The 72,089-nt window shown below is 32.3% G+C and overlaps 6 protein-coding genes across 6 annotated transcripts in view; all 6 read right to left on the reverse strand.

Moving 5' to 3' along the window:
* The window catches only part of LOC133171787 (stimulated by retinoic acid gene 6 protein-like), a 16,678-nt gene extending 14,037 nt beyond the window's left edge, over positions 1 to 2,641 (reverse strand). The window contains exon 1 of the mRNA XM_061306589.1: positions 2,620 to 2,641. The gene's annotated coding sequence lies outside the window, so the exon portion shown is untranslated. The remainder of the gene's footprint in view (positions 1 to 2,619) is intronic.
* Positions 2,642 to 6,779: 4,138 nt separating this feature from the next.
* Positions 6,780 to 19,166, reverse strand: LOC133204922 (stimulated by retinoic acid gene 6 protein-like). The gene is made up of 16 exons (XM_061340663.1): positions 19,062 to 19,166; positions 18,649 to 18,731; positions 18,301 to 18,432; positions 16,770 to 16,783; positions 16,208 to 16,328; positions 16,031 to 16,079; positions 15,821 to 15,919; positions 15,622 to 15,713; positions 12,668 to 12,797; positions 12,399 to 12,543; positions 11,420 to 11,574; positions 8,089 to 8,137; positions 7,819 to 7,936; positions 7,597 to 7,728; positions 7,302 to 7,465; positions 6,780 to 7,114 (listed from the first exon to the last, which is right to left on the reverse strand). Exons 1-16 carry the CDS (start codon positions 19,164 to 19,166, stop codon positions 6,804 to 6,806), a joined length of 1,899 nt encoding a protein of 632 aa, XP_061196647.1. The 3' UTR covers positions 6,780 to 6,803.
* A 12,342-nt stretch (positions 19,167 to 31,508) lies between these two features.
* LOC133171970 (uncharacterized) lies at positions 31,509 to 39,047 on the reverse strand. Its single transcript, XM_061306764.1, has 3 exons — positions 38,647 to 39,047; positions 32,615 to 32,758; positions 31,509 to 31,618 (listed from the first exon to the last, which is right to left on the reverse strand). The coding sequence occupies exons 1-3, from the start codon at positions 38,988 to 38,990 to the stop codon at positions 31,615 to 31,617; spliced, it is 492 nt and encodes a 163-aa protein (XP_061162748.1). The 5' UTR covers positions 38,991 to 39,047; the 3' UTR covers positions 31,509 to 31,614.
* Positions 39,048 to 44,489: 5,442 nt separating this feature from the next.
* LOC133204923 (uncharacterized) lies at positions 44,490 to 46,768 on the reverse strand. The gene is made up of 3 exons (XM_061340664.1): positions 46,470 to 46,768; positions 45,051 to 45,347; positions 44,490 to 44,704 (listed from the first exon to the last, which is right to left on the reverse strand). Exons 2-3 carry the CDS (start codon positions 45,274 to 45,276, stop codon positions 44,490 to 44,492), a joined length of 441 nt encoding a protein of 146 aa, XP_061196648.1. The 5' UTR covers positions 45,277 to 45,347; positions 46,470 to 46,768.
* Positions 46,769 to 47,776: 1,008 nt separating this feature from the next.
* Positions 47,777 to 48,475, reverse strand: LOC133204924 (uncharacterized). Its single transcript, XM_061340665.1, has one exon. The coding sequence runs from the start codon at positions 48,473 to 48,475 to the stop codon at positions 47,777 to 47,779; it is 699 nt and encodes a 232-aa protein (XP_061196649.1).
* Positions 48,476 to 70,513: 22,038 nt separating this feature from the next.
* The window catches only part of LOC133204925 (serine/threonine-protein phosphatase 6 regulatory ankyrin repeat subunit C-like), a 12,653-nt gene continuing 11,077 nt past the window's right edge, over positions 70,514 to 72,089 (reverse strand). Inside the window, exon 6 of the mRNA XM_061340666.1 lies at positions 70,514 to 70,541. Within this exon, the coding sequence (XP_061196650.1) occupies positions 70,514 to 70,541 (28 nt within the window). The remainder of the gene's footprint in view (positions 70,542 to 72,089) is intronic.

Genomic DNA, 72,089 nt, shown 5'->3' on the forward strand with positions numbered 1-72,089 from the left:
AAAAATTCCAATAAGGTTCAGATCAATACCTATCAGATCTGAAGGTTTCATGAAAATCGGCCAAGACGTTACCGAGAACTCGCGTGCAGAAAATCGGTAAGAATAATAATAATAGGGAAAAAGAAACCGAACGAAAACAATAAGGTCTTCCGTTGGAGACGGAAGACCTTAATAAAGCCGAAAAGTCAAACTCCAAGTTCAAGAGGTCGAATATGTTGGTGCTCAAAGACAGACTTGTTACAAGGCATAATTTTGTGAAATATCACAATCTTAGAACCAGCCATTCAAAATTAAGTGACAAGCTTAAAATGTTTGCAAACAAACAGAAACTGGACGAACAGAAAATAAATAAAAAAAAACTATCTGTCCCAAAGTCTTCGACTACAGAGAATAAGAAAAGAAGACCCTTCTCCTCCCTTAGACATTCCCTAATGTCACACCTCAATTTTCAAAAATTCACTTAACCTGTATACCTTTTCAGTATATTTCGATAAAAAACTAGGATAAACTGACCCAATTGAGTAACAATTGGAATCTAGCACATGCATGCCTTTGTATTCCTTTCTTAATATATGTGGACACATAGTACAAATTTGATCTGTTTTTTTTTTCGGCTTACTTACGTGCATGCACGTGTTTCCACGATTTATTTTAATCCATCTCACAACATTATTTAGTTTTCAACAGTATTCCGTCAGCGTGGTAAAATTGATTTTTGTGTCAGCCATTTAAATCCATGAACACGTTTGGCGGTGCAAATTGCGTTTTATGTGAATTATATGAAATAACCCTTGCTAAATAATTATGTGTTGAAGCATTTTATTGAAAAAATGCACACATGCACTCAAGCAAGTTCAGAATCTTTCCGCAAATTAACAATGTTGTCTCTATACAAGAAAGGTTTCATATACATTGTAGTTCAATTCACTCTTACAACATAATGGTAAGGAATGAAAATGTGTCTTGTGTGAAATATCAAAGCAGATACAGTTTTAAATTTCTTTTCTTAAAAAGATTACAAAAACAAAAACTCACCTTGCTAACAAACTTGATTTTTTTAAATATCTAACTTAAGAATGGCAGTATTTTCGGAAAATAAGGTTTTTGATGGGACAGTCTAAAACCTGAACTAGCTCAAGATCCTATTCTGCCTTGAAATTGTCAATATTTAGAGCAGAATAGTTTATCCGTTAAGATTCCATCTTAAATTTGATTGTGAATTACAAGTTTTTGGAAGCATTTATTTTCTTTAAACTTTTTTAATGAAAAAAAAGTTCTTAAATTTAGATCATTTGTGTGAAAGTTTTGCATTATATACCAGAAAAAAAAAATTAAAACGACTTTTACAACGCAAAACCGGATCCAATATTTAAAACAAATCGACATAATTATTACCGACTATCAACTTTTGGTGAATTTGCTGATATCTAAGATGAAGTCATGTAGATGGCGGTTTGATGTCTGATAACAAAAATAGCGAGCAAAGCAAGTCACACTCTGGTTATTAAAACAGTACAAAGTCAGACTATATTTTAAATATTGCCATCTGCAAATAGAAAGTAGGCTTTTTCAATGCAGAAATCTGAGGAATTATTCATCTGTGCTTCTAACAAAAGCCATGTTGTGTTATTATGTATTTCACGCTAGTTTTTTGAAGCAATTTACCCAGAAAGAACTGCCGCCTTCCTCCAAGTCAATTTTTAAAACTTTTAACATTTGAACGATTTTTTCATATCTTTATAGATATTTGTTTGAATATTCACAAAACATGACTTATTTAGCAAATAAAGAGATCAATCTCTAATAGTGTTTTTTGTGTTTTTCACTATAGAAATCAATAAAAAAACAACCCAGAAACTATTTTAAAAACATTTCCCCCTTCAAACAAAAATTCATTTTAAAAGGTATAATGAATACAAATTCATATCAAAGCTTTTGTTGTTTCACCGAGGGGGGGGGGGGGGGGCACATATGTTTGAAGACAAACATAACAAAATTGGTCATTTTATTCATTTGGAGCACACATTTATGAAATGTCTATCTTATGCATTCATTTTTGCATTAGTTAAACAAACAGAAAGTTTTACAGGTCAATTATCTATATTCATGTGCATTTGCAACCTAATGATGTTTTAAAGCATTATTTAAGTGGGTTACATTTTCTACCCCTACCCTTCTTTTATACATGTCAAAAGAGTTGAAATTAAGAGGAAGTAACCATTTGATACTGGTTTTAAAATAATCATTTATTTACTTTAAAATACCAATCAACAACAACCTCTTCTTTGCATTCGGAAAAGTTTGTTGAATTTAATAAGTATAAGCATGAGTAGTTGAGTAGTTCTTTAATAAAGTTTTCGTGAATATGAGGTATAATTCTATTGTTTTGTTTTTTTTTTGTTCCATTTTTTTTTATATAAATTGTCGACAGCTGTTGTTTTCATTACTAGTAATCGATAAACAAAAAATCATATGGTAACCTGTGTTACTTCACAAGCCTTTAGATGGATATACATGTAATATATGCTCTAAGCAATTTAGACGCCTGAGTCAAACACTGCATAGGTTAATTGAAGATTATAGAGCTTTCCTTGACGAATATTATCTATAATGGCTTACACAAAACAGTTGTTCTGGAAAGGTGTATTATTCGATACACTTAAAAAAGTTTAAATAATCACTCATTCGGAAAAAGTAGGTCTGATGCAGCATCAGAAGCAACCGTGGTAGTGTGTAGATGAGGCATCCATGAAAGTTAGGTCAGGGTACATGTAGTTCTCAATCTCTCTTGCAGAGCTGTCGTTCGTTCCTCTCAGACAGTGAAAGTATGAGCCGATGGTTAGAGAGTAGGTAGTTCTCATTTTAAACTCTGAAATGCTCTATAAACTCGTCATTTACCCGAACAAAGGATGCATTATACATGCAGGTTTTGTCGTCAAAAGGTTTATTAATACTTACCAAGTAAAACACCTACTCCAAAACTGACACTCATCCAGAAAATGTACGCCAGTTCCAGCATCATTATCAAATTTGGTAGTGTGTCCAACTCACTTAGGAATGGCTTGCTAAATTAAAGTCAAGGCTTTTTGACATCATAGGAGCTGCTTTTTTCAATACAAATTGAAATCGTGAATTGACTTACCTTGACGTTGCAAATTCTGTTTTGTTAAAAACATTCTGATTGTACAAACAAGTACTTCAAAGTTGATATTAAAAAGATGCTTAGGTTCCTGATTGAGAATACATGTATCTATGTAGTTTTTGGAGATTGCCTTCGAACAATCTGTCAGAATTCCCAAGAGTACTAACTTCGCCCTATTATTAGCAGGACAATTTTTGTATTCATATGAAGCAGATTTTATTTAAAAACTTACAAATTAAAGTACAATGTACATGAAAAGAAAAAGTCTCTTGTCGTAGCTTAAAATTTAGATTAATCTGCAACGTTTTATCAATTAACAGTATTCATTTTCATTTCTACTTTGATTTGATATGTCCCTTTTTGTATTTTCACACTGAATTGTTTATGGATTTTTCCGTTTGCATAGTGATAACAAAGATCATAAGGCGGGTGTGACCAGTCGACAAGGGACATTTACTCCTTCATGGCACCTGATTCCAACTCTGAAGTTTTCAGACATCTGTGTTTGCTCTGCTTCCAATTTGTTTTGCTTCAATTAACTTTTAACTTATCTTAAATTCATATTAGTTATTGTAATTTGAATTCTATAAAGTTTCTTGGTTTCATAAAGTTTTACTCGTCCTATCGAGTGTAAGAAGTAACGTAAAGTGAACCCTTAAAAATTAAAAGCCATGGTTATTTTTTCCTTATTTTGACACATTAATAAGAAAACACTTAGTCAAGACAGAGCGTCGGACTGATGATCCAGGGCTGATACGCATATCCCGTCTTTAATTTGTTTGTGTTGGACAAGTCATCTTGCACTTAGTGTTAACATGATGCTTAATGCTTTAAATAGATGAAATAGTTGTATTTCTAGCTCTTTAATACGAACAACAGAAAATATGACAAATTTCCGAATTACAAACGTATTAATTGTAAGACCTGTAGCCTATAATATGTAAGGTCAACTTTTAAATAATGTTTGCTTGCCCTCTCCCGACTCAGGATGAAAATATTGAGTCGTTAGGTATGTGAGGTTTTTTTTTTTCGAAGAAAATTTCAAAATCAATGCTGAATTTTCCAAATATATTCCGAAATGCATAATAAAATAATAATTGCTTCCTGGAGGTTAAAAAAGTTTTGAGTCAGGCCAATTTTAGCCAGTCGGTCGGAAGAGGGCTACCAAACAATTTTTTAAAGATGGTCTAATATAATAATTTAACGTTGTTCAGCTCTCTCATTATGCTGTATTTTATTGTGTAATTCATTATTGCATCTTTGCAGAATTATTTTTTCAATTGTTTGTGAGACAGTTTCTGTTTTTCAGAACATGTTATGTATTTATTCTTTTATAGCACTTGCTGATATGTAAATAATCTGTTTTCTAATCTAATTCAGTTCTCCTGAATTCGATCACATACCTTTTAAAACTACATGATTTATGGTCTTATTCATGAACTTCGGTGGAGATATTAATATGTAAATGAACTGTAATATCTCGATTTATTTGTTATGGATACTCTGGGACACACCCGCTGCCATCTTTGTTGATGTGACGTACATGTACATACTAGCCAGAGTTTCGCATTTTGTATCTCTATCATTTGTTTATTATTTGAAATAACTCAGATTATTGCTAGACTTGTGCTATTTAATATAAAAAGGCAGTCATTTGAAAATTAAATAGCTTATCATTGTGCTTGTATTTGATATTACCTTAAGTTAACATCGTCTGCTATACGATTCAATGTTTTTATGACAAATATACATATTTCTAGGAACTGAATATTTACTTACAGTTTGAGAAAACACCCAGCATAGTCATATTAATTTAATCCATGTGTATTTGTTTAATCACAACATGTTTTTAATTATTTATTCTTTGTGTACGGCAAACTTGTTTGGCACTTTACGGCAAATCTCATGTTGTGCGGTGTCGTACATTGCGACGATTGGTCGAGTGTCATCGTACAGTTATCTTATTGGTAAAGCCCTATCACGTTGTACCTCGGAAAGTCTAATATATAAATGAGTCGATCAGCCAATAATGGCTATTTGTAGGGTAGTTTTATTGAGTTAGAGTGATCTGCCCTTAGAAGAAAAATAGAATAAATGGTACCTAACCTACAGTTAATGACACAATTTCTTATGAATTAAAGTATTCTTAATGGTATGTTAGACCAAGATTAAGTTATTGAATGCATTATTTCCATTAATTTTCCCGATGCAACTAAACAACAGTGATTTCTGTTCACAAATAGTTCATTGTCTTTGAACATTTTTTCTGCAGAAATAAGGCAGGCACCCTATGAAGTAGATACACTGAATATATGCAGCTTTATATGATATATTTTTTCATTAGTGTTTAGAGCTTCCTTAAGACAATTATCTCTCAACAACTGGACACCTATTTATTATTTGAAATCATTATCATTAATTACTATTTAATATTTGATGCATTGACGGTCACATTGGCGCCACGCCCCCTTTTTACCATATCCCTATACGGTAGACGCCACCGACCAAACTACTGTTTTATACCTGATGTTGTTATTGCAGAAATGTGTTAATAAATTATTTTTACCTTTGAGAAACACTCGTTTTGTTTACAATACTGAAGTAAACCGAGATTGAAGAACCACCCAATGTTATATTTTTGATGTTATATTTTGTAACCCCCCATTTATGAAAGGCCATCCATGGGGTGCTTACAGTATAAATTCAAACAATTTTAAACATTAGTAAAGAACAATATCTGGACGAATACTTAAATCAATTTATTTTCTTCAAAATATAAAATGTAAAAAATCAAAACAATTTCAGAAAAAACAATATATTGGTTAGTAATGTCATAATGAAACTCCAGATCTTTAAACAAAAAAAATCACATAATTCGTAATCCTATACAATTTTTCTGGATGCAAACAATAAATTACAGAGGTATAATAATATTAACAAAAGGCAATTTTTCATCGATTTAATTTGAATTAACATTTTCCGCGGAATCAAAGAATAAAACGATTTTCTGTCTGTGAAAGATAAACTAAAATGCTAAATTTCAAGAAAAATTGAAATCACCAACTTATTTTTTTTTCTGAAATGATAAAGGTGCACAATAAACTGAATAGAATTAGTTATTCTAATATTTACAAACATGGTGGGAGAACACAAAAACGAAAGTAAAATATTGTTTTTTATGATTCTTATAAGAAAACAACAACAAAGAATACATACTTTTGATATTCATATCCAAATTAAACAATTGTAAAGGGATAAGTACATTTTGAATATGAATCTCACAGTCTGACATAGTTTTCATTAACTGTTGTAATTGAATCTTATTCTGTGAAAAATGTTAGGAGATATCCAGAATAGAGTTGGAAAAAAATAAGAGCAAGTAAGACTCACTTTCTTTTTTCTGTATCTCATATTTTAAAAGAGGTATCTTTCGCATATCTGCAGAATTCAGTCTTTTTGTAACAGGTACAATATTCCTTAAACTAACGTAGTTATGCATTTCAAAAAACTGTAGTAATAACATCCATAGATTCTTATTTCATATCCTAAGTATTAGGCTCAGGACTTTGAACTAAGAGCTTTTAGATCTAAAATTTATCCTACCAAACTACATAATGGCACCGCAGTTTGGTTTACTCTCTATTTATACTTTGTCTAGAGATTAGATGATCGTGGATCCCACCACTGTTTTCTCATGCTCAAAGGAAAAGTTTGTTTTTGAAGCTTTGCAAAGAGACTGGTTGGAGATCATGGTTTTCATCTTTTGCCACTTGTTTCTTACTTTACGTGTGTAAACTCTGGAAAGCCCACACATCCTGTTTCCATAAACAAGTTCATCCGAGGAATTAAGGCTCTGCACGGATTTAGTGGAGATAATTTTCACAGCTTTGATCATCTGGTCACAAAAGACAACAACGACTGGGTGACAATGGTGAAGTTCTACCTCCAGAAAGCCAAGATATGTCATATAACCTTGAACAGAAGAAACATACTAAGGTCACGAGAACTTAAATGAAATTAATTTATTTATGGCCTAATACACTTTCATTTATTCATATCTTTCCCTAGGACAAAAACTCAACACCAATAAAGGGAAGGTTGTTTCATTTTGTATGTCATGGATATATTTTATTCTGATAAAAAATGTTGGTTCACTTACTTATATCACGATGTTCATATCCAGGAAATAACAAGGATCTATCCATACGCGCTATATAAAATAGTCCCAAGCACATAGAGGTCACAATACGGTACAGACATCTAAATAAACCAATCAGTATATAGTAGAAAAATAGGAAATAGGACAGGTTCTGGTACACTCGCCTGAAAAAGAGTTAAAGTCAGCTTAGATTTTTAAAGAAATTGCGGATTGTCGAAGAATTTCATGCAAAAAAATTATAAATGGATAGCTTTAGAAGAAAACCGAAAATCTTAATCCGTTTGACTACACTTACCTGTTGTCCAAAGCCAGTACTTTCTCCCAGTGTTCCCCGTTGTCAGAACTGATGTAATGATTTTGTAAGAAAGCTTTACGACTGATGATTCTAAGAACAACTCGGAAAATGAACATGAACACCACACCAGGTCTAGAAGCAGTAGGATAAATAAGAATGTCAACATCTAATAAAAATTTAACTAGATGTTAAAATTGAGGAAGAAAATAAACTAATACTTACAATAAAGTCTGTAATGGTGAAAGGAAGCTTTCGGGAACCTCCTTCATAATAGGCAAGATAATACAATACGCCAAGAGAACACAGAGAAAGAACACAACTGTCTGTGAAATCAAATAACCTAGATGAAAATAAGAATAAAGTTAACTTTTTAAAGTAATTTTTTGACTTAATGATACTCTTTGTGTGAATGCTCTCAATTTAAATAAGTTGATATATTTGTATCTACATGTATTCTGAATGAGAATGAGAATCATGATAGATAAACCAAACCTCCAACAAGATGCGATGCTTGGTTTCCTGCAAACATTAAACTTTTCGCCTGAAAGAAAAAAAATTTAAATGTATACCAAATATCTAAGAAGTTAAAATTAATGTCACTGAATATTTTTTTTTCTTTATTCCTTATTAAAAAACGTTATTAGCCCATTAACAACTACTGTTAGTTGTGACAGGAACCGTTACACATATTTTGCACCATTCCTTACAAGTGTTATTAAATTAGAAAATGATTCTGTATTTTGGACCTTCAAATTATTTTCCAAAGCATTTCACCTGAAAACAACGCCTGTATAGTTACATGAGTATTTCAGCGCATATGCACCCACACACTTTCTACTTTCTCACATATAGTCAGTGTCTCATAAAATCAATATACCTACATGTATATGTTAGATGTTAAGGAGGTTGGATCCTGACATCAAAAGTAATGAGGATTTTTTATCAAGTATATTTTTAGAATTTATACACATAGCTTAATTAAAAACCAAAACAAAAAATGGGGGTCAATGCGCTTCTTTTGGCGCTACAGAGCACTTAGTTTGACCTTTTTGCACTGTAAAAACGTCTTACACATAAATCAATTTTTTAAGTTTTTCCTCCGATATTTTTTATTCAAATAAGTTATGGGAACAAACACAGTTTTATTTCATCTTGAATAGACCCATTAAAATTTTTGACAACGAAAAAATTTTTTAAAGTACTCCGCACGTTCCATTTTTTGACCTTTTTGCACTCAAAAAATTTCATTTTGCTAGCATTACAAATTTAACAAGAAAAAAACTCATTTAAAAGTAATGTCATTTCACTGAATTTAAGAAGAATGATTAAAAGTATCTTGTATATTGAGAAAAGAAAGTTAAAAGTGGGGGTCTGTGATGTTAATTTTTAGATATTACTAAAATAGTGCTAATTTTGAGCTTAAATTAGGGCTATTTTTTCTCTTGATTTTCACAATATATTTGATTTATTTATCAAATATGATGATTGAATTCATGACAGTTTATTAAATATATAATTTAGGACCAGTATAAAACAGTTCACTGCTCAAAATAATTCTGTGCAGACTGCATGTAAAAATAGGAATCCAAACTTAACATACTTCAAATACTTCGAAAGAGAAAAAATGATCATTTTCTTCTAAAAAACCTTCCGCCACAAAATATAGTTCCTCACTTAATGCTTTTGGTACGGAATTTAATCATGGAATTTTAACTGAATATAGTTTATTTGGCATTGTAGAATCCAAATTTATTGTAAGAATTAAAACATTACGCAGATTTTTTTAAATATAGGTTAAAATAAAAATCTGCTCAAAAGCTCAGGAGCGAACCTCGTTAAGGAATTGGGGAAACATAATTAAAGTAGGGACCAATCAGAATTCATCATACGTACATGCATGTCCTTTAATTCAAATTTGATAATACCTAGTTGATATCTGTAAATGTACCTCGCTGGTTTGATAAACTGATAAACTGAAATGCCTGACCAAAGAGCAACAATTTCACCTTTTGAAAAAAAAAATTAATTAAAACGTTTGCACATTTCCCGCGTTAATTCTTCATATATTTAAGCTACCATCTCAAAATATTACTCAGTGTATGTGTTCCTAACATTCATATATTATAAATAAGCAAAATTTTCAAAGGTCTCAATTTTATGTTTTATTTTGTAACTAATAATAGAATACGTTCTTGAAAGTGAAACGAAAGACCTTAATACATGTATTTATAATAATAATAGATTGAGTAAAAACAATGCGTTCCCAAATTTCGTTTGTGGAACATGCTAATAATCATAGTAAAACAAAAGGAAGAGTCCTTCGTCCGATTTGTGATAAAAATTTAGAGGATTAGAGGAACATGACTGAAATATTCGTTTATAACAAAATGGTATAGGATCTTCCTACTTAGATTTATTTCTGATGCTTTAGGAGGGTATTCACATTCTAATAATCATCAAACGTTTTCTTGTTTACAAGATATAAATGATCAAAGATTATATTAAGCAATCTGGCCCTTTACCCCCCCCCCCCCCGATTACAACAAGAGATTTAAATCATCTATGTGGTTTTTGATTTAAACTATTCATACATTATTTTTTCTGAGATATAAAGAATATGTAGTAAAGATGTCCATAATGAGACGATTTTGCAAAAAATTGAAAGGTTGCATGTTGTTAAGAACAAATATTTCATATCATAATGGTTTTACAGTTAGAGATATAAAAAATAAAAGATTTAGCCTTATCACAAACGATTAATTATTTTATTAATCAATTAAATTTTGCATCTGATATTTTTCATATAAAAGGGTTCATTAAATATGGCTAATATCGCGTCATTTGTGTTTATCAAACACATCTTGTAATAATATAGCTGAAATTGTTTAAACAATAAAATAAAATAAAAATTATCTTTAAGGAAAACTTCGGTCCCTTTGGACCCTATTCTGCGAAGTCAGTTCCTTTATCGAAAGATAAAATAGCACTTTCTTCTTGATATCAAATAAAAGAAATGCTATAAAAATAATTAATAAATACATTCAGAGATTAAAATAATTCTTGTTCAATGTGTCTTCAGAAACACTATTGATATATAAAGCAAACTCAATTCTACGACCTGGTCCCTTCAGCCCTTAACAGTGCGAAACGAAAGATTTTCTATCGGGTAGAAATTGTCTCAGATCATCACTTTGAACAAGGTTTTGTCTATAACTTAGTAAAAAAATATTTTAATGAGATTAAATGTGCTCAAAGATATAACCCCTAAAATTCAAATTTCTTTCTAAATATTACATTTTAAGAACAACTTTGCTTCAATAATTACAAAACGTTTTTTTAACGATATTAACAAAAGGAGCATTTTCTTGGTTTCAAATGATAGCACTCGATAATCTACAAAGGTTTTAATCGATGTTTTTTGAAATGAAATATTCATAGTTTACGACCTCTAGCAAGTTCCACAATAGGTTCTTCCGAAAATTGTGCACCACAACAATTTTTCCTCTATCATGAATGTTTTATTCGTTTTTATTTCGGGGATTAACGGAATGATTCATCGCTGGAAAAAAAATACATAACGTGGGTTACACTCATGCATTTTTTTCTGCAATGTCGCAAAGTTTTAAAATCGGTATCCCAGCATTATCAACAAAGAAAGCATGTTATTGTTTAAATTGTTGCAGTATTTTTTGAAAGAAAAAGGGAAGTGTGTTAAAATGTCACAATTAACTTGTTTTGAAGGTAAAGATAGATATGCGTAATTGTGATCTATTATTACAATGATTTCCAATATATACATATAAACAACTAATGATCTACAAACCACCATATCACCATGTGTTTGAATACAATTTCTGGGAATGAAAGACCTGTCTCCTCTCCATATCTGAATGATATGTTGTCTCTGAGAGCGATAGATGAGGACCATATTTGCGATTAGATAAACAGCTGATAGCACATTGGCAATGATGAGCGAGACTGAAAATTAAAAAAAAAAAAGATGTGTTTGTGAAACACTGATGCCCCTGTATAGCAACTTATAGCGTTATAAGGTTAAACTTTCTCAAACGCAAATCAAATAGATGGTACCCAAATTAAGGTCTTGTACCGTGGATATACCAGTGAAATTTGAAAGCCCTAGCAAAAACCATTGAAAAGATATGAAAAGGTTTAAGTTTTTTCAAAAGTAAGTCAAACATAATGGTTAAGGTCAAATGGTTAAAATTAATGGTATCCAAGGCAAGGCCTTGTCACATGAAATACACATGTCCAATATGAAAGCCCTAGCCCCAACCGTTCGAAAGATATGGCAAAGGTTAAAGTTTTTCAAAAGTAGGTCAAACTCCTAGGTCAAGGTTAAAGGGTCAAAGATGTTCAAATCTAAAGGAAGGTCTTGTCACAAGAATTACACATGTTAAGTATGAAAGCCCTAGCATCAACTGTTCAAAAGTTACAGCCAAGGTTAAAGTTGGGTACATTTTGTAAAGCTGGGTAAAACTCCTAGGTCAAGGTCAAATGGTTAAATACGACCCAAAGACAGGTCTTTGTCACAAGGAATACACATGTGAAATATGAAACCCATAGCTGCAACCAATCAAAAGTTATGAACAATGTTAAAGTTTTTTGAGGACAGACAGACAGACAGACACACAGCTAGACGGACGGACGGACAGGGCAAAAACAATATACCCCCGAATCTTCGATACGGGGGCATAATAACAACTGCATGTACTGTATAAAGTTTTTTGTTTTTATTATTTGTTATAAAATTAATTTGAAATTTAAAAAGATTCATGAAATACCTTTGATAACTTGAGTTAATGTTCGCAAATACCGAATAGTTGACCTTCTAATCTTGAAACCATACAGGTCAATAACGTCTCTGGACGAAAGTGCGGCGTACAGTTCCCCGAAGTAATTCGACACAACCACAGTAAAAATGAAATACTACCGAAAAAAATGCGTATGATAAAAACATTAAAATATGCCACACCAACAGCGAATTATAAGTTGACAAAAGTTAAATAGCATGTTTCTATTATAGATATAATTATAAATTTTGTGTTATTACGTAATATAAGAGAAGCAGAACTATGGTTTTGATGGCAAGAGTCCTTGTGGTACATCTGTATAGACTTTTATGAAGACAGCATAGCTTAGCTTCAATCACAACTGCATCTGCGCGCTTAATTATCTTCTCTCTAAAAATAACGTTTCAAAATTATAATTATTTTTCTGAGTAATCATTCAGGGGCGGATGCAGGATTGTTTGAAAGGAGAGTAATCCATGTTGTAATACAACAAATCTATTAAGATTAAAGAAGCACTTGGACTTGAAACACTTATTTAACTTATTTAAGATTCATAGTGACAGAGTTTCATTTTTGTATTCTGATTTTTTAAGCTACGGCTACAATGTAAAATAGCATTATGGACCATGCATTAGTTTACTTGTGTTCCATTTTTATACATAAATACATATATTACAGTATAATATACAGTATAAAAGTTGGACCCTTAAAAAAACAAGAGGCCCATGGGCCACAACGCTCACCTGAGTCACATTGGCCCTGCTGTATTCCCTTGAAATACTTTGATTCCCTATTGTTGACCCACCCTACCCGGGGGCTTGATTTGATTAATTTAAAATTCTACACTACCTCAGGAAGCGTTCACACAAGTTTCAGCTTTGCTGGGCTAGTGGTTCTAGAGAGAAAACTTTTTAGAGATGTTTCCTATATGTTTCAATGCAAAAATTTGATTCTCTATTGTGGCCCCACCTAATCCGGGAACCAGAATCTACACTAGCTCAGGAAGCTTCCACGTAAGTTTCAGCTTTTCTGGCCAAAATGATTTTTTAAGATTGTTCCTACATCTTTCAATGTAAAACCGTGATACCTTATTGTGGCCCCACCATAACCCATGGGGGAGATGATTTGAGCGTCTACATAAGTTTCAGCTTTACTGGCCCAATGGTTTTTGAGAAGATTTTTTATTGACCCCACCCTATTTTTGTTTTTTCTTGATTATCTTCCCTTGGAAGGGGATTTGGTCCTCTATTTTAAGAATTTCAAATCCTCTTTTCCCAATAATGCTTTGTACAAATTTTGGTTAAAATAGGCACAGTGGTTCTTGAGAAGAAGTTGAAAATGTGAAAACTTTACAGACGGACGGACAAACGGAATGAAGGCGGACAATGGGTGATCAGAAAAGCTCAAGCTCACTTGAGCTTTCAGCTCAGGAGAACTAACAATACTTAATAATGCTTGCACATCAAATTCATCAATATGACTAACTGCTTTCTTGAGACGATTTTCCTTCGTAAAGCTTTGATCCTTTTTTGACCCCAATCAAGCCAGAGCCTGCTTGGCTTTTCAACAATATCGAATATTAAAAACTTACGACTTTTCAACTTTATATACAACTATTCCTCAAGATAAATTAAAGTCCAGACTTTCTTACATCATTGACAGCTGCTTTTTCAATAAAAATGGAACTCGTAAATTTACTTACCTTGTCATTGGTCATTTGCAAAATTACTTTGTTAAAAAAAAATCTGATTGTACACACAAGTACTCTGAAGATGACATTAAAAAGATGTTCGAGTTTCTGATTGACAATATCTACATGTATGTGGTTTTTGGAGACCAGGTCTTCCAACAATCTATTGGAATTTCCATGGGTACCAATTGCGCCCCGTTATTGGCAGACCTATTTTTGTATTCATATGAAGCAGAATTTGTCTAAATCTTTTACGTGAAAAGAAGAAAACACTTGCTTTGGCCTTCAACTCGACATTTAGATATATCGACGACATATTGTCAATTAACAATGGTTATTTCCATTCATATGTCGACACGATATATCCCTGTGAGCTTGAGATAAAAGATACCACAGAGTCTGACACATCTGTTTCTTATTTGGATATTTTATTAGAAAAAGACATTAAGGGTAATCTAACAACAAAGCTTTATGATAAACGTGATGACTTTAACTTTTCAATCGTCAACTTCCCTTACTTATGCAGCAATATACCCTTATCACCTGCATACGGGTTTATATCTCTCAGGTGATTCGATACGCTAGAACATGCTCTACGTATGAACAATTTCTAAAACGAGGTAAGTTATTGACAAACAAGTTGATGAAACAAGAATATCAGCAGTCTCGTTTAAAGTCATCATTTCGTAAGTTCTATGGTCGATACAATGACCTTATCATCAAATACAATCTTTCACTAAGTCAAATGCTGACTGACTTTTTTCATACTAATTGTTAGGCCATTATTTATACACTGAATTATCGATGGATTTTTCCGTTATTTCCCGATCATGACAAGGAGCACAGGGTGGGTGTGACCAGTCGGCAGGGGATGCTCACTCCTCCATGGCACCTGATCCCACCTCTGATGTCTTAGAGGTCCGTGTTTGCTCTGCTCCTATTTTGTAATGTTTAATTGACTTTGAGCTCGAAAACTGTTCGTTATCTCCACATATTTCATGTAAGGAAGCTTTCATAATGGGTTTTTCTAGCCAAATCGTGTCTAAGATTGTTTAACTTTACACTTTATCCTAATTATTTTCCTTTGCCAGATATCGTGGTCATTCATCAATTATATTTTTTTTATTTTTCAAATCAAGGATGCTTTGTGTCAAATTTGAAATTGGTCCACTAGTTCTTTAGATTTCGAATATGTGAAAAGTTAGGAATGATTGACAGACAAGGTTTTTTTAAGAAAGCTCACTTGACTCTTTGGTTCACGTGAACTAAGCATTGAAAGTATCTAATTTGTATACGGATAAATAAAAAGGTTATATACTAGTATTCAATTCTTTTATCCTGTATTAAACAACATGGCCCTTCAGTGTAGGCGATATACTCATTTTTAGAAAAGTCCCAAAGAAACGCACTGTACCTTAAAACTTTTATGGAAATAAATCTGTTGTAATGAAATATTCTGATCAGTTCAGATGAATAAACTACATGTACATTGAATTTAAAATAAAGGAAAATATATAAAACTACTTCATGTTGATTTCTTCGGCAGTACTCTTTGGTCTCTGAAGTAGATCTTTGACATGCATCAACTGGTCATTCTTTACTAGAGGTTTCTTCAGCTAAAGTATACAATTGTAAGAAAGAATAATTCTTTTTAATATCATCTGAATTTGAGCACAAATTTTTAAACATGTATCATGCCTAGAATACTGCTTGATGTACTTACATTGGTAGATTTCTTACACAGTGCTGTTACAATGCGGTAAATGAAGAGCATCAGCAGATATATCTCAGAAATTAAAACGATGGCATATATAGCCCATTCCTGTAATTAAAATATAGGTATTGTAAACATCTACTCTTTAAACAGACTAATAAGTAGAGCAGATTTATACAAGAAATGCTTCAAATTATTACGACGCCTATATCATCTTACCCAGTCTGATTCGTTACAGAGGTAATTTTGAAGTAAAACAACCAAGAACCTGTCGAAATAGAGAAACACTTTATGTATAACCATACAGGCAAATGAAGGTACATGTAACATCGAACCAAATAAGTAAACGATTGCAATTTAAGAGATGTTCACAATATTAATTTCTTTAATACTCACAAAAATATGGTATAGAAAAACCCAATGATAGATCCAACTAGACGAGACGGTGAATTCAAGCAAGCAAATATAGGATAATATACCATAGACATCAAAAAGCAAACAAGGAAAATTTTTGGTGCTTAAAAAACAAAAAAAGCAAAAAATATTCATTTTAATTGAACGTCAGTGTTAATACAATTAATAGTTATTATTATATGATTGAATAATTCCCATCTCTCTGACTGGCTGAGATCCAACAATGTTAGAAAAAATACTACATTATATTGACCTGCACGTGACCTTCCAGGTCAATATAAGGAATTATTTATTCTACATTGGACCAAAAATAAATAGGGAAATTCCAAATTGATGCAAATAGTTTTAGAAAGTTATTTCACTTGCACCTGATTTCCACTCATATGAATATAACATAAAGGCACATAGATTCTTGGGTGAGGGGTATCATTTCTTTATTTCAAATGTTCAAACATATAAATACATATAAACCAAAAAGTTAGTCAAACTTATGTCAAGGCAACGAGGTAAAAAAAAAATATTGTACTTAAGAAAATGGTCCTACCACAAGGAATACAACTGTGAAATACGAAAGCCCCAGCACAAAGCTTTCAAAATTTATGACCAAAGATAGAGTTTTCAAAAGTAATTCAACTCCCAGGGCAAGGCCAAGAAGTCAAAATTGTTGGTACCCAAAGAAAGTTCTGTTCACGAGAAAAACATATGTGATATATGAAAGCCCCAGCACCAACTTTTCAAAAGTTATGGCTAAGATCAATTTTTTTTTTTTCGAAAAGTCAGTCAAACTTCGAAGTGAAGAGACCAAAATTGTTAGTACGCAATGGAAAGTCATTTAACAAAAAAAAAATACACCCGGAATATTAAAACCCTTGCTCCAACTTCAAAGCTTTATTGTCAAGGATAAAATTTATCAAAAGTAAGTCAAATTCCAAGGTCAATGTCAAAAGGTCAAATTTGTTGGTACCAAAGGGAAGGTCTTACCACGAAGAATAATTATATATTGAAACGCAAAAGAAACGCAACAAGCAGTGATCTACAAATATTTGAATATTTTATCTAATGATTTTCAAAAATGAATACAGTAAGGTTAAACTCGATTTAAAAACATCATAGATTTAATAAAAATGTTAAATGATTATCTTTTAACTTTAGAAAGTAATTAATGACTGTTAAAACACCCCCACCCCGGCCATTCAATAACAGCGTGCAAGACTGTATGCACAACAATTGCAGCTTGATTTCTACGATGCAATAGGTTCATCAATCTCGAGATCTGAGCGAAATAACTATTCTTTGCCATTTTTAAATGCCCGTTTTTAAGATGACAAGGTCGAATTTCCTCTAGCCTGGCGCAGTGTACTGTCATTCATGCTAATGATACGTAAGAGCTTCTTGAGGCGTGATGTATTGTATATTTGCATCTGCAATTCACCATCACCTTTATTTTGAGATTCTCCAGCTAGAGCAATGGAAATGCGTACTTAATTCTTTTTCAGGAAGCCTTGGCATAGCTTACAGAAAAGAAAGGCTAACTTATTTTTCGGAATATTGCTGCGTTATTCATAATGAACAGATACAAACCATTAAAACCCCATATTATTGCCAAACGTTTTGTTAAACATGCAATTTTTGATTTCTGTTAAGCGGACTCAAACTTAACTTCCGGTAATGGTATGAAAATCATTCAACCGTTAAATTACCGATATTCACAGAGTTGAATAGAAATAGGATGTTACGTTTCTTTTGCGTTTCAGTATACATATTATGTATGAAAAGTCCTCGCTCAAACCCTTCAAAAGTTCTGGTAAAATTAAAGATAAAGTTGATATCCAGAAGAAAAGTCTTGTCGCAAGGAATACACATGTGAAATATGAAAGCCCTAGCTTTAATCAATCAATAGTTATGGGCAAGGTTAAAGTTTTTGCAGAAAGACAGACAGACAGACAGTCAGAAATACCAAAAACTATATTACCTCGAATCTTCGATTACGGGGGCATAAAAACAATCAGAGTCAAACACCAAAAAGATACCTGTTGAGGATATGTAGGAAATATTGCTGAATCGGTGATACATACCCAACAACCATCTCGTAGTTGTGTGGTATATACGTCCAAACAAAATAAAAAAAAAATATGTGTTGTAGCGTGCATCCAAAAGCTGCAGCATTGGCGATGGAATTTGTGGTTCCGTCAAGGAAATTTATTGGGCTGAATAAAGAACAGGAAGAAAAAAGAGAATTTTATAAAAGTAAAATTTTTTTTAAGTGTGTCGTTTATAAAAATTTTAAAATATCTACTAAAATGTGGATTTGAACAAAAATATATAAATCATTTACTGATGATATTTATATCAATGCATATCTGAATTAAGGATGTATTATCAGTTGGGGTTCGGTTCTATCATTCTAACAATATTTTACTCACAGTGGAAGTCCTGGTCTACCATAACAAACCTCTGCCTTACATCGTCTTTTTTCGACAAAAGCTATGATAACTGTTGCCACGATCTGTTAGGATGAAAGTATAACAACATTTTTTAAGGATGGATTGTATTTGATCCTACATTAAATGTACAACATCAGAAATTTTACCTACAAAAAATCAGATAAAGAATAAGCAGTCCTACCGTCTTTTAATCGCAAACCTCTTCTGTTTTCGTTTAGTTTTATCTATCATCATTATCTAACAAAATTTTGTCATGACAAATATCCATGAGTTTAAATTGTTAATTCTCTTACTGTTTTTTTCATGCGATGAATACTTACAGAGTAGTTTGCAGTCATAATGCAGAGTTTAGCCTGAGCGACGTTTAACAATTTGAGGAGCTAAATATTTACCGCATATAAAGCCATCCCTTGGTCAATGTAGAGCGCAATTGTGAGTTCCAAACATTCTTGGTTTGTTTGAGTTGTTGTGTTTTCCTGAGCCGTCGTATTCTCCATGCTGTAAATGATTTTTTAGAGAAACATTTGCAATAGTCATCCAAAATGGAAGTTGAAGTCTGATTTAAATGTACATTAATTTAATTAATAATCCGAATCATTGGTCGCATGGAGAGGATAACACGTGTATTGGTTAAATATTCAGCTTTTTATGCCAATATATTAAGCAGAGTTTGTTTTGCTAATACAAAGATTGCTCGAAAGAATAATTTTCTCCTGCTTACTCCAGACTGCCGAATAAATTTGTTTCATAATAATGGATAACTTCGTTTAATCACAAATTTGTTGACACGCATTCGCATCTCTCAATTTACTGCACTAATAATTTTTGATTTCCTGAGATAAGTTCACTGCCTTTGATAGCCTTGTTGAGTCGAATGTACAAAAAATGTCTTGATTCAAAAAATGCTCCTTATTACTGTATACAGTTCATGGTTATTTTCGCCCCGTGTATTTTTTGCCCTTTCACACTTGCAAACAATTTTGCCCCGTTTTAAGTTCCCCCAATCACATTTCTATATAAGAAATTGTACTGTTTTTCCTTGAATTCGCCCCATTTTAAATTCGCCTATCTGTGAGCCGAAGGCGTTTGTGCATAAAATTATCAGATTAGCCAATTGCTTGATCATCGTCATGAAACCCAAAAATCTGACAGTTATTCCTTGTATTTACATGCTCTTGATTCCGTAAATTCACGTGCTACAAACCCCACCTACTTCTATCGCTCTCTCTCTCTGACCCACCCGGACTGATTTTTTTAAACCACGCCTATCGATGAACCTGTAGCTTTATGTAGAAATCAAGTATTTTTACTATTTGAAGTTTTATCTCGGACAAAGACATTTAAAATGCAGATATAATTGAATTAGAGATATTTTTTTATTGAATGAGGATTAAATAAAAATGTAAATAAAAAGAAAAACTGTTTTTTTTTAATGATGATGAACAATGAGTTTGTTCGCGTGATAATTTTATGCATAAAAGCCTTCGGCGTTTTATGGTTATCAGATGATCTGGCCTTTTTGATTATCAGGCGAGCAATGTAAAACGCGGGCTCTTTTTAAAGAAAGGACTGCGTTCAGAATTTGTTACATCATATTGATTAGCCTGTAGCGTTTTCAATAGTGTTGCTATAATTTTTTTTTACGGTATTAATAATCTACCCTGGGGTGATGCAAACGATATTGTTTGGTTAAATAACATGAAAGTTGCAGTTTAACCCTAAAGATGCAGTCTTTAGGCCTATAGACTATTGTATTTCCCAGCAATGGAGGTCAATTTAGGCACGTAAGATCGGGGGTGGGGGTGTTGGGGGGGTGTTGGGGTGGCAGTCTGATTTAAATCAAACCTTCACTAGCTCCTTTTTATTTTGACTGTCGCGTGACAATTAAAATAAAAAAGAGCTAGTAAAGGTTTGATTTTAATCAGACTGGGGGGTTGGTGGGTTAAGTGGGACTTCCTTTACCTTTCAAACATAGCCTTTTACTATTGAAAATGTTCATTGAAAGGCTGTTTGCCCCCCTCCCCCCGGCCCCCACATACTTTTTGTTGTAGCATAGGTTGAATAATGGTAATGGTCCCTAATAACGAATTTATAATGCATATGGAGGAATGGTGTAAAAAGAAAATATCATCAATTCGGAATAATTTCTTCCTCATATGGTTCTATCCGTTATTGTGTTCGGGATCGGTTTACAAAATGACGAAAAGTTGATGGTTCCTTTTGAGTTTGAGAATCTGAATCGAAGCTTCATTACTTTGATATGGAAAAATGTGATGAAAGAGCTGAAAACACTTTTGTCAAGTACATTTAGAAATATTTGCCGTTTTCTGACTGATTACTTCCTCATATAACGTGATAGTATGTAAGTTGTACTATATTTAGGCCAGAATTTAGACAGATTGAATGAGCCTCCGAGTGGGGGAAACACAGTTGTTTTGGCCAGGGAATTTATTACACTTGAATGTTGACATAACATGATGAAAAAATATGATCAAGTTTATATTTCTTTAATTTCAAAAAAGAATATTCATTATTAAATTATGAGGATTTTTTTTTTAGAAATATCACAATAATGAATATTAATTAATCACGTGATCATCAATTCATATATAAAGTGTACAGCATTTCTAATATAAACCCAAACCCTTAAAAAAAAACACTTTTCAAACCTCATCCCATCATCACTTCCGGAAATAGTTGTTTTGGATTTTTTTTTAATCGAAAAGGGAGGATGGGGTGGTGGTGCCCTCAGTTCTTAAAAAAAATCAAAAATATATTTTGCAGCAAGACATTTATTTATTTTTTCGTCATTTCCTTGTTTATTTATTTTTTCGTTATTTCCTTTGCTTTTTAATTTTTTTTATTTTACTTATTTATCTATTCATTTTTCAATAAAGAAAAACACCTTGCACGTCTTTTTACATGTAAATTTTACAACACAAAATAAAGCTGAAGAATGTTTCAAAAGTTTTGTTTGAGGCATAATAGATACAAAGAAAATAATAATTTACATGTATAGGATAAGATTATCAAAAATAAAATAGCATGTACAACCGTTTTATTGCTTCTTTAATAGCATTATTAATTTGTTTAGAAATATCCGTACACTACATGCAGGAAGTGCCTATATGTAAAGACTAAAATATATCGGGCTCACTCAGTTGACAACTCGAAGGAGGATTCCTTCTCCTGGGTATCTGTATTTTATGCCATGTTCACATTTGTACTGCTTTTTAAAAAGAATTCTTTGAGATTGATAACTCACCTTAATATTTTTTTTATTGATTATGTACTAGTACAAGGTCAGACACGTAGTATTGCTCTTTAACGTGTTGGGGATGGTGGTGGGGGATAAGTGACAACTCTCCTGAGAAAAACTTTGATATGCGGCAATTAAATTAAAAAAAAAAGGATAATATATTAACGTTTAAACAATTAAAAAGAGGAAAAATGTTTCCCAAATTCGATTTCGTTTGAAAAAAAAGAGGGGGTATTCAAACATTATTAATAAGGCAAATTATAAAATACATTGACCTGGATGATGTAACTCACCTACAAAAAAAAAAAGGGGGAAAGACAATGCCTTTCAATGATCATTTTAATAATAAATTAACAATAAAGCATTATTTTTATTTTTTTGGGGGGGGTGGGGGGTGGGCGGGGGGAGTAGGGGGCAGGCATACTCTGTGAATACTACTTACCTGCAAGATTATATAAGGAAATAAAAAAAAGTAAATGACAACAAACTCACCGGTAATCTTATTTGAAAATTCAAAAATATTTTTTGTTGTATAATACATAAACTTGTATTGGATTTTATTCATGGATGTAGTTTGAAATATTATATTATTATTGCATGTTTTGTTATGAATTTAATTTGTTTTTATGCAAAATATAAATAAGAAAACTATTAATATTTTGACATAAACGACAAATCTTTCCCTTCGCTTCGTGTATGATAAATTATCTTGTGTGAAATGTGTTTCCAAATAAATAAAACTATTTACAAATGGTTCATGTTTGTAGCATTGATACGGAATTTTTAAGATCCCAGATTTTGGGTATAACCACCCCTCTGTACTACGAAATCGTTGATTTTATAGTATAGAGGGGTAGACATTTATACATGTCTATACACGTACAGTAAAAAGTCCTAGGGACCTGTGAATTTACTTCGCTACATATCCGTAATTCGTTATACCCCTAAAAATAATTCGTTAATGAACGTATTCGCCATGTGCATCTTATCCTTCAAGTATGAATACCAAATATTTTCAGGGAGGTATTTAACACAACATTTTACTTGGGGCACTAAATATTTCTGACAAATTGAATTTCAAATCTAAATACTTATAAAAATTAGTTTCAATTTAATATTTTGAAGTTTAAGATATTGAAAATTCGATAAAAACTATGTAATTTTCGTTATCTTTAACCTCTACGTGACAGAAAATCAGTTTGCTATATCCGTAAATTCGTTATATCAGAGTTCGTTATAACCGTACCATTTGTTAAGAATTTGCCGGGGATCCAAAAAAACTTCGTTATATATTGGGAGCACCTATGTAAGATGATAACCCACGAGACAAAGGCGCGAGTTGCCATATAACTAGCATTGTAAAGCCTTTCTAAGGCAATATGATGCAACTAAAATCTCTTCACATTTGTGGATCGAAATAGTCATTCAAATTTAACTAGAAGGTTAATTTTTAAATAAAAGATAAAAATGCTCCGATATCACTAATTTTAAAGCATCGAAATCAAAGTATGATATTTTTCTTGTTTAAATACCGTATGTCCGATGCATGGTGAATATTGTCCGAATCCATGGTGAATTCTGACTTATTTCGAAAAAATCGGTTTTTAGTGGTATTTTCTCAATAAATAGCACACGATTGTGTCAAAAAATGATATCTTAACTACATACTACATGTTAAGTTCCATTTTGATGATATTCGGTCGGTAGCGATATCGCTAGAACTTGTTGAAGTGCGAGGGTGTCCGATGTATGGTGAATTCACCCTATATATATTTTATTTTTAGTATCGCGCAGCGTTTTCCAGCATTTCGTTTTCGTGGAGTTTTGCGCGCATCATTAATACAACATTACAACATCATTTGGTTTTAATCTTTACTTATGTTCTAGAAGTCCTTACTTATCCTGAGGGTATATTATGTCATTGGTCAATTTTAAAGCCATGCTTGCGATTAACGTTTTCTCGCCGATCTCTTTGTGTAATCACTTATTATAGACATCTAGAGACGATTGAGAAAGGTTTACAGTACCTATACATATTTTGTTCATTATAATTACTATACCTAATACTGAGACGAGACCCCAGGACAGAGATTGAGTACACTTTAAAAAATGTGTTTAGATGATAGACACATTTCTAAACACATTCTTGTCACACTTTTTTAATGCGTTTAAATTTTAAACATGTTTGATTTCAATACGCGTACTGGAAAGTGTTTTAAACATAAATACTTACATGTTTAGAGTTTAAACACAATTCTAAACACTTAGATTTGTGTTTAGAAGCTAAACACTTCAATGTTTTAAGCAAGGATCTGCAAGAAAACTAAAAGTATGAAAGGTGTGTCCGTTTTAAGTTTTATTTACTTCTAAACATCATATTAAAATGATTTTGAAAAAAACCTAACACACAGTAAAGTGATAGTCTTTTGGAAGTTCTGACATATAAAACTACTGGCATCTAAAGAGTAAGCAACACCCAAGTTGTTGAATTGTCTGCATTTTGTACCAGTAGCACAATACAAAGTAAATATATATTTAAAAGACTCCAGCTATGGTGTGCTTCTTGCAGTGTGATGCAATACGGTTCACTATTTCAAATCCGTCGTGATGTAAGCAAAACAGCAGAGTATCTGGATAATCTTGAAAGTATTTTCTATGGCAGTATAATTCTTCTTTCAGATCCATTAACAGTTCTTTCTCGAGGCTATCCAAATACGTTAACCTGTAAGAAAGGACGTACGTTGCATTTAAGTAACAGTACGTGCTCCTCATTAAACATGCTGAAGTTTTACATTAATTACTAAGCATATAATAAAAATGTTTAAACCAATATTATTGCAACTATAGATTCAATATTTACTCTCATTAATGAATACATGATATGACACCGAAAGACATCCTTGATATAAAGTGCAATGTTGTTTACTTTGACCATCATGTTCATTTTATATATAAACAAAATCATATATACATACCTTATAATAAAAATAACAATAAGCCTTTCACATGTATTTCACTATTTCTGCGGTGGTTGGCACTCAAGTTCTCATCAGCTTTCTTGAAAACATCGTTTACTGATCAGCTTTCTTGAAAACACCGTTTACTGTTTTGTTGTGATTTTCTTTGTCTCGACAACCGCGCTTATTAACGTTCAAATATGTATAATTTCCGGGAAGATAACTCTGCATTTGACCGAATTTAAAACAAAAAACATGTTCAATATCTAAACGCGTATAGATTTTAAATACATTTAGACATAAGTGTTTTGTTGTTAAACACAATATCAAACACGTTTAGATCTAAACACGTAATGGAAGTGTTTATTTCCTAAGCACATTTTTTACAGTGTATATATATACTGCTATATGTATCAAGACCCGTTATTGATCGGGTGTGGTCTCATTGTTGAGCCCTGATCCACAATCAGGGCTTTGTTTGTTTGTTTATACATTCAAGATTTAATAAACTACATGTATGAGAACCTGAGCCGCAGAGTTTGTCTTCTCTAAGAAAACCCTGTTACAAATGCATTAAACCAGGTGATTAGAATGCCTATGCCCAATTTCGCTGATTCAACGATACCCGATATCAGGCCCAAGATTTCACGGATAATGCCGATTTCGAGTATTTTCTCCAACCTGATACAAATTAATAAAATTCTACATGATAACTTCCAGTGATTAAAAGTAAAAAGTAGACCCCCAAATGTAACCCGTTATAAGAAATAGAAGCGAATAAGACAGCATAAACACTATTTTAGTATAATTTACAAGTACTTAAAACAGTAAATTTATATCCTCCTTTCCTATCCAATAGGTAGACAAATTTTAAAATTCATTAAAGGGAGATTGGTATCTCACTCTCGAGACAACAAGGAAACATATCTTTAGAGTGAGCCTTCCCTCACAGGGATATCAACGCTCTAAGAGAGAATCCTCCGCGGGTGGGGGAAGTAAGGCTCTGGAGTGAGCCCCCAGGCATTTGTTTCGTATACGGGGCAACCCCAACTTACTTTTACCACAAGGTACCTAACTCAATTTCAGCCCCCCCCCCCCATTTCAAGCCAGTATTCTTTTTCATTCTAAAGTCTACTTCACCTGACCAAGAACGTCTGGAACGATATCTTTGAAAAGAAAAAAAAATCTGTAGAAGCGAACTATATGTCTTATTGAAACAGGTTTATGGTCGATAATTTGATAGAATACTGACTTGAAGTTCCTCCAAGTGTTATCCTTTTGAAATCGGGGTTACTCTGTGGCAGCCCAACTCCATGTTTCTGCTTTCAAAGACTATTAACATAAGGTTGTATTCAAAACCAATATACAAGAAAGAATTAGACAAGTTAAAAACATTTTTGGTGAGCTTTATGCAGAACGAAATATGAAATGAGTTAAAAGGCAGTTCCAGTGGAAAAATGCATCGATTTGATGCATACTCGTCCACCAATCACATCCGAGGTTTGAATGGAGCGGAGCGGAGCGCAGTCAGCATGGTCAGCCGAAGATTGCCGATTGTTCCTACTTACTTGTTTTAAATAATTGGATAGACGGAGTTGAAAGTTCCTTCGATTGTATATTTTATATATCTTTACAATCAATATAGTTAAACTCCATGTTCTACAGATAATTAATAGGCCTCCCCACTTGTATTTCAAAGTTTATGAAAGGGGGTTTTGTCATGGACACCTACGTAACATATCCGCATGTCGAAAAGGCCCTAGAAGTTGCGAGTGGAAGTATGGTGTGAGACATCCCTCTAAGAGGGAAGTAGTCCAAAATATCTGATGATTCCAGCCATTTCTTTAACGATCTTGATATTTGACGTGCTAAACATGTTAAAAGTGAGATATTTTTGGACTAAGGCGTCATTCTCAATAACTGTATTTATCTATTAGGAATAAATCTGATTATTTCAAGTCAAATCTGAGTCGCTAAATAACAGAACAATAATGAAATGAAATGCGTATGAAAAAAGTAAATTATTTAAAATGATAGTACTTTATTTTTAAGACATTGCCACTAAATAATAACATTAAATATATGTCTTATTAGTTTTAGATCACAATATCAAGGAAAACAATTTAATTCTGCATGCATTTAAAATATTACCCATTAACTTTCTGACATTCTCTCCCTCTCTCTTAAGAGAGATGTTACATTGTACTTCCATTTTTTTTAAGAAAAAAAAATATGTATATATATACCAGCCATTCCAAGATTCGAACCCGTTCTCAGGTAAAACAATCTTTCATAGAGTCCACACGCTTTACCATTAGACCAGCTCCGACAGTTAAGTATCATGTGCCATTTTATGTGCACATTTTGCATTTCGGATGTATAATAATTTTTTTTTCGATTTTTGTGATTATCAAAAATATGTCTCCTTGAAACAAAAATCGGAAATGGCAGTTTTGAAGAAAAACCCTGTCTCTTTATGCGTATATCAAATTCATTCTGTTTCAAGGAGTTACTTTTTCAGAACAATGGGGATTCCCTATTTGAGAAACAGAAAACTTGACTTATTTTGCTATGTGACTTAATTACACTTCATTTAATGGCAAATTGGAAGTCGATATGCAGTTTCTAAATATTGTTCTACATTGGCTGTATATACCGTTGTATCTGAAAAAAATTTAAGACCGTTTTCTGTTACTTAAAATTTTTCTTTTAAACTGCTACAACTTTAGGGAAATAACAAAAGAACTGCAACACCCTCTTTGTATCCGAGAACAAACAATAAAATTTTTGTTTTAAAGATGCTTTATTTTATTATACAAACATTTAATTAATCTAAATTAATGCAATAAATTTTACCGGTTATTATTTGAACCATGTTAATAGCTCTATGAAGAGATCAATGCATTTTAAGTCGCAGAAATATAGGAGAATGTGACAATTAAATGCACTCAACACAGTAAAAGCAAGCAAATTCAAAGAATTGTGGTCTCCCGCTTTCGGTGTCTTTATTTATTTATGGCATATTGTAAGTGTCTTGTTTGTGTGTCCTGTCTTGTCTATGCATTATACAAAAAAGATATTAATTAATGAATTAATAACAGTTATGGTAAAGATTATAGCTTCTCAACACAGATCATCAAACTTCAAGATCAAGGTCAAGAGGTCAAATATCATTATAAAATCTGAAAGGTCTTGTCACAAGTAATGCACATGTAAAAAAAAACATCACATAGTATATAATCGGAAACGTCTTGGAACAGGTAATGCACAAATGTCAAATGTAAAATTAATGCCATATCTTCTCTCAACCAAAAGTTATAAGCAATGTTAGATTTTTTGAAAAGTAGGTCAAAGTCATTGGATTAAAAATCATAGTACATTTGGAAATGCTTGTCACAGGTAATGCACATGTCAAATATGATTGCCCTATCTTCGCTCCTTCAAAAGTTAGCAACACTGATTAAATGTTTGAAAAATACGTCAAACTTGAAGGTCAAGGTCACGAGGTCAAATATCATAGCATATTTGGAAACATTTTGACACAGGTAATGTCCTTGTCAAATATGAAAGCCATGTCAGATGTCATATAAAAGTAATCACCAAAGTTAACATTTTTAAAAATTAGGTCAAACATGAAGGTCAAGGTCAAGGGGTCAAAAATCATAGCATGGCCAGAAACACCTTCTTATTGGTAATGCACCTGTCAAATATGAAAGCCCTATCTATTCTCAATCAAAAGTTATAAGCAAAGATAAATTTTGGAAAAGTAGGTCAAACTTCTAGGTCAAGGTCACGGGGTCAAGGGGGGTCATAAACCATAGTATGTTTGGAAAGGTCTTGTCACAAGTAATGCACATATCGAATATGAAAACTCTATCTCTTCTCAATCAAAAGTTATAAGCAAAGATAAAAAAAATTTAAAAGCAGGTCAAATTTCAAGGTCACGGGGTCAAAATCATAGTATATTTTGAAAGGTTTTGTCACAGGTAAAATACATATTTAATATGAAAGCCCTATCTTTTCTCATTCAAAAGTTATTACCATTTTAATGCAATGTTAAAATTTTTGAAAAGTAGGTCAAACTTCAAGGTCAAGGTCACAGGGTAAAAAAAGTTATGACCAAGGTTAAAGTTTTTGTGACATACAGGCTGACAGACGGACAGACTGACAGAGGAACAGACAGGCGAATGAGATTTAATGTCCCCTCGCTTTCGCGAAAGCGGGGGACAAAAATTACAACAGCGTTAACTTATTATGATATACATGTTATCTGGTGCATTTACATAAAAATAATTCAAATTCAAAGAAAGTTAACCATAAATTCAAAGTGAGCCAATAAAATTTAACAATTTGTCAAGATTATTTGACAACCACCTATATAAAACCTTTAAAAAAAAGAATATCATCTCTCTCTCCCTGGAAAATAAAATATAAACATTTACTTGGAAACACCCATTTTTCAAGGCTTAATCGAACCATGACATATATAGTTTTTCAGTTTCAGCTAATTCTTCAAAATTGTCCCTGTCTTTATGTATCAATTCAAAACTACATAATTTGTATCCGATTGTCAAATGAATGAGTAAACTTATATTAACGCTTGTACAAAGTTTTGTTTTTTGAAAATCATGGATTTTATTTCTTTTGAACAAAATGTTCTTCTCCTGGCTTGTGAACATCACAAAGATGATAAATTTCAGGGGAGTGGAAATGATTACGAAAAGTTATCGGTCTAAAATTGTGACAAAAAGGAGCTTAATGCTAATAAGAAATTATCAAGATTATATTTACTAGATTTTTATTAGATTTTTTTTATTTGTAGGAATATTTTTTATTTATCAACATGCATCATTTCAATATCTGATTCAATATGTATCAATCTATATACATGTATATGCATGCAAATATGTGTACCATTTTTTTTAAATCAAAAAACAAACCTGTTGAATAAATAGAGTTTAAAATAAACTGAATATATACCGTAAATCTGGAAATTTTTACGTCGATTTATTTTTGCGAATCTGGGTCAAAAGTCTGTTGATTAATTTTTACGTTTAAAATTTTTGCGAATCGTCATTTGAACTAAAATATAAAAAGCTCTTAAAATTTTCTTAAACGTTTGTAAGTTATGCATTTACATACAATAAATTACGAATAAACATACAATATTAAACTATAAACTATATAAAATATAAGAAAAGATAAATCATCCAAAGCGTTGAAAGTTTTCAAAACATTTTTATAAATCACACATGTAAATTAAATATATATAACGATGCAATCTTTAAGTAATCTTTAGATAAAAACATTTTTTGTTGTTGATTTATTTTTAAGGAAAATATTTTTGCGATTGCAATGCATGCGCAAATTTGCTAAAAATTTATCTACAGCAAAAATTTCCAGATTTACGGTAATTTTTATATAATTTTCATTTTTTCTCAATATGGCTACGATATTCATCGACATGTACATGTAGATGAATATATATACAGTTCTTGTAATTGTTTTTTGTTCCTCTTGTAATGAAACCACCCCAAAACATGTACATGTATCTTGTAGACAGGAAGGTAGACACCTTACCTTTGCATACATGTACGTTTTAGCTAAAACGTACGCCGAGGCTAAAGCCAATCAAGATGTTAAGCTTTGCCAATTGCAAATACTAAACCGAAAGCAAGATAAAAGTTATTTTATCGATTTAGGATCAACAGGTGCAAATGGTTGGAAACTCTTGTTTAATAATATGATATCGTAATTCTGAAATAATTGAAATATAATATATGTACGATGTATTCAGTTATCATTTTTCAGTACATAAGAATATGAATTCTAGCTATGTTATCTGCTGCAAAAAATAAAAAAAAGGGAGAAAAAAATATTTATGATATAAATTTACATAAGAATAATTACATTTATTACAGTTAGTTGAAAAGTTTGCTATATACATTCGTCACACTTAATTAGCTTATTTGATAAATGTAAGAAAAATTGTAAATCGTGAAGCACTAATACTTTCAAAATCAACTTTTACTTTGAGAAAAGGAGATTACAAACTATTTCAATACATAACTACATGCATTAACACCAAATTTTTTTTTTCTCAAAATAGGAAGCTGGCACTAATTGCATATGATGTGAGAGAAATTAAATATTGAATATCTCAATGAAATAAAAACGGGGAAAAAACACAACCCTATGACTGCAAAAAAAGTTTGAATTCCTGCATAGCTATTCGATTAACTCAAGGCGAATTATTATTTTTAGCCTATGCTTGATTATCTCCATTCAGAATGAAGCATGGGCCTCCAGTTGGACTGAATTGAGTCCCTTTAACAAAAGATTATCTACATGAAAATCAAAGCTGGAAAAATTAGGGCGGGTGGTTCAAAGAAGAATAAAATGTGAAAAGTTCGACTAAAACAACGACAAGAAAAGCTCATTTGAGCCTTTGGGTAAGATGAGCTAATGAAACTTTAAGGAATAAAGTCGTTCAAATACATAATTCATATATATATATATATATATATATATATATATATATATATATATATATATATATATATATATATATATATATATATATATATATATATATATATATATAAATATAACATTGATGGAGCTTTTGTTTCCTCAGCCAAGCATCTTATTTTATTCACAGCATCATTTTCTAACAGGTGTATCCCTTTTTATTCTTTGTATCCATTTCATAATATTGCCTGTATCTTTCTACCTGAAATACACAAAATATTTTACATTAAAATTAGTTTAAAGATTATTTTGCTTATTTAATCAGTACAGATATATACCATGCCTGTATTGATAAAACCCTTTTCCTGACGCATATTAAGATTTAGAGTGATTGGATGTAACATTTGCATGAAATTTTCACTTCGCTTGAAATTTACTTTTTATACAAGGCGCGTAGTATCAGGGGTTGGGGTGGGATGCTCCCCCCACTTTTTTCTAAATATAATCTATTGCTATTAAAAATGTTCATTGAAAGGCTGAACCCCCCCCCCCCCCCCTTTATGGTAGCATAGTGAAGTGAAGGTAATTTTGTAAATAAATACATTATTAAATTGTATTAATAAAATTTGGTTGTTCATGGAAGTTGGAACCAAACCCCTCAAAAAGGATTTTTGGGTTTTGACAATTTTCCCTTTTCCCTTTTTTGCAGGTAGGTTTCATAATTTTTCTAGCTACCCTTTTCAACAACGATATAGATGGCTTTGAAAACCTGATCTAACTACTTAATTTTGATTTAAATGCTTATAGGATATGGGTTTTCATAAGAAATAACGCAAAAACAATATTCAGTGGATGTAGATATTCATAAATATCTTTCATGGCATTAAAATTTTAGCATGAATAAAGCATTTTGTAAAGCCCTTTAACACGTCGAAAATGTAAGCGGTAGAATCATATTTTACGAATACATGTTCAGTTTCTCAAAATTTTGTAAGATCTTCATAAAATTAACACTTCATATCTCATCATATTAAACATTTGAATTTTCTCTTCTGTCATTTATGAACAAGTAGAAATTTGAACTTGAATTTTCAATCCATACATCAATAAAAACATTGTAACTCAAAATTTGAGCTTTCATTTCAGTTTCAAAACTTAATGCTACACTATTTTAGCTTTGGCCTTATACTACATCTGTAGAAAGAATAAGATTTAATTATAGATGATATAAAATCAAATTATTTATTTCAAATCATACCACCATATGGGTATCCATTCATCTGATTCGGTATCAAAGATCATCTCCTGGTGGTCATCATTTCCGTAGTAATCATTATAGTAATAATCGTCCTCATAATCGTAATAATCATCATAGTCATCAGAATCCTCATGATAATGGGGACTGTTCAAAAGGAAAAGACTTTTGTTATGATCGTATTACATCCCTTTCCTATAAATATTTTTTTTTTTACTATGAAGGTCCCCAATGTAACCTTTTTAAGAGATGTATTCAGTATATATTGTAAAATCTTTATGAATCTTAACAAATGCATTTACATTTAAGATTTTTAAAACTGTTCCATTGCCATAGAAATGGCAAGACAAACTGTTTCTGACAATGAACGAGTTATTTAACGTGTACAGGAACAAAAATGCCGCAATGTGATCATTATGTATGTCTTTTGTATGAGGCGCCGCTTTGGTATTTATTGTCATTTACTGATATCACCTATTCGAATAGGTGAAATTACCTATTTTATTAAATGATATCACCTATTCAAAAAAGTGATATCACTTATTCGAATAGGTGATATCTCCTTTTCGAATTGGTGATATTACCTACTGGATATGAATAAGTGATATCACCTGTTTGTTTTGAATTGGTGATATCACTAGTTGGATTTGATGATATCACCTCTTTGCATTTCTTACAACATTAAATAACAAATACTCCCTTCTTCGAGATAATCTAGCTTCAATGCAAAGTAAAGGACGAAATGATAAAAGGCTTTCAAAAAGCAATCTCATTTCCTTAGCATTGATTCAAAATTGATGAAATTGATAACATCACATCTGTACAAACTTTTTAAAAGTTTAAAAACTTTCAAAAGTTTTAAGTTTAAAAAAAATATGAAGTATTTATGGATTTTTTTATACTTAATTTGAGCCATGAACCCAAATATTTCAGCATTGCATTTATCAAATAAACTGTAGATTTGCTGTAAGATCATTTTTTGGGCACAGAGAGGGGAGAATGCACTGTTTTTAAGTTCCAATGTATATGTACACAAAAAAGATTATAAAACGACCTGATTTGCATAGGAAAAACTAGATTTCCATTGACCCTTAGCAAATTCGGGCTGCCCTTTCCCCTGTTTATTGTCAGAGACATTTTAAACACCATATTTTATCAATCCCCGTGAAGTTATATAATTTTACTTGCAGCCAATTTGCTAAATTTTTTGATATTTTCTCTCTGTTATAATTATCTATCTGAAAAGAGACTGAACTTTTTACTTCCTGTATAGAGTAAATGAATGCACTATTTTCTTGGGAGCAGTTGTTATTTCAAACAAAATGGAATAAGGGATATCACCTATTTAAATGAATAGGTGATATCACCTGTTTAAATTGGTGATATCCCCTATTAGAATTGGTGATATCACATATTTAATTTGAATAGGTAATATTACGAGGGGTGATCAAAAAGTTCGCGATCTATCTCTATATTTACAAAACCACAATACAGATCAGAATGAAATTGGACACACATATAGTCATACAGATGTTCTATAAATAGCAGATGTTAAATAATGTTTTGCTCCGTGTTTGTGACGTCACAATGTGAAAATGACGTCAATATGTAGGTCACTTGTGACAAAAAATGGTTGACTCAGTCGTACTCGAGCAACGAACGGCTGTAAAGTTTAACGTATATCTTGGAAATGCCTTTGAAGTAGAATATGATAATTTGTACAAGGTTTATGAAGACAAAAAACTTGCCAGAAGTTCAATCATAATTGGATTGAATGTTTTAGGGAAGGTAGGGAGATGGTTAAAAATTATGTTTGTTCTGTTGCGCAGCGAAAGTAAGCCGGTAAAAAAATTGTCCTTAGTTGAGCAATTTGTTAGGAAAGATCGCCAAGTTACAGTAAGAAAAATAGTTGAATATCTGAGCAATAATACATTTATAAAATCCCTAAAATATCGTTTATTTCAGACTTTAAACATATGAGATATGAAAAAAGAAGGCACCCATACTTTTTCCACATTGGATAAACGAAGCTCCCGAGACAGAGGACTCGGGTTGTGGTGGTCACCATACTAATTCTGGGAAGGGATATCCTTATCCACCCATCCTATTGCCGAGATTTGGTCATTTCTGACAGATTATCTGTTCCTGTTATAAAAAATTACTTGCATGGTAAGAAATATAAGACTCGGAAAAATCTCTTAGCTTCTGTAAACGGACCGCTACAAAGCATGTCACGTGACCGCCTGGATGACGTGATTCGCGCATGGGCAGAACAATGCCAGTTGTGCATTAAAATCGGAGAGGACTATTTTAAAAAATAATGAACACTAAAACCTCATTTTATTTCTTTTAAGGTAGTAATTCAATTAGATCCCGAACTTTTTTTACCATCCCTCGTACCTATTCAAAAAGGTGATATCAACATTTCAAATTAAAATATATGATATTACAAGTTCGGAAAATGATATCACCCATTCAAAAAGATGATATCACCTATTCATTTTAAATAGGTCATAATACTTATTCGAATAGGCGATATCACCTATTCAGCTTTTTAATAGGTGATAGCACCTTATGGAAAAGGTGATATCACACATTCAAATAGGTGTTATTACCTTTTTGATTTGAATTGGTGATATTACTTATTCGAATATTCAAATCAAATATGTGATATCACCAATTCGAAAAGGTGATATCACCTATTTAAAAGATTATATCACTTATTCATTTTAAATAAATGATAATACTTATTCGAATAGGTGATATCACCTATTCAAATTATTTATGAAAGATCAACTGCTCTCAAGGCTGTACATGTACTGCATGCATTTACTCTACACAGGAAGTAAAAAGTTCAGTCTCTTTGTACATAATTATAACAGAGAGAAAAAATCAATAAATATAGCAAAACTGACTGTAGGTAAAATTTATATAACTTCACAGGGAACGATAACATATGGTATTTTAAAATGTGTCGGGCTAAAACACAGGGGAAAAGGGCAGCCCGAATTTGCTAAGGGTCAATGGAAATCTAGTTTTTCGTATGCAGATCGGGTTTTTCTATGGGTTTTTTTCTGTGTACATATATATTGTAACCATAAAACAGTGTCCCCTCCCCTCAATGTGCCAAAAATCAGCAAAACTACAGTTTATTTGATCAATGAAATGCCGAAAAAGTAGGGATTATGGCTCAAATTAAGAATAAAAAGTCTATAAAAACTTCATGATATTTTTAAAAAGTTTGTTCAAGAGTAATGTAATCAATTTCATTAAATCGGAATCAATTCTAAGGAATTACAATTGCTCTTGAAAACCTTTTAAAATTTCAGCCTTTACTTAATTTGCATTGAAGCTAGATTGTCTTGAGGAAGGAGCATTCATTATTTAATTTTGTAAAAAAAAAAATGCAAATTGGTGATATCATCAGTTCAAATTGGAAGTGGTATATCACCTATTCAGCTCGAATAGGTGATATCACCTATTCGAATAAGTGATATCACCTTTTCGAATAGATGATATCACCTGTTTAATTTGAATAAGTGATATCAACTATTTGAAGAAATGGCAATAAATACCAAAACGGCGCCTCATTGGGGATATCACTTAGTGGCGGTTAAATACCAAAACGGCCCCTCATACCATTACTTGCAATAGCATACATTCTAGTCTTAATCTTTTTTATCATTTGTTTCTTATTTCGATATTTTACTGATTATACATGTATATGTTTATGGCCAATTAACAAACAGGATGGCTTTCTAAAACATCAAGTAATTCTTTTTATTCAAATTGTAAGGAACTTTTGCTATATGTCCGAAAATTACATTAATGTACACTTTTAAAATCATTGACTTAAAAAGTAGGCACTCCGACGCAACTTAACCGGTACATAGATATTAAAAACAATTCTCTCTCTCTCTCTCTCTCTCTCTGGATAATATAAGGAAAAATGAAAAGAAATCTTTTTTAAAACATTGATACATTAGTCAAATCAGTATGGAAGCATTTTTACATAGCTACATTGATGTCGATTAAAGTTGTCAATTTATCATAAAAGACATTTGAAACATTTAATAAAAACAACAGATCATCGCTGTATCTTCAATTCATCTCAGATGAGCATTTTGATCCAATAGCCTCTTGATTTTTTAATTCTTAATTTTTTTTTTATCCAAAATGAGAAATATATCCCAAATAAAATCTACAAGGGGGTCATAATTCTAGGGGGGTCATTTTTTTTCACGTAGGGTATGCAGATTTTAAGGGTGATGCCACTTTTTCTACTGGATAAAAGGTCATTTTTCGACGTTGAATAATGACCGGGGGTCATTTTTCGATGTCAAATAATGACCCCGGTCATTATTCTATGGGGGTCATTATTCGTCTTGACACCGGCTTTAATTAATTTGTTTTTGTTTAAGGTACCTTGCGAGAGTTCTTCACTCACATAAGACGTCACCAATTACCGGTGAAAAGCTTTCAACTGCTAGATTCAATGTCTGCAGGCCTAATTATGACTTATTACCCAATACTTAATTTCAAACATCAATATAAAGTAGAGATGATAGACTTTCGATAAATTTTAAAAACTGTAGTTCTTTTGAGAATGCAAGGTATTATAAAATAAGTTTTGAAAAATTGCAATGCTAATGAATATCATAAAAAAATATAATTGGTGTATTTAAGTGCATTCAAAAAATTAAAATGCACATCCCTCGATCAAACGATAAATAGATAAACAGATAGATAAATTTATTAATAAATCATGATTTATTAACTTAAATATTAGTTTTATCAATATTCAATGTATACTTATTCCTTTTTTGACGGTTGGTTGTGCTCTGTTTGAACTAAAAATGCTCAGGTATAAGACATATTAAAATGATCAGTAAATTGAAATTATAACGCAATTTATGAAGCCATAACACACAGAAATTACGTCATTTTAAATAGAAATGTGATCACATAAGATCCAAATCATATTGAACACGTTTTCACCTAAAAATTACCAGATTTGAGATTTTTCGGACATTTTCATGACCCTTTGTGAACCTTGCTCTATAGAACCTTACTCGGCTTTCACGGCGATTAAGCAGTGACAAGGTTTTGTCGGGTGAAGGGATGGCTTAGGTGCTATTGTATCTCTCCTCCCCACTTCAAAAAATAATCGAGCATATAATTAAAAAAAATAAAATCATTTCTAATCTGTGTAATGCAATGCTGCTAGATTTTGTTAAATATACGAATGAAGCAACAACAAGTTTAAGAATACATTAAAACCCACCAACATCTAGAACCCAAACAATATTGGTCGTCCGCGTGATGCACTGGTTAGAGCGTCTGCTCTATAGTCACGGAGTAAGGAGTTGATCCTTACGTCGCGGGTTCGAATCGCGTGGAGACCGGTTCTTCGGATTAAAACGTATAAACCGAGATCGCGTGTCGCAGTAGATGCTGACAAAAAAAAGATCCCTCACTGCTCAATTGCCATGAGTGGTCTAAATTTGCAGCCCTACACCGGCAAGTGTGACGTTTCCATACGAGTGAAAAATTTTCGAGAGGGACTTTATTCAACAACAAAAAAAAAAACAAACAAAAAATAAATAAAAAATTAAAAAAAAAATTAAATTCTGGCTATGAGGAAGGGGTATCCCTTCCAGACCCTCCTTGCAACCAATTTTCAAGATCCTTGTGACGGCCCCGAGTGATAGTTTTTAAGCATGTCGACGACTACCGTTTCGGCAACCTACATTTTTTAAAAACCTGATACCCAGAAGATGAGTGTCTTTCACTTCTCTTGGCGAGCACTTGTGGAACGAATTCCACCTATGCTCTGAGTCTTATTGAACAAGAATCGAACCTGGATCTCCCAGTCACGAATCCAGGGTCCTTTCGCGACTGGTTCTCAAAGTTTGAACATTTATCTATGTTTAATAAAACAAAGCAAAGTCGCATTCATGTAAGAAAAATTATTTGATATTATCAAGAAATGATCAATTTTTATTTTGAGTCTTCCAAAAGCAAGTTACATATACCTGAGAACATTTACAACCACTTCCTCCTCCTTTGGGCATTCACGATCTTCAAATTTCAGAAAAGATTTCAGTTTTGTTGGAATTGGTAAATCTTCAATTAATGGCAAAATACTTTGACCATGAGATGAAAGCTGTTTTCGAATTCTACATCTGCAAAGGACTTGTAGAGTTGTTGGCTCATTCTCTATTTCGTTTAAAACATCTGTAAGAGTTGTCCTGTTTTCCTCAGTGATTCCTATTGTATAGCTGTATTCGTCGACGTTAAAACTGCAGTTAAAATGTTCTTCATTTTCAAATTCTCTGATCCAACTCTTTTCTGTATCTATGTTCCAGCCACAGCGCATCAAAAATTTGATGGATTCAAATAATCCATAAGATGCAAGGCGTCTTAGACATTTCAAAGGAAAAACTCTGAAACAAAGCAAATCCATCTTTTTAGATACATACGATAAATTTCTTTTTTTAAAATCCCGAATTATTATTTAGAAATCAGATCAAAATTTAAAGCAACAACAAAAAAGGGACATTAAAAATATTCTGGAAATGAAATTCTGCTTTTTGTGAGAAAAAGAACTGATCGAGACCCATAAAGCCAAGAAAAGTTCTACAGGTATCTCTCACAGAATGTGCACTTTGAGGCTTACATCTTATTTAAAACATTGTGTTAAGATTGGACAGTATAAGGTAAACCTTTTAACAGAGATGTTGCCTATTAAAAATTGTTTTTGTAATGTATTCTATCGGATAAAGCTATTTTTAAACTATAAAATCTGTTTCTTTGGTACATTTACTTGACAGTTTGATGCATGGTTAATCACTATTATTACGGATATATCTGATGGGAAAATGGTTCACACCACACCAGGAAATATGTAGAAATCAGGGGAAGATTCTATAATTCTCTGAATCAAAGGATCCAGATAATTTGATACGAAACGGGTTATCTAAAAATACGGAAGCTAAGTACAGATCTTACACCTTTTCATAAAGTACATGTACCTCTAGATATAAAAATGATATTCAGATAAAGCAAGGAAATATGATGTGATGTGCAATAGCGAAAATCATGTCTCATTTTTATTTATCTATTATTTACAAGTCTACCTGATCATTAAAGCGAAGAAAGTACTTTTTGTATTATAAAATAAAAAATCTTGCACAATTCTCTTCTATTGAACTTTCAAATACATTATTTACAGTGATTAATTATCAAAAGTGAATGGAAAAGGGGAATAACTTCTCTGAGTAGAATACAAATTAATGGAGCCCTGCCCAGGACCAGAACACTTGACCAAACGGTCCAGATGTTCAAATTCTGGTAAAAATATCCTTGCTATTTAAAACTTTTACTCTGTTTGTCTCCGATATGCCCAGAACCAGAGAAGAATTTCAAGGTACAATGCATTTACACTATAGATTCAACGCAGCCCTACCCTAACACCAGAACCCATGACCCAGGGTCAAGAAATTCACAAATTTGGAAGAGGTACCATCATCATCATAACAATGCACTTAGTTGAAGACTTTCAAAGAATTAACACATTTACACTATATTATCAATAGAGCCCCACCCCATCCCCCTCCCCTGTACCCTGGGAAACACCAGTTTTAAAAATCTTGTAAGAAGCATCCTTGTTCATCATAACTATGCATTTTGTTTTATCTGCTCAACACTAAGTAGCAGACATTATTATTCAATAGAATCAATGTAATTAATGCATTTTCACTACATTATCAATACAGCCTCACCCTTACACCAGAACATCTGACCCACGGGCCATGAAACTCACAAATCTGGAAAAAGCACGCTTGCTCATCATAACTATACACTTAGTTTCTTTGCTTTATAACTAGAAGCAGAAAAAGTATTTTCAAAAAAATTATGCTTTTTCACCATATAATCAAAAGACCCACCCCCCTTTTCACCAGAACCCCCGACTCTTGGGCAATGAATTTCACAATTTTGGAAGAGGAAGCCTTCACTATTATAACCATGAACTTAGTTCGTTTAAATAATCTCAAGGAGTAGAGAAGAAGATTTTCAAAGAATTAATGCAGTTTCACTATTTAATCAATAGAGCCCCGTCCGAACACCAGAACCCCTGACCCAGGGGCTATGAAATTCACAATTTTGGTAGAGGCAGCCTTCCTCATCATAAGTATGTATTTAGTTAGATTGTTTAATACCCAAGAGCAGAGAAGAAGATTTTCAAAGAATTAATTCATTTTCACTACATAATCCACAGAGCCCCTCACTAACACCAGAACTCTTGACCCAGGGGCTAAGAAATTCACAATTTTGGGCGAGGAAGCCTTCCTCATCATAACTATGTACTTAGTTTGTTTAATATCAAGGGGAAGAGAATAAGAATTTCAAAGAAATATTGCACTTTCACAATATAATCAATTAAGCCACGCCCTTACACCAGGACTCCTGAACCTTCCTTATCATAACTATATGCTTAGATGGTTTGTTTTATACCCAGGAGAAGAGAAAAAGATTTTCTATTGCACTTTCACTATATGATCTATGTACACCCGAACTAGCACCAGAACCCCTGACCCTAGGACCATGAATTTCACAATTTTGGTAGAGGGTTCAATGTTTATTACAATCATGCTAACAGTTTAGCTGCTTGATGTCCAGGAGTAAAGAAAAAGATTTTTAAAAATTGCAGGGACCACGAATTTCAAAATTTTTGTCCCTCTTCAACCATATATGCTTTATACCAAAATTTGTTGAAACTGGTTTACGGTTCCAGAGAAGAAGCTGAAAATGTTCAAAAGTTTACGACCGTCGCACGACGCACACAGGACGACGACGGACAAAAACGGATAGCAATATGTCACCTGAGTGACTCGGGTGACCTAAAAATGCAGAAGAATTTCCTTAAAATTTAATTTATAAACATGAATTGCGAATCTTAAAAATATATGAGGAGTTCCATGAAATTCATTGTGTCAGTAAAATTAAAACGTTTCTGTTTGACCTTTTTCTTTCTGTTGTTTTCGGTTTAACTGGTACTAGCTAATAAGTTAAGTAAATGTCCAATAAGTTACATAATGGAACATATTTCCTAACTTATTTGACACATACAGATAACTTATTGGATTGTTATAATATTTCTAAGGGCCCTCAACTGGAAATAACAATTGAGATTGTTATTTCTGGGATTACATAACTAACATGTTTTAAGCCAGATGTCTGGCAGGCAAACTGATAATAATGAACAGTGTGTCTTCCATAATTTTTTTTTACAATTCAAGGCCCCTTGGAAAAGAGTTCAGGAACTAGGACTAAGCTAAGCTGGTCATATACTGAGGTAATTTTTATACTCTTATTTATTTCTTCTTGACATCCTAAAGAGAAAATCGTTTTATTCTATTAAAAACATTTACGGATTCTAATAGTTTTTGTAAGACTATTTTATCGCTCTTGTTGTAGGCTTTTCCCCCTTAGGAGACCCCTTTATTTCTTCTTATCATTAATACACATGTCCTCAAGATAACGTCAGTCTCCATCTTTACTTTTGGTTGTTATCATTGTTTACAATTTTCTATTGCTTCCACCCTCCCCATCTCCTTATGTAATAAAAGTTTTTCAGTGTCGACTTTGATGTTGCACTATTTTGATACTGTTTAGATTTGAAATACACATTATGTTTAATGTACATTTTTTGTACCATGAAATATGGAGATAACGAACAGTATTCAAGCTCAAAGTCCATTCAGACAACACAAATCGGGAGCAGAGGCAACACGGACCTCAGAAAACATCAGAGGTGGGTTTAGGTGCCATGGAGGAGAGAGTAACCCTTGCCGACCGGTCACACCTACCGTGTGCTCCTTGTCATAGTCGGGAAAAACGGAAAATCCGTAGACAATTCATTGTGTAAATAATGGCCTAACAATCAATATGAAAAACGTCACTAAGCATTTGACTTAATGATAAGTTGTATTAGCTGACAAGGTCATTGTATCGACCATAAAACATGTGAAATGATGACTTCAAACGAAACTGTTGATATCCTTGTTTCATCAACTTGTTTGTCAATAGCTTGCCTCGTTTTAGAAATTGTTCATAGGTAGAGTATGCTCTTGCGTATTGAATCTACTGGGAGACAAGAAACCCATATACAGGTGATAAGGGAATATTGCTACATAAGTAAGGGAAATTGACGATTGAAAAATTGAAGTCATCACGTTTATCATAAAGCTTTGTTGTTAGGTTACCATAAAAGTCTTTTTGTAGTAAAATATCCAAATATGAAACAGATGTGTCAGACTCTTTGGTATCTTCTATTTCAAGCTCACTGGGATATTTCGAATGGAAGTAACTATTGTTAATTGATAATACGTCATCGATATATCTAAATGAGTTGAAGGCCATAGCAGGTATTTTCTTCTTCTCATGTAGAATAAATTTTGCTACATATGAATAACAAAATAAGTCTGTGTAACGGCATTGCATAATATTGTTAACTGTTGATTTTATGATGGTTTTTACTACACGTTTTTGTTTATATTACATACTGTGCTTGATTGTGCTTGGTATTGTCAATTATACTATGTTTTGATATATTTTTGTTGTTGCGTCATTTATTAAGTAATAAATGACCATTCAACTTCCAACTTTGCATTTTCATTTGTGTCAAACAAAGTACCTCCACATCAGGTATCCGTAAAAACATCTTTATAATTATGGATCTTTCGCTATCTGTAAATGAAATTCACAAGCCATGGGTCCATGAATTATGCTCTAAGGTGAATAATTCTATTTTAAAATGAGTCGTGTTAGTAATAAACATTTTTTCCCAAAATAAAATGTGAAAGTAAAACCTTTCTGAATTCCTGGTTAAGGCATCCAGAGCCAAATATTGTTCTATTATATACAATTATGGACTCTTTTGGTGGTGAATATGGTTTGTTATTCACCAGAAAAAAAAATCAATATTGACCTCGGCTTCGCCTCGGTCAATATTGATATTTTTCTGGTGAATAACAAACCATATTCACCACCGAAAGAGTCCATAATTGTTTTATTATATAGTCCGGATTCGAATAAATAAGACATTGAAGGCTGTATGATGATACCACTTCCATTTACGAACTTCTGTCGTAGAAATTTTTTTTAAAAAAATTACAAATTATAACTTTCGTGTTTTCCTTTTGCTGTTTGTAAGACGTCGTAATGTTTAGAAAATAATCCTGCGATAGGCTTGGCATATGTTTTCCTGCTCAGATACACAGCTGGCTCCGGCCGTTGTAACCATTGTTTACAACGTTGTTTGAGGTGTTGATTGTGACGTCAAAATGCCGCTGCACGCGCACCGACCCTCCGGTGAATACGGCTTCAAAACCAGTGAATATGTAGTGTTATGAACTGTTCGCGTTTGTATAGATTATAAATAGACTATATAATAATAAAAAATATTGACAATTCTTTAATTCCGGGAGTCTTTTAAAACTGTACTGTGATTGTTTACCTTCTCCTTCGTAAAACATCCAAGTGATAGATGCGAGTGGTGTAATTAGAATTGAAAAAAAGTCAATTTGAAAGAGAATTTTACAGACTTAATCTAAGCAATAGACTTTTCAATAGTTCAAAAGGCTAGCTTCCAGAACAGCTAAACTTTGTGTTCTATTTGTCCCTGGGTAGTAGACTATCATTATTGTTTTTTTTTAATGCTTAGAAGTATTATGTAGAAATACTCATTATTTTTTATGGCTCGTCGACCTCTTGTTCAAAACTCGAAATGGTGATTGTTCAGGAGCCAGTGAATTAGAAAGGAAACCACCTTCGTCATTCTCAAAAGGCTGCCAACAATAAATAACATATTTCATTACCCAGGCTGTTTATTCATCAAATCTGCCCCGGCAACGAAAAGTTGAAAAACGCCCTTTACGTCAAACGTGAGATTATGTTGATGCATGCTGGTGTAAGTTTTGCTACTAGTTTTTCCAAGGGCATCAATATGATCGAAGACATTACTAATGTCCAACTTTACAGGATATTTTAGGAGTATTCCTAAACATCTAAATTCTCTGTCCCTCATGCCTGCAAATAAAAGCATTGACACACAATCATTTCACGGATTCACTTTTGAAATAAACTTAATTGAATTGTACCATCCTTAATGAAAGTTTCAATTTCATATGGTTTCCAACGGCATCAAAATACTCTACTCATGAAATAAAGATTTTTAGTGATTTTATGATATCTAACTTTTCTATATTATAAAGTATGAAGAACATAAAATAAAATTTGACTTCACACAATCTTTTTGCAAAGATAATCTCTTCCAACCACCTCATATCCACCGTAGGGAGGAGTAATTATTATTTCTGCTTTTATAAACACTTTTTTCTTACTGTATATGATCTTAGATATAAAAAAAACTTACCTAACTGACAAGCATAATCCAACGGAGACCTACATAAATGGTCAATAAAGTTAGTATTGGCACCAACTCTTACTAGTTCTTCCGCCAATTCAATACAATTTCTCTCGATAGCAACTGAAAGAATGGATTGTTCTTTTTCTGACATTTCGTTTGGATCAGCACCACACTCTAACAATCGTTTTCCTAACTTAAGCCACATGTCATCGTTTGAAGCTATCTGCACCATAGTCCATAAGCAGTTGTCACCAGGTTTAGCTCCAAAGTCAAGAAGATGAAGAGCAGCTTTGCATCTCGAACCTTTGATATCAGAAAAATTTATGCATGTCAGCTCCAACAGAACTCCAAATTATATACTACCTAAATCTGAATGCAGCATGTTCTGATGAAAAAAGTAATTGTGCATAACTTATACTGATGAATTCATGATAGATACAAATAATATCTTTGTTTTGTTTTGTTTTTGTTTTTTTTTTTGGGGGGGGGATGTCTTAATTAATGTTAATAACACCTTCACGGAAGAAACTGATGCCTGATACTTGCGATATGTACATCAATTTGAAATAAAGATATATAAATACAGGTGCCCTCAAAATATTCAAGTCAATTAAGGGTATATTCGTCATCTGCAATCATCATCGATGCATGATTGGAAGATGAATGCAATCATGTCTCTTAAAAAGGACTTTGGAATCTAGTCCACTTTATTTTTGACTACGTTTTGGCTTAGTTAGCTACAATTTTTTTGTTACGAATTCAAAATGCCATTTCACGCAAAACCTGTTAATTGTGAAGGATTAGGGGGAAACAGAAAATATGAAGAAAGATCAAATAAAGTTGGTTTTTTCGAAGTTTATTCCTCTATTTTTACATCACAGTGTACTCAGATATACTTGTATTTATATATTTTGCTGAATTATAGTAACAAAAAGGTTACCAATATAAGCAGCATCAAACACATTGTAATATATCAAATGCTAAGTTTTAAACAATGCTCATTGTAATGTTGAATGTTTTATTCGATCCTCTTCTTACAAGAGTCTGATAGGCTACATATATTGTATTTCAAAACTATGTGGACCAAAAATGTGAGGATGAATTTCGTTTATATAACACATAGAGAGAGATTTTGTATCGAAGCGTACATGCCAATCTAGGAAGTTTCTAATTATATTTATTGACGTTTAATCAAAAGATCTCAGATTTCAGTTTGAAGTCACTGTGCTTTGAGGTTCCGATTCTTTTGATCTTTTTTTTTTTTTTTATATTTTGTTGTTTTTTTTCAATTAAGTCGAAAAAAGTTTTATTTCATGCGTCAAAATGTGTCACTTTTTTCAGCTTTCTGTTGTTATACACGTTTAATGATCAATGAATTCATACATAGCATTTTTTACAAGTGTTTAACTTTAAAAAAAACATTACCTTGTTTCAAAATGTTTTGAAGCACTGAAAATCCTTTCTCATCAACATGATTTGGATTTGCGCCGTGCTGCAAAAGAATTCGAACATTCTCTTCTGTTCGAAATGGACCTGTGCATGCATTAGTAAGCAGGGAAGTTTCACCGTCTTTGTAAAAATTAGCATTGGCACCTTTCTCTAAAAGGAGTAAAAGATCTTTCTTTTCATTTTTGCTGCACTTCAAAATGAAATCCAACGTAGAAAAATTATAATGTTTTTCAATATCTTCTACGGTGATCTCTGCATCCAAGACACCATATAACTGATCTGTGAATAAAAGTACATGTGGCTGTGTTTTAGAATAATGTGGAGTGATAGTAAAAAGTAATACTGAACATATAAGAATCTTATTATTAAATTTGTTAAGGTTGTTACATGTAAGATTTATGAGTTTGTTTATATATTGCTGAAATTTTGATTAGGGTTTGGGTGTCCAAAATGTTCGTGGTTAATTGTGTATTTTGTCATTTTAAATGATTTTAAATACATGTATATCTTGTATACCAAAATATTTGCCATAACATCCCAAGTCAAATAAGTTCTTTTTTTCAATATTTGAATGTGAAGTGAATGAAAAAATCACACTTATAAAAAGTTATGAAGACCTTTTATCGAAACCTTTTAAGACATCCCGTATATATGGCGATACTTTGATTTTCCCTTATCTAAACCAGGGGAAGTGGAGGGTGCTGTCAAAACGTCTTTATTATATCAATTAAAACCAAATTGCTTGAGGTTTGATGAATTATAACATTCATGCGTTTAACTTCATTTATACGAACATTTTTCTTCATGAAGAATTGACAAATCAATTGAAAACATACATTGTTGTGTGGCCTTAGCCGTAAAGCACAACTTTACAAGAATGACGATTTACAGTATCCCGAAGCTTCATAGTAGGTACATATGTATATAAATTTCTAAGAAAATCTTTTTATCTGTAAAACTTTGTTACTGTATTGTCATCCCTCCTTACATTAACAAAACCGTAATCCTGGTGGTTTTTTAGGATAAAAATTGACTTGATCATGCTTGAAAGGTTATATCAGGAACCAGTTTTGTTTTTCTTCAGAAGATATTTTGAATTTCTTTCATTAACATAACAATGTAAACTTTTCAAGAATCCTCTAGTATCCACCCAGCCCATGGGTCGTGATTTGTTTAACAGCTGGGAAATTTTGCAGAATAATTTGACATGTTTTGAATGAAATTGGACAAGTATCACAGGAGAAGCTCAAATAGAGAAATATTAGAAATTAAGAACAGAAAAGCTAAATACTAGACAATAAAACTCTCTGATCAGACATAATCATGTAAAACAAACGAGTCAAACCTATTGTTTTTAACATGGAGAAAACTGTTCTTCCAGACTTGTCTATCCAGCTTAAATTTGCTCCAGCGCGTACAATTCCTTCTATCGTCTTTCGGTCTGCAAAATTTTTAAATGCCAGCATCAGAACTGACTGTCCATTTTTATCGTATACATCATTTGCATTTCCTCCTCTTTTAAGTAAATTCGGAAGAAGAGATGGTATTTGTATCGCTGAGAGGCAGGTACAACTGATAGTTCCTAACTGAGTACTTTTACCAACAAATGTAACGTCGGCTCCCTGCCCAATAAGATAATCTGCAAGTCGTTTTTTGCCAATTTCAATAGCTTGAAAAAGAAAAGAAACGCCCTCTGGTGATGTTCTATTTATGTTAACTTTTCCACTGCTAAGTAACACACTTATTACTTTGATATTATTTGTTTCTGACGAACTCAATAAAAAATACCAAAATTGGCTATTGAGAACAGTTTCACTTTTGTCAAATTCCTCCAGAGTTAACAAAAATTTCACAACATCAGCTTGTCCAGCTTTGCATGCGACGTGGAATATGTTATTACATTTTTCAAGATCTAGACAGTCCGCACCTTGTTCCTGTACTATGAAGCGGAGTCCTTCAACAAAACCTTGTTCTGATGCCATACGGACGATTGTGCGAATATGATAAGGTTTTATGTTCACATTTTGATTCCATGTCTTTCGAAAATTGTCGATATCTTTCTCACAAATACATTTATAGAATATATGCATCCAAATTTGTCCGCTCATGTTTACACGGTAGAATTTGTTAGTTGTATGTGTGTCTACGTGAACAGGTGCATATTGACAACACCGTTATGTAATCTTTTAAAATGCACTTGAGTATTGAATTTCTTTTCCCCGTTAAAAAGTATATTTAAACAGCCCGTGGAAATTTGTTATTCAATCTGAACATATTTCGAAGTCATAGGCGGAAATTGTTATTTTGCTTAGCTCCCTTTCTGCAGTTGCACAATTTTTCATCGGTTGTTAATAATGTACATGTATATATGCTATCTCAATTCAGTCTGGAAATATTTGACTAAGGTGACCTCCATGGTCAATCAAACTCTTATCAAGATCTAGAGATAAAAAAAGATTGTCTTTTTTGTTCCCAATAAAATGTTCATACAGAATAAAATTAATAATGTTTCACATTTCATTACCCACACTGTTTAAGCTTCAAATCTGATTCTGGCAATCAGGTCATTCCAAGTTTTTTCTATGTTTAGCGTCCGCGTGCACCTTGGTTTTTGAACCCAATATCAGAAAAAAAAACAAAATCAGGAGACCCGAAATTGATTATTCTAGTCGAAATCTTTGAATTCTATCATTTCCTGTAATGATCTGTCTACAATTTTTCATATTTGGTATATTTTAAGCATTTAGTACCTTGATTTTGTTAAAGTATAGATCTAGAAAGGAGAAAAATATATTTTTTTGAAATCAAATCATTTGATTCACATTACTTTTATTACTATGAAGTCTGTTTTCTTTTTTGGTCTGTGTGTTTTTTGCGAATAGCTAGGTAGGTTATTGAAAGATGGGTGGACGCTAAACATAGAAAAAAAACTTGGAATGGCCTCACCTGCAATTTATTTTAACGTATTTTTCAAAATACGTTTCTCTCTCCCCTCCCCCGAAAATATATTACAATTCTTTGGAAAACATCCACTTCCTAAGGCTAGGTCGAACAATCATATCTTTTTAATATCAGTAAACTCTTTAAAATTGTTCTGTATTTATGTATCTTTTATATCACTACAGAACTACCCTACCTAATTTATTTACATCTTAAGACAGAAGAATGGACAACTTTACCTTTGCATAAGCTCTTGTCTTTTCTTTTATCTATTCAGTGATGAAGGAAAACTTTTAAAAAACAAATTATGCTCAGGTTATAGCCAATAAAGAATTTATGGTTTGCCAAATACTAAAGCTAAAGCAAGATTAAAACAGTATTTAATCTTTATATTAATGCAATAAGTATTTTGATAGTCCAGTTACCCATTAAATTGCTTATTTCTTTCCATCACTAAAACATCGTTCATTGAATAAAAAGTCTGTAAAACTGTTTGCCATGTGTTGCCACCTTTGTGATGTTTAATAGTTTGTTTGAAATTCTCAAAAGTATTATTAACAATGCAATATAATTTTAACAGACACAAAATAAAGATACATGTATGAAAGATAATCCAATTTTGTAAAGAGAGATAATCCAAATTTCCAGTAATTAAAACTAAGACTTAACAGAAAAATCATGAAAATTGGTCTAAAAACGCCACTAACTTATCATACAATCTACAATAGAATAATACAAAAAATATTACAGAAATACGGTGTCTTAAAAATCTAATTGAAAAGGATAGGTTCACAAAGATATCAAAATTAATTAGTTTAGATAATTAATGTAAGAGAAATTGCAATCCCACAATCCCACCAAAGTTATACCAAGTAAATGTACATTTATCCCAATCTTGAAGCACATTAACACTTTACAAATGAAATTTTGATTTGGGCAAAACACATTATAAACCATTTTGATACACCACTAAATGAAGTTTCTCAAAAAGGAGGCTATTACTAATTGCAGCAACTGGAGAGAGACTGTTTTATCAAATATCTCAAAAGCGGGAGAAATGAAAACTTATGATTTAAAAAAAAAAACAACACTTTCTAGCTTTTTAAGTAATTGAAAGCAAATTAATATACAAAACTTCACCTATCACAATGTGCATGCCAAATGGCAAGAAACACAACTATAGAATTTGTAACAATTTTTGCCGCGCAAACATTCCACATTCATGTTCATGACTTATGGTTAGTTAATTTTGAACATTGAACTGCGTTGTTTATATTATAAATTAATAGGCTTAAAGTTCATTTACATGTGTTTTCTTTTATCAAAAAAAGGTTCATGTAAGCCAAAAAGAATCAAATCGATATTCTTATGTGACGTTACCGCAACGTTGACGTCAAAGCATGAAGACAAAATATGTGTTATCGGATTTCAATTTTTATCACGATCATTTTATGTCAAAGAGTGCTGGGAAGTTCTGTCAGAACAATTTTCCACATTTGTACTTTGTTGCTGAATAAAGCCAATCTTTTGAACAGAAACATCCTTAATAGAAATATTGTTTTTCTTCGCATCGTGTTAAAGAAATACCTAACGTCTTCATGGAAAGAAATCCTGAGTATAATTTCTTTATTTCGAATTTCCTGAGAATGTAGCTCCATTCTATTACTTTAACGATAAAAATGTTATTAAATATGTTATCTCATATTTCTAATTATTGTCTAGAGGAAATTTTTGACATAAAGTAGCGAAGAACGGGCATTTCCAAAAGATCATAAATCAGCTATGTTATTTTCAATCATTTTAAAATAAACAAATGTGCCATTATGGCAGTATAGAGAATATTTAAAATATTACAACTGCTTAAGTACAATATTTAAAATATGACAACTGCTGTCATTTTTAAATCTTGTATTTACTGCCAACTGCAAAATTTTATATTTTATATCTATATTTTCACAGATAATTAGGGCATCATTGGGAAAGTACTCAGACAGTGTCAACCAAAACGTACTCGTGTGTCCATATTTTGGTCAGATGGTCAGAATCCATCATTCGGTGAGTAAATAACTTGCCAAATAAAGCCATAACAATGTTTTTAATGCCAAATGCCATATCCTATACTCATATACAATGATAAGAGGCCCAGGGCTTCAAAGATCAATGGATTCCTTTGCTAGATACTGTTCTTTATGAGAAGAATGAAAAAAGAAAGTTTTCGAAATATTGCCATAAAATATTAGACCCTGTATTATTGTCTCTTCCTACCCCAAAGTTGAATTCCTACTGCATGGGGATACTGAATGTCAACATGACATATGTTTTCCTATATATACTACCATAATGAAAATATTCTGCTTTAAGCCCCACCCTACCCCTAACATCCATAATTTTAACAAACGTGAATACACATGAATTAGAAATGTTTGTTCATCAACGATTTAGTGTTACCATGCTAGCCTTTAATACTTTCTTTTTAATTTTCTATATTCCCATGTAAACTTTTAATCCCTGTTCTAGTCTTACCTTGGTCCCAGTGACCATTATTTCTTTTCCGTGCCTTGTAGTATGCATTTGGCCATTCAACAAATGACATAACTTACAGCAGTCACTGGCAGTAAACTGAGTTCACCTCCAATTACTTCACCCCGGGAACCTGAATCTGAACTACCTAAGGGTGCATATGTTTGCTTGATAATATGATTAGTCAAGGCCTGTTGTTCTTAAAAAGATTTTAAAAGAATTTATCCCTTCAAAAATGATGCCTATTCTAATTCAAGCTACTCTACACAGAGGCCATGATTTGAACATATTTGAATCTACACTACCTTAGAATGCTTGCATATTTATTTTACTAAACGTTGTTCTGCTATTTTTGAGAAGACGGTTTTGAAGATTTTTAATCCTGTTCATTCTCATGTAAAACTTAAATCCCTTATATAAATTTCTGAAAAAATGATATGCTTCAATAAACTCGTTTATTTAAACCACAATGACACGTTCCAATTAAAAGAAGACCGTGGAGCATAGTGGTTAACGCGTTTAACCTTGTGCCTTACCGGGAGCTTTGGATAGAGTTCTTATCATATGTGAGGGGTTCTTTTTTTCCACATACCTTAAAAACATAATTAAAAGTAAACTATTTATCAGTAAGTAATTCAAATAAAGGACTTAAATCTCTTATTTTAAAAGGGCCAAAATTTAGGGAACCCCGATCTTTCAATCGGAATCATAATTTCATAAATATTATGAAATCTGTGGAACATTACGCCAGAAGATGGGCCAAACATGAAAAAGAAAATCTTGACACTTTGTCAGAATGGAATAAATGTATCAGATGTATGTTAAAATCTCGCATTAAGTGATTGAGGGGCAAAATGAAAACCATCTATCCTACTGTGTTCAATAATTCAGAAGTGAAAAAGGAATTAGATAGACTACACCATCAGTATGTAATGGTCCCAGCTGACAAAGCAGGTAACAACATTGTCTTTGTAAGGCTCATTATTTTAATTGTATTTTAGAAGACTTTGGATTGAATTCTACAAGTGGCAATCCAACTTATACCCATATCTCCCTTTCTAAGGAGGACATTCTTCAAAATCACATGTCAGTTTTGAATATTTTTAATATTCCCAACAACCAAAATAAATTTGAATAACCATATTTATATTGGATTCCGAGACTTCATAAAAATCCTTCCAAACATACATACATAGATACAAAGCGGGTTCAAGTAAATGTTCTACCAAGCCTCTTTCTTTACTCCTCACAAAAATATTACCAGAAATGAAGGAGAAACTTCGGGAGTACTGTACAATAATATATTCGAGAAGTGGTGTAAATCGGATGTGGATATTTAAAAATTCCAAGGAACTTTTGGAAAATTTGAAATCACAGAATGATATCAAAAAAAAAAAAACAAAACAAAAAACTTACGACTTTTCACCTCTGTATGCAACTATTCTCCACGATAAATTAAAGTCCAGGCTTTTTGACATCATTGACAGCTGCTTTTTCAATAAAAATAGAACTCGTAAATATACCTGCCTTGCCATTTGTCATTTGCAAAATTATTTTGTTAAAACATTCTGATTGTACTCACAAGTACTCTGAAGTTGATATTTAAGGAGGGATTCTTGTTTGGTTTCTGACTAGATGAAATGTTCAAAGTATATTTGCTTATATGGTTTATATATTTAGATGTAAGAGATTTAAAAGATCATATTTTCTTTCCTCATCACAATTGTACAACTTTAAATAGAAATGGTAAACTGAGTTTGAAATCTAGCAGGGACTATATTTTTGGCGGAATGGCGGCGTATGAAAATATCTTCTTTTCTGCCTCTCAAAATAATTATAGAACAATGAATTTTGTTATAATTTTTACACAATCAAAGACTTGGAGAAATTTTTTTAATGTAAGTTAGATTATTAATAAGGGACTAAAGTTTTAAAATATATCAAATAAATATGATTTTCCAAAGAAACTACAATTATGTTAGCTTTTAAAAGCTTCCAATCAAAATTCAGATTTGAGCCAAAAATCCGTAAAAAGTGTTTTTTCTCTCTTAGTAAACGCTCAAAACTTTTTGTTTTTATATCATTTTGTATCTTTATGTGACAAGTTTACCATATGTGAAAATAAGAAAAATTTAAATATAGGAAGCATATAAAAATAACTAAAATATCTTAAAATTTTAAGAAAAATAGAGAAAATTCGGATTAACCAATATCCATTTTAGTTAAATTATTTATGTCAATTTGGTTATATCAGCTTATAGACCCTATATGGTAATATCTCTTTATGCAAAAAGAAAAACACTTTATTTATTGAAATAGAAGTAGGCATCGCATGATTGGCAACAGTAATTTTTTATTATTTATGTCCAGGGAAAAGGTACTGACCTTGACCTGACCTTGCCTCTAATATAAAACGGTCAAATTTAATCTAACTGATACCATCACTTAGTGATATTGTCTCTTTGATTCTGTGAAAATTTCATTGATTTTTAAATATAAGAAATAAGTGTTCTTATGAGAAGAATCCCTCCTTAAAAGATGCCTGAGTTTCTGATTGACAATATCTATGCGGTGTTTGGAGACCAGGTCTTCCAACAACCTGTTGGAATTCCCATGGGTACCAATTGCGCCCCGTTATTAGCAGACCTATTTTTGTACTCATAATAGGCAGAAATTATTCAAAATCTTATACATGAGAAAAAGAAATCTATTGCTGTTGCCCTCAACATTCTACACTTAGATATATCGACGGCGTATTATCATTTAACGATAGTTATTTCCATTCATATGTCGACACGATATATCCCAGTGAGCTTGAAATAAAAGATACCACAGAGTCTGACACGTCTGTTTCATAATTGAACATTTTACTAGAAAAGAAGTTAATGGTAATCTAATCACCAAGCTTTATGATAAACGTGATGACCTTAACTTTTCAATCGTCAACTTCCCTTACTTATGCAGCAATATACCCTTATCACCTGCATATGTGGTGTTTATCTCTCAGTTGATTCGATACGCAAGAGCATGCTCTACGTATGAACAATTTCTAAAACGAGGTAAGTTATTGACAAACAAGTTGATGAAACAAGAATATCAACAGTCTCGCTTAAAGTCATCATTTCGTAAGTTCTATGATCGATACAGTAACCTTGTCATCAAATACAATCTTTCATTAAGCCATATGCTGATTGACATTTTTCATACTAATTGTTAGGCCATTATTTACACACTATATAGTCGCCCGCGTGGCGCAGTGGGTAGAGCGTCTGCTCTAGAGTCGCGAATTAAGGAGTTGATCCTTACGTCGCGGGTTCGAATCCCACTGTGGGACGTAGAGACCGGTCCTTCGGATGAGACCGTATAAACCGAGGTCCCGTGTCGCAGTAGGTGCTGGCACGAAAAAGATTCCTCACTGCTCAATGGCCGTAAGTGCCGAGTATAAGACAAAATTTGCAGCTCTCCACCGGCAAGTGGTGGCGTCTCCATATGAGTGAAAAATTCTCGAGAGGGACGTTAAACAACATACAAAAAACACACTATATATATATAGGGAAGAAAATATTTTTATTATAATTAACGTTTGTTCAAATCATGGACTATAGGGGTAGGTTGGGGAAACAATAGGAGATGAAAGTTTAATATTGGAAGGTAAAGGGAACAAATTTAAAGATCCTCTCAACAACAGCGAAGCCATGGTTATCCATATTTATATGGAAGCATCCCCAGGTAGTGTAAATTCAACTTTGTTCAAATCAAGGCCCGTTGGGTAGGATTGGGCCACAATAGGTATGCATAGGAATATATAGAAAAATCTCTAATAGGGAAACAGTTTGAGATCAAAGTATTATAAAGAAATATATAAGAATTTAAAAAAACTTCTCAAGAACAGTAAGGCCCTGTTTATTCATATTAAAATGGAAGCTTCGTCAGGTAGTGTAGATTTAAGTTCGTTCAAGTCATGGCCTATAGGGGTTGGGTGGGGAAACAGTTTGAGATCAACATTTTACATAGCAATGTTTAGGAAAAAATCTTCTCAACAAAAGCAAATCATTGTCCCTGGGTGTAGGGTGGGACCACAGTAGGAGACTGAAGTTTTACTTAGGAATATAGCCCTGTTTTGTCATATTAAAATGGAAGCTTCTTCGGGTAGTGTAGTTTGTTCAAATCATGGCCCCTGTGGGTAGGGTGGGGCCACAAAAGGGAATAAAGGTTTCCATAGGAATATATAGGAAAACGTCTTTAAAAATCTTCTCAACAACAGCAAAGCAGTTATATTTACATGGAAAGACATTAAAAGTTATATTTATTTGGAGGCGTCCTCTGGTAATGTCGATTCACGTTTGTTCAATTAATTGACTCTAGGGGTAGGTTGGGGAAACAATAGGAGATCAAAGTTTAATACAGGAATGTAGAGGGAAAAAAAATTACTGATCTTCTGAACAGCAGCAGAGTCATGATTATCCATATTTACGATAATATGGAAGCATCCTCAGGTAGTGTAAATTCAACTTTGTTCAAATCATGGCTCCTGAGGATAGGATTGGGCTACAATAGGAATGCATATTAGGAATATATAGAAAAAATCTCTTAAAATGATTAGTTATATTTATATGGAAAGTCATGATTAATTATATCTATATGGAAGCATCCTCAGGTAGTGTAGATTCAGGTTTCTTCAAACCATGACCCCTGAGGATGGCTAGGGTGGGGTCACAATAGGAAATCAAGTTTTCCATAGTAAGATATGGGAAAAATCTAAAAAAAAAATTATTCCTTTAATGGATAATAAAAGTCATTATTAGTTATATTGATATGTTAGCATACTAAGGTAGTTTAGATTCAAGTTTGTACAGATCAGGGCCCTCGCGATGAATGGGGAATAAACTGAGGCTACAAGAAATTTTACAAGGGAGTATAAAGGGAAGACATCTTCCCAAGAGTGGCAATTAAAATGCATTACAAGCGAAATGTAATAACAACGCAAAATGTAATAAACTAGGATTAGTGTATTTTGTGTTATTACATTAAGCGTCGAGATCAACGCAGAATGTTATAAAGCAAAATGTAATAACATACTTTAAGGATTAGCACAGTTTGCGTAATTACATTTTGCGTTAAGATTAACGCAAAATGTAACAACACAATATTTGGATTATTACATTTTGCGTTGCTACATTTTGCGTCGAGATTAGGCAAATTGCAACAACGCAAAATGTAATAACACACTTTTTTGGTCAGTTAATTTGAGAATAATTTTCAATTTTCAAAAGCCTTCTCTTCCTTCAAAACTGTCAACTTTTATAGTTGTATTTTTTTCGGTCAAGACTCTGACTCATTTTTGACTGTTTTATATTATTGATGGTTGACATATTTTATATTTACTTGGAAATTGCTGATTAGTTACTGTCATTTTTGTTTTGAATATGTTTTTTAATATATCTTTCCCCAAAATTTAACAGAAATCTGTGAATGTTTAGACTACATTTATGTATATAAAATTAAAAATACTAGTACTTGACTTATTCTGGACTATATAAGAAAATGTAATGGTTGAGTACAAGTCTGTTTTTGGAAGAATTTAATTGATTGAAAATTTCATTTTACGAAAAACACGTTCCTTTCTTCAGTTCACTCGTGTGAAAATTTTGCATTATATACCAGAGGTAATTAAATCGATTTTTACAAAGCCATATTAGACTCAGTAATTAAGACAAGTCGACGAAGTAAGTTATTGCAGACTAAAAACCCTCTAGAATGCAGAAATCTGAGGATTTTTTTCATCTGTGCATCTTACAAAAAACATGTCATGTTATTATGTATGTCATGGTAATTTATGAAGCAATTTACCCGGTGTAAAGACGAATAATGACTTGGGGTCATCAAAAAATGACCTCTAGTCGTAGATAGAAAGAAAATGTAATTTTTTTGTAGAAAGAGAACCCTTGAGGTCAGTTTTCTACATATGCACCTATAAGAAATTGACCCGTTGAAAAATGACCATCCGTGATCCCAACAGAATGATACCAAGTTGGAAAAAAGATGATCGATGCCAAAGTTTGGGTCTCAATGGGTAAGTCTCGTACATTTTTTTTTTCTGATAATCACTGGACAAACACGCAATTTAAATTTATTAACATTACATGTGTTTCTTTTTATTAGACCTATTGTGTTCTCAGCACACAATTAAAATTGCACAGTAGATACGCCACAGTGGATACTGGTTAAGGCTGTTATCAATTGGTCCAGAACTTAAGTCAGGAAGACATATTGTTATCGTCAGACCTATTATTTTGTCCGAGCATTTTCTGGGAGATGACTTGGATAAACTTAATAAAACTTATTAGAAATGACGATCAGAAACTCTAGATGGTCATTAAATATTTTGCTTTTTCAAATTTAAACAGTTGCCATGGTGTAAAAACAAATTTTGTCAACGAATGCTCTCACCGTTGGTTTGTGCAGTCTTTATGAAACTTCATAAATACACTTACATTTAAAATTTTTAAAACTGTTTCCACTGCCATGGAAACGGTTGGACAAACTTTTCTACACAAAGAACAAATTAAATAAAGTGTAAAGTTCAAGTTTTTTCTTCTAGAAGGTAGAAAATCTGCCGTCACGTGATCATTATGTATGGAGCATTGTGTGTGTTTATTGCCTGCAACAGCATATATTCTAGTCTTAATCTTTTTATCATTTGTTTCATATTTCTATATTTTACTGATAAAAGACGTCTATGGCCAACTAACAAACGGAATGACTTGAGAATCGGCTTTTCCATCGCCAATTTCTTACATGTATTAATGTAGTACAATCAACTTTAAAACAGAGGCAGGATACTGACAAATAAGTTGATGTAACACGACTTTCAACAGCCCTAATCAAAATTGGCATTTCAGAAATTCTTGAGTCATTATAACGACCTTGTTAGTAAATATATTTTGTAATTTTAGAATTTTTGATAACTAAACAAATTGACAAAAAAATCCACGAAGACAATAACTTTTTAAAGTACGGAATATAATGCAATAGTATGGTGCCGTTGAAGCCCGTAAAAGAATTGTAAGTGTTCGGCTGAATTAGAAATTTGTTCCGACAAAGAAGATAATAGTTCGGACAAGTCAGGTCTTCGTTCGGACGAAAAAATAATATTTTCCTTGGAACGAATTTGGTATACTCGTACGCTATAAGAAGGAAGATTAAATTTCTTTTGTTCTGACAAAGTGGATATTCACTTGCACAATTTAGAGAATTATTCATTTGTTCGAACAGGTTTGATGTTTCTTCTTTGGATAAGACTTTTCTCTGAGAAAGAAGAGAATCCAGAAAATCAAAGATGGTACATGCATCAAGTGCAGGTTGTTTACGAGATATGGATATTTTATCAAGTTTTTTTTTTTTATCAAAATTGATTGCATCTCAAGCTTTTTTTTGCCATATACACTGTATAGTTAATTAATGCTTGTTCTTTCGGTTTTCATGAAAATGTATGAAAGTCTCTTAAACATTAAGTCATTTTTATCAGGTTGTAAGACACTTTTGATATATATCCGAATTACATGTATGTACACTGTTTAAATCATTGACTTAAAAAAACCCAACTAAATTGACCTGTAGAAAGACATTATAAACAATTCTCTTTCTCTCTCTCTCTCTCTCCCCATCTCTCTCTCTCTGGATAATATAAGCGAAAACGAAAAATTCTTTTTTCAAAACAGTGACACATAGGTCAAAACAATATGGAAGCATTTCCACATAGTGTAGATTGAAGTTGATTAATATTGTCAGTTTATCATAAAAGAAATTTGAAAGATTTAATGAGAACAACAGATCATCGCTGTATCTTCAGTTTACTCCAGGTGAGCATTTTGATTAACGGGTCTCTTGATTTATAATTCTTAATCTATATTAAACAAAAAGAAAAAAATCGACAAAGGGTCATTATTTTTCAGGGGTCATATTTCTTCACATAGGGTATGTAGATTTTAAGGGAGATGCCACATTTTCTACAGCCAAAAGGGTCATTTTTCGATGTCGAATATTGACCGGTGGTCATTATTGGACGTCGAAAAATGACCCCAGTCATTATTCTTCAGCGGTCATTATTCGTCTTTACAACGGAACGAATTGCGAACGGTCGTATTGTACTGCCACCTACCTCCAAGTCAACACTCGTAAGTTATCAAATTTGAACGATCTTTCATATCAAAATAGATTTTTGTATGCATTTTCACAGAAAACATTACTTATTTGGCAAAACAGATAAATTTATAATTTTGGTAAATGTAAAATGTGTTTTTCACTGTAGAAATCAGTGGAAAATGGAAAATAGTTTTAAAACACCCCCCTTTGAAAGAATTCCTTTTACAGGTATTATGAATTGTTATTAAACAAATCCACACCAAAGCTTTTCATGTTTCGATCACGGAGAGGGGGGGGGCACATGTTTACAAACAAAAACAGCAAGAGTGGTCATTTTATTACAATTTCAAATGGGATAAAAATTTAACAAAATGTCCTTTATTGATCTTATATGTTTAATTTTGCACATGTTAAAATTACGGAAAGATTTACAGGTCATTCATCGATATCCATGTGTATTTTAAAATCTGATCAGTGATGTTTTCAAGCATTATTTCAGTGGATAACATTTCCTAACTCCTCCCTTATAAAAAAGTTGTAATTTAGAGGAATTAACCATTTGATACTGGTTTCAAAATTATAAATCAATTACCAATGAACTCTTCTTTGCATTCATAAAAGTCTGAAAAGTCAAATTACTATTAATTTGAAGTAAAGGGGCTGATTACACCCACAGTATAATTTAGATTTCATTACATCAGTCTGTGCATCCAGACCTTTTCCTTGCTTTTTCTCTGAGCGTCTGTCCATCTTTGATTATGGTTAACTACTACTGTCATGTCCTCCCATTTGTGACCTTCGAGGTTGAAATGTTTCCCAAATGGTTCATTGATTTTCTGGTCTAAATGGTAGAGCGGTGATTATTGATTCTTCTGCGGAGATCTCCCGTTTCCCCAACATACTGCTTTTGACATACAGTACCAACCAGACCCAACCTGACACCTAAGCAGTCCCAGAAAGCAGTCCCCGGGACTGCTTTGGGACTGCTCTGGGACCGCTGTCGGACTGCTCTGGGACTGCTATGGGACTGATGTGGGACTGCTCTAAAAAGCAGACCCAGCAGTCCCAGGGACTGCTTTCTGGGACTGCTTTGTTCACTCATGCGTGAAAGAGGTTCTGAGTGACATGATAGCTCCGCCCCCTTGTGTATTCTGAATTTGCAGTCTCCCTGTTGTTGTTTTGTTTACTTTCGGCAGAGTGGTGTTTAAGATAAAAAATAAAAGAACAAGGATTTCTTACAAAATTTTAACAAGACTTGAGGTTTCAATCGCCTTTGGGCATCATATTAGCAGAAAGTCAATGAATGGTATCAGCGTTACACATCGCTGAACACACTGGTCATCAATGACACTATTTTCAATCTATGAACTGCAAAAAATCTTTGTTTCAATAAATGTGTATAGATTTATTTCGGGATTAATTAATTTAAAACATAATCTGAGGGTTCCATTCTCGTGATTTACAGATGTACACTCGAACGTTTATACAATAAAACACTTAAAACTGAGTGTTATTGTTTTCTGTTACATAGAGAATCTAACGATAATCAAATTGGCAATTAAGTCAGTGAAAATAGTCATGACTGAAATATAATACTCGGCAAAATTTTACAAAGAATTTTTTAAAAGCCCCAGTACTTTCCAGTAAGAAAAAAGCATTCAGAGTATAGTATGGGAATCGGCCTTGCTCTATAATTATAAAATCTATTTAAACTAATTCTGATAGAAAAAAAATAATTCAAGTTTAATTTTTAATAAATATAAATAAATATGAAAACCAATATCAATCACAGAAAATAAATTGATTTATTTTGGTGAAAAATTAATATACCACATAACTTTGTTTAAATATTCATGTTATTAGTAGGAGTGAACACCTTCTTTGTTCAATATTTATTATTTGTTTCTATACGCGTACTGTGATTTCTTAACAGTTTAGAAATGACTGTCACACAAGAATTATAAATATTTATTGTTACTGCTCAGAAAGAAATGCATCATCAATTTCCATTGTCTTTTATAGTTACATTGTTTATTGGTAATCTCATTTCCGCCCATGAAATAAATAAACCCCGCCCACTGGGACTGCTGGGACTGCTATCTGGGACCGCTGGGACTGCTTTTTGGAACCGCTGGGACTGCTGGGACCGCTGTGGGACTGCTCTGGGACCGCTCTGGGACTGCTTTAAGCCATAGTTTATGTCCCATTCTACGTGGATTGAAGACGCATTTCATTCAAGTATGAATGAAATATATGGAGATAACGAACAGTATTCAAGCTCAAAAGTCCATTAAACAATACAAAATAGGAGCAGTGCAAACACGGACCTCCGAAACATCATAGGTGGAATCAGGTGCCATGGAGGAGTGAGCATCCCCTGCCGACCTGTCACACCCGCCGTGAGCTCTTTGTCATGATCGGGAAATAACGGAAAAATCCGTCGACAATTCAGTGTGTAAATAATGGCCTAACAATTAGTATGAAAAACGTCAGTCAGCATTTGACTCAATGATAAATTGTATTTGCTGACAAGGTCATTGTATCGACCAGAGAACTTACGAAATGATGACTTTAAACGAGACTTTTGATATTCTTGTTTCATCAACTTGTTTGTCAATAATTTACCTCGTTTAAGAAAAGTGTTCTTAAATAGGTTCGATCTTCAGCTTTTGAATAGATTTTAGACTGGAACTTTATTTCAAAAATTCTGGATAGTAATTTAGTTCTTAAAATAAATTTGGATTTTACAATGCCATTCAAATTATATTTAATTAATCATACGATTGATTTCCATACACAAATCATTAATTGAAGAACTATATATTGTGGGGGAAGGTTTTTTTTGAAGAAAATTATCAATTTTTCTCTTTCAAAGTATTTAGAGTACTGTCAAGTTTTGATTCCTATTTTTCCATGCACGCAGGGGAGTTAAGGCTATAATAGGCAAATAAACTAATTAAAATGTCTAAGGACTATATCTATTATACAGAGAAATTTAAAACTTATTTTCTAATATATACATGGTACCCACGACATGCGATAGCCAGTACACATTATGACGCCATATTATGACGTCATTATTTTTTACTACACAAGATTATAATCGACATCAACAAAAATGCTTCTGCGCAAGGTCATGCTCTATTTTATTTAACTGAAACAAGGTATGTTTAGAAGCAAAATATTCCAAAGATTGCTGGTATTGCTGCACAAATATCAGCAGCTCAGATATATAATTTCTATTTATAAAGTTTTAAGTTGAATTTTGGTAAAAATGTACAGTCCGGTATAAGTTTCCTCAAATTCCGATCAAATGAGATAATGCCTAGGATTTGTGCAGCAGTTTTATTAATCTATAGAATATTCTTCATAGCATTATATCACCGTTCACGGTAGCTCAGTCGGTGGAGCGCTCGCTCCGTGATCGGTAGGTCGTGAGTTCGAATCTCGGCCGCGACAGACCCAAGTCGATAAAATGGGTAGCAACTGTTCCTTCGCCATGCGCTCGGCACTTTGAAGTGAAAGTTGCGGGTCCTTCGGATGAGACCTTAAAAACCGAGGCCCAGTGTCACTGCAGGCGTTGGCACGATAAAGATCCCTCACTGCTCAATGGCCCTGAGTGCCGAGTAAAGGTCAAAATTTGAAGCCCTTCGCCGGTATATGGTGAGGTCTTTATATGACTGAAAAATTCTCGAATGGGACGTAAAACAACATACAATCAATCAATTATAGCATTATACAATTTTTATGTAAAATTAAATAGGGTAATCCCTTGCGCCGAAGCTGTTTTGTTGATGTGTTATATTACCTCCAGTAGGTAAGAACAATGACGTCATAGTATGTACTAACTATAACATATCGTGGGTACTAAGTATGCGTAAGAAAATAAATCAGAACTTTCTCTGAATAATAAATATACCTCTTATGCTTTTTTATTAGCTCATTTGCATAGAAACACCTATACCTGTCAATGCGCTTCTTTCGGCGCTACGGAGCATTTAATATGACCTTTTTGCACTTAGTTACGTCTAACACATAAATCAATTTTTCAAAGTTTTTCCTCTAATATTTTTTATCCAAATAAATTATGGGAACAAATACAGTCTTTTTTCGTCTTGAATAGTCTCTTTAAAATTTGTGACAACAAAAAAAGTTATAAATTACTTCGCATTGTCAATTATTTGACCTTTTTGCACTCAAAAAATGTCATTTTTCTGGCATTAAAAATTTAACAAGCAATAAAATCGTTTGAAAGTAATGACATTTTTCTTAGTTTAAGCAGAATATTCAGAAAATAAAATTAATAGTGGGGGTCTGTGATGTTAATTTAGGAATGACTCTAATTCTTGGCCAAATTATTCGAGTATAGCCTGGTTTGGGTCAGTTTACGCTTTATAATCCGCAAGCGGATTATAAAACAGCGTAAACTGACCCAAACCAGGTTATACTCGAATAATTTGGCCAAGAATTAGAGTCATTCCTTATAATTTAATTTTAAAATCATGAAATAACTATGGGTGTAAAATTTCGTTGCTTTTTATTAGTTCAAATTTGCCGCTCAATAATACAACCTTAGTAACGGAAGTAACGGAAGTGATGGGAAGCAAGGGGAGGTAAAAACTGATACATAGGCCTAGCAGCCTTTTTACATGTGGTAAGAGCGAATTGTCGTTTGAAGTTAAAGGTACGTTTATTAAATCTGGAATTTTCCATGAATCTCAAGGACTGGAAATGAGAGGATTGTATGGATACAGATTATTCAGCTGGTTGTCAGGGGGGTGTGTCCCCATACCAAACCAGGTTATACAGAAATAATTTGTGTCCCATTTTGGATATTAACCAATCAGAGGCAAGAATACAAACAAAATTAAATTATTTTTAGATATAGCTAAAATAGTGCTATTTTTTAGCCTAAAATGGGCTATTTTTCCCCAGGACTTTCACAATATATTTGTTATATTTGTCCAATATGATGACAGAATTCATGAAGGTTAATTTAATATATTATTTAGGACCAGCATAAAACATTTCACAGCTCAAAATAACTTTGTGTGCAGGCTGCATGTAAAAATAGGAATCCAAACTTAACAATACTGTAAATATTTCGAATGAGAAAAATTGATCATTTTCTTCTATAAAACCTTCCGCCACAAAATATAGTTCCTCTTAATGCTTTCAGTATGGAATTTAATCATGGCGTTTTAATTGAATATAGTTAAATTAGCATTGCAGAATCCAAATTTATTGTAAGAACTAAAACATTATGCAGAATTTTTTTAGATAAAGGTCTACACAAAAATCTGCTCAAAAGCTCAGGAACGAACCTCGTTAAGTAGATTTGATCACGTACCAACCAAGTATATTTCCCAGTGAACTTTACAGCATTGTTGTCTATTTCTTATATTTACATTTGAGGCGATCAATTAAAATGAATTTTTTCGGTGATGTATAAATACTTTAATCATTCAAAAAACCAAACCGAATATTTAATGGTTATCGGTTTGATTGAAAAAATCGCAATTTTTTTTTTTTCAGTTTACTCCCTCAACGTAGTCAAGACGGAAGGGATAAGTATAATAACAACTTTCTCAGTTATTTCCACAGTGACTGCCTCGTTTAATCTGACTCGTGGAGACGTTTTATGCATTAGCCGGTTTTCAACCACTGAAGTGCTATTTCTAGGAGTATCGTTCTAATAGTTATACCGTCTTAGTCGCTTGTGTAATGTGGTTGTCAAGAACTGCGTCAAATTTTCTCAGTCCTATATAACTTGCAGGCTAACATGCTACAGAACATGAAAAACCAACAATCGTTTGCACAGTAATATATATCTACAGTAAAATAGAATGTAAACTTGTTCATTGCATGTATGTATCAATTTTAGACTCAAATCAGTGCAATTAAAATATCGAAAATGTACACGTCGTGTTTGTTTTGTTTTCAATTAATTTTGTGACTTGCAATATCAGCGCGTCTTGTGATTCGGTCAGGTGATGACCTCTGACCCCAAATAAGTTCATGCAGAATTGAACATGTTGGCCTTTCATCTCATGAATTTTTTTGCAAATGTAAATATTACAGGTTAAATGGCCAATATCACAATCTCTTCCAATTTTTACTAATTGCTTTTGCCAGAATGCCAATTAGAATGCATTTTTATTATAATTATTATTATTATTTTTAACTTAGTTGCATTTAGTTCCATTTTGTTACATTTAATTGCATTTGAATTTTTCAATCTTTAACTTCGTGAATTACAAATAAATATCAATAATATTTGAATTTCTTTCGTTCTTTTATTTTGTGAATAAATATGAATTACAAATAAATATCAAAAATACAAAAAATTAAACTAATAAAGAAGTGCTGTTACAAAAACAAAATCAACGATAACAAAATGAATACGTTTTCACCGTTAGAAAAATACAATAGTTGATTATTGTTTATTTAAGTTAACTATAGTTGACATAGTAAAAAATTTGATATTTTGATTAACTCTCACACTTTACTTTAAAACTTTTTGAAATTATTTCTTAAGTTACATGTATATACCATTGGTTTTATTATTTTTTTTGTTTTAATATGTGAATATACAAGTAGCATTTCTTTTTAATATAAGAATATTGCTTTTTGGTACTTACAATAAAAAAATGTCACCAACTGAAACTCATATTAAAAATACTTTGATTAAAGTAATTAAAAACTTTAATTTACAATAGATACTTTAATAAACTTTATTATACTTTCATGTTAAATACTAAAATCTGATTGGTTTAGACGCATTTCACAATCCGTAATGTTACCCTCAGCGTTAGCAACACACTTGACAACGGGCAACATTACGAAAATGTCACATGCGTTCAAATCATAAGCGTACGGTTCACCGTAGAATTCTCGAAACGTCAATTGTGCGTTTAACGAGGTTCGCTCCTGAGCTTTTGAGCAGATTTTTATTTTAACCTATATTTAAAAAAATCTGCGTAATGTTTTAATTCTTACAATAAATTTGGATTCTACAATGCCAAATAAACTATATTCAGTTAAAATTCCATGATTAAATTCCGTACCAAAAGCATTAAGTGAGGAACTATATTTTGTGGCGGAAGGTTTTTTAGAAGAAAATGATCATTTTTTCTCTTTCGAAGTATTTGAAGTATGTTAAGTTTGGATTCCTATTTTTACATGCAGTCTGCACAGAATTATTTTGAGCAGTGAACTGTTTTATACTGGTCCTAAATTATATATTTAATAAACTGTCATGAATTCAATCATCATATTTGATAAATAAATCAAATATATTGTGAAAATCAAGAGAAAAAATAGCCCTAATTTAAGCTCAAAATTAGCACTATTTTAGTAATATCTAAAAATTAACATCACAGACCCCCACTTTTAACTTTCTTTTCTCAATATACAAGATACTTTTAATCATTCTTCTTAAATTCAGTGAAATGACATTACTTTTAAATGAGTTTTTTTCTTGTTAAATTTGTAATGCTAGCAAAATGAAATTTTTTGAGTGCAAAAAGGTCAAAAAATGGAACGTGCGGAGTACTTTAAAAAATTTTTTCGTTGTCAAAAATTTTAATGGGTCTATTCAAGATGAAATAAAACTGTGTTTGTTCCCATAACTTATTTGAATAAAAAATATCGGAGGAAAAACTTAAAAAATTGATTTATGTGTAAGACGTTTTTACAGTGCAAAAAGGTCAAACTAAGTGCTCTGTAGCGCCAAAAGAAGCGCATTGACCCCCATTTTTTGTTTTGGTTTTTAATTAAGCTATGTGTATAAATTCTAAAAATATACTTGATAAAAAATCCTCATTACTTTTGATGTCAGGATCCAACCTCCTTAAAGGCGAATAAACGACGTCAATAAAAGCTTGCGTCCGATGTAGCTTACTTGAAAACAACAAACGACAGACGATCGAACATCCTTGCAAGTGCAAACTTTAGATGATAAAGGACTTTTTGAGTACCAAACAATAATGAGGTTGGTAAATCTTTTCCGAAGCTTTCTTACTGAGAAATATAGAAGCGGGGAGTTTGAAAGCTTTCTAAGCGTGAACTTAACGACGATCTCCGAATTTTTTTTATGACATCCAAAATCAATATGACATTCAGTATAATAAATTAAATACTGCACGTTTTTTAGGGTAACAGTTGAAATTGACACCCCAAGGAAAACCATTGTTTTCCGAGGGGTGTCAATTTCAACTATTACCCTAAAAAAAAACGTGCACTATTTATATAATAGTTAACTTTTTGTTAGATCTTCATGGAAGACCTTATAGCGATTTTACTGTGTAAGAGGGCGAAGTATATTTAACATCGGGTTCGAGATTCACATTTACATTTTTTTTTTATAAAAGTTACAGATTTGGAAAAGAAAAAGTATTTTTATGTTATATCGTAATCTTATTTGAATAACTGTAATAATATTAGTATTTGGCTGTAAGTAATTTTTATAATTAATTTTTTACACTTGTGAATCTGTCCATTGATTGGTCAATTTACGGTATAGGCAGTAGGCCATCTTTTGGCGGCATTTTCACCGTAGATGTTGACAAGGGAAGACGTGTTGTACTAGCGCCTTTTGTCTGATAGATTCCTCTTGTATGATGACGTCACAGTGACCGGAAGCCATGTTACTGCATTCCTTACTTAGGTTTGATAACTGTGTACATTATTATTACATTATTTATACTTCATTTCATTTGTACTATGATACTATGTTGTATGATAAAGTGTAATAACTAGAGGTCATAAATATTTTTCTTTATGAAATGTCAAAGAGTAAATGTATGACTATCACTTTCAATTGTATATATTGTTTATTTTAGGACCACTGTCAAAATTGAACAATCAACTTAAGAATAAAAGAACTAAAATAACACAAGGACCATCTAATTATTCTTTTGTGTTACACTGTTTCTTATTTTTTCGAAAACTATTCATTAGTGTTTCTTCAAACTTTCAGAAATAATGCGCTATTACATGGAATTGTTAATTTTGCAAGAGCTTTGGGAAAATTCTTTTTTGGTTCCAAGTTACGGACAATTTAAGAAACATTGGATTGAAAATCTTGTTCGCAGTTGAATTTCAATCCACGTGGCTCATCTCTTACCCAAAAAAGTTTTCATAAAAGATTCATAATATTATTTTAGTTTCTTTATAATTTAGAATTATGCAAATAAGGCGTTTCTTTTAATTTTTTTAAAAATAGTAATGTATGTCTTTCCGGGGGCAATATGATTATTAAGGACAGGGGGATCAGTCAGATTTTGGAAGTGGATAATCTGTCTTTGAAAATATAAATACCTCCAAAGGCAACAAAATAATTAAAATCTGACATTGAATTATGGGAATTTATTAGTGCATGTAAGGAATTCCAATTCTTTACTACGAAGATGAAAGATCGAGTTCATGAGTTTTTACAGTCCCCCCTCTTTGTTTTGCTTGTAGAACAAAAAATATTTATCTGGTCATCTAAGAACAAATCTGCCTGCAAAGGATAGAAAAAAAAAAATCTGAGTTAATATTTGCAACCTCCACCCCTGTCATGATAAAATGGTCATCTCCAATAGACATCTACATCTACTTACATAATTATATTTGCGTGTATCAATCTAAAATCATTAATCTAAAATCATTAGATAAAAAAGTATGAAATTATTTGTCTATCATTTACATCATGCATATACAAAAAAAAACTGAGGCGGACTAAAAAACTTTGGACAATAATTGAGTTCCAAAATTTTCTCAGGTGTCTGCGTTGAATGCTAGCCGCCACTTTCGTTATGATATATTCCTTTATATTCATTTCTTTAGAGTTCGTTTTTTTCTTGTGTGTCTCTATTAGTAGCACATATCAGTGTAAGTTTTCTTACATACAATAATATATATAAGGATGGCGAATCGGACGGAAACCTCTCGTTGCTCGGAACTAGATCACATCTACTTAACATTATTATTATTTCAAATTTTGAATTTAATTATAATCGCCTTATGTAAATAACTTTTGGATTTTATTTTTTCATTAATGAACATTTTAAGACAATAAAGGAATTGTAATAACTTATGAATGCTTTGACATTATAAATGTTTTCTTTTTTTCAATGCTTAATCTAAACAGTATGGTAATTTACAGATAAGATTGAATCCAAATAAAACTTTAAATAATTTTTGATAAGAAGTGAAGAAGTTTTTTGTATCTTTGATACACATGTATAAAGTACCCGTATATCTAGTTTTATTTAAGCGTATCACAAAAGATTGAATTTTCATTCTCTCATCATCAAAAAAAAAAAAATTGTAGCATTTCATGCAAATTGTGCAGCATTTTGTTCGAACTGTGTGGCAGCATTTTACATACATACAACATTCGACTTTGGCAATGCTACTTGTCAGGGTATTCAGTAATCACCAAATAAGTCCTCAGGGCTGAAAAAAGCCAAAAAATAATTATCATGGTTACAACATTCTCTTTCTGTACTGATTTTGAAAATTTTCATGAAACAAAGTGATTTTTTAATCAAATGGATTTGTAATATTATAAGCAATGTGATGTTCCAGTACAAGCTCAACTGAGAAAAAGGTGAAATAACAAGCAGTAATTGATTTTAAAATTCTATAGCTAATACATAAAACAATTTGAATTTGTGAATAATATGTAAGCACATTTATACCATCCACTTGTTTTGTCCACTTCAAATATCATGTTAAGTCGAATAAGGAATAAAGGGGTCAAACACGATCCCATGGAAACTCTAGAGGTGGGATCAGAACTTGGTTCGTATTGAAAGTTAAAAAATAACTTCTAATCTAAAGAACCGGGACTGGAGGGGACTGGGGGCTTTTGAGATGCCTACAGCATTTATTGTTTAAAATTCAAATTCTTTTTAGTGAATTTGATCTATTTATAAATAATTTTTTAGCTATCACTAATAAGCAATAAATTATGCCAAACAATGCTTTTTGGGATAAAAGTATTTTGGCTAATCATATTTCATGTAAAAAAAAAAATTAATAATGCATTGATAGTATTTTGTGTTTAGTTTTCACAAGAATTTGGAACATATGCCTTCAATAAAATTCGGGCGAAGACCAATTTATTTAAGGAAAAGATGTGTTTTTGTAAATCGAAATGTTCATTTTTGCCATTGTTTGTGTCTGCAAACAACTTTATAGACGAATCTCAATATTTGAAGTTGCGGAATAAGGAGTTGATCCATATGTTGAGGGTGCGAATCCTACTGCAGGACATGGAGACCAGTCCTTCGAATGAGACCGTTTAAATTGAGGTCCCGTGTCGCAGTAGCTGTTGGCACAAAAAAGATCCCTCACTGTTTTATGGCTTTCAGTGGCGAGTAAAAGTATGAATTTGCAGCACTACACTGGCAAGTGGTGGCGTCTCAATTTGAGTGAAAAATTCTCCAAGAGACGTTAACGTTAAACAAACAAGATTTGAAATTTACATACAACAAGAATAAATTATGTAAACCAAAACATTAAATAAGATTTTATGATAATGAGAAAAAACTTTCACTTCCCTATTTGTCAAACGATCAGAAACTTTCTTCGCTTATTTGCCAGTGCGTTTCATACACATTAAAATATTTAGGGTGACTAGTTGTAGTTGTAGCTCCGTGATAACTGCCTATTGTTAAACACATTAACACTAGCGAATTTCTGGGAGACTTGCCCTGCCACAAGCCCAATCTAAGTTAAGGAGGCTGGGGGGGGGGGTCAACAAATTAACCATCAGATATAACTTAATTTTCTAGATATGATATCTTAAGCTGTCAACTATCATTTGGCAAACAAAAATTTCATACATTTTAGTTTTAAAATTTGATCATTTTTGTATATCTTTATATGGAGCTCTTCTTCTAAAGGAGATCAATATAGTCTGAAAAATGGCCCCAACCACTCAGCCCTCTTAATAGAGAAAGATCCGAGATTACATAGTTAACATAGCTTTGCATAACT

Source organism: Saccostrea echinata, unplaced genomic scaffold, assembly GCF_033153115.1.
Source record: "Saccostrea echinata isolate AGI-Se365-2 ecotype Australia unplaced genomic scaffold, CSIRO_AGI_Sech_v1 ptg000054l, whole genome shotgun sequence".
Lineage (NCBI taxonomy): Eukaryota > Metazoa > Mollusca > Bivalvia > Ostreida > Ostreidae > Saccostrea > Saccostrea echinata.

Coding starts and splice junctions, on each gene's coding strand:
- LOC133204924 (XM_061340665.1), bottom strand. CDS start 48,475: ATGGCATCAGAACAAGGTTTTGTTGAAGGACTCCGCTTCATAGTACAG.
- LOC133204922 (XM_061340663.1), bottom strand. CDS start 19,166: ATGGAGAATACGACGGCTCAGGAAAACACAACAACTCAAACAAACCAA. Junction 16,080..16,207: donor TTTTTCTATACCATATTTTT/GTGAGTATTAAA, acceptor CTATTTCGACAG/GTTCTTGGTTGTTTTACTTC. Junction 15,714..15,820: donor TGTGTAAGAAATCTACCAAT/GTAAGTACATCA, acceptor TGTATACTTTAG/CTGAAGAAACCTCTAGTAAA.
- LOC133171970 (XM_061306764.1), bottom strand. CDS start 38,990: ATGCGCTGTGGCTGGAACATAGATACAGAAAAGAGTTGGATCAGAGAA. Junction 32,759..38,646: donor GTGGTTGTAAATGTTCTCAG/GTATATGTAACT, acceptor CCTTTTGAACAG/TCCCCATTATCATGAGGATT.
- LOC133204923 (XM_061340664.1), bottom strand. CDS start 45,276: ATGGTGCAGATAGCTTCAAACGATGACATGTGGCTTAAGTTAGGAAAA. Junction 44,705..45,050: donor GGATTATGCTTGTCAGTTAG/GTAAGTTTTTTT, acceptor TTTTATTTGCAG/GCATGAGGGACAGAGAATTT.